Raw genomic sequence first — 68,070 nt, forward strand, 5'->3', positions numbered from 1 at the left:
AAAAAGCAGTGATGACGAGCATCCCGTACTGGGCCCCCTCCCTGCCAAATACAACGGGTGGGTGGGGCAATCCCGAGGGAGCCCTTCCTGGGAGGGTTCCGCCCGCATCTGCTGAAGCCGCGTCCCGGGCTGCCCGCCGCCCCTGCCTCTACTCCGCAGTCCGCCCTCCGCAATGCCAAAACGCAGCCGCAGAGCCCTCCAGACCTCTCCTGGGGCACCGCGCGGCGCAACCAACCCTGACAACGCGGCCGCGCGACGCCCCCTCAGCCCTCTGGGCTTCCCATTGGCCCGCTGCCGTTGTCACTCTCTCCTTGCCTCGCCTTCCCCCTCGCGGGCGGAGGCGCCGGGCGGGGTAGGTTGCGCGCTCGCTCGCCGCGGGCTCGGGCCGCGGTCGCGGCTTTGCAGCAGGCGGCGCGGCGGGCGGGCGGGAGCGGCCGGCCCATGAGGGGCGGGGGCCAGCGGCAGGGCCGGGTGCCGCAGCCGGCGCCGAGGGCGGCCGACGAGGACCTGCCCGGCCGGCTGCCCCAGCCCTGCCTCGCCCAGCAGCCCGGCCAGCCGGGAGGGATGCTCTGCGCCGCCCCGCTCTCCTCCGCCCTGCCCATGCCCTGGAGCAGAAAGTTTGGGGGCCGGGGGCTGTCTTCCTGCTCCCGCTCCAATGACTGCCCAAGGACTCCTGCTGCCCAGCCTCGACTGTGACCTGCCTCCGCTCCCCAGGTGGTAATGAACTCTTCCAAGCTGTAACCAAGGCTCCCCCTCCTCGCCCCCCCATCCTCCTTTAAAAATATTTATTTTTTAATTCAAGAAATTGTGATCCGCCGACTCCCCTCCTCGTTCATAATGTAGACCCTGGGCCTCGTTTCTGAGAGTAAGAGGGGGTGCGGTCTCCCCCAAGACGGCGCGCTGGAAGGACAGAGTCCCCTTGCCGACCCACATACACCATGAAGAGGTGCAAATCGGACGAGCTGCGGCAACAGCAGGGCGAGGAGGATGGAGCTGGGCTGGAAGATGCCGCTTGCCACCTGCCGGGCGCGGACCTCCGGCCTGGGGAGGCCGCGGGTGCTAACTCCGCTGGCGCTGGCGGGCCAACTTCAGATGCGGGCGCTGCCGCGGCGCCCAATCCGGGTCCCCGAAGCAAGCCTCCTGATTTAAAGGTGAGCGCAGACCCTCCCCTGGCAAGCCCAGCCGGCGACTTAGTTTTCCCCGCCCTACGCAGAAATGCTTTAATAGGATAAAAGTGATAGGGAAGCCAGGCAAAGGTCAGAGAGGGTGACGGATGTTGGGCCAAGACCCTGGGCTGGACGTCAGGTACCGTTTGTGCCTCTGTCTTTCAGCTCCCTTCAGGCCTCTGTGTTTGTTCCTCATTATTCAGCAGAACTTCTGGTGACTCACCCATTCGAGATGGTTTGAATAATGTGTGTGAAGTGCTATTCCCACACAAAGGGCTGGAGAGACCCCAGATGCTAACTGAAAGGTTGACATCACTTTCCGTCCTGTAACATGGCAGGGGAAGAAAATGGCTGCTTGGGAGGCCAAGCAGAGGACCATTAGTTTCTTTTGCTGAATGGTTTCCTCCTTTTGGGACCTTCCTGGATGAAGCTCAGTTTGTCCATCGGTGAAAGGGGAGTGTGGATTTCTTGCCGTTAGGTGGAGCCAGAGGTTAAGCTAGCGCTTGGAGATCCCTGCCTGCCTGCTGAACCAACCCCTAGGGTGGAGAACTGACAGGTGGCCAAGCCGTGCTTGGGCTGGTTTGGGGCCTCGGTTCAAGTTGCACACATGCTGAGCTGGCAATTGGAACCGGAATCCGAAGGAGCCGATCCCATGCAGCTGGGAGTCCTTTATTTTCTGTCTTGAGGTTGCTGAGACTGTTGTCAAGCCGTATTGAATATATCTCTATATTAATTAAAACAGCGCCAGGATAAATAATGCACCTTTGCTGGAGCTGCCACAGGGACTGCAGGCTCAGGCTTCCCGAGCCGCCTCACCATGGGGCTGACCAAGTTGTCAGCCCAAGGAAGGAACTTAGATGCCTTGGAGATTGATGCCTCGGGGAGATTTTCTCCGGAGAGGGTGCAAGGTCTGGGCTAGGGGAGCGAGAGGACTCCGTTAAATAAAGCCTGTATCCTATGGCAGCAGCCACTAAGGAGCTAACCTGAATAAGCCAATGACATTCCTCGTTTGGCCTGAGCAGCTCAGAGTCAGGAAGTCAGAGCGCAGGTGAGTGTGCTCTTACCTGTGTGTGTTACCTGTCTGTGTTCCTTGGGGAGGCCGGGGGGGGGGGGGGGTGGACAGCTGCCTCCTTGGGTGTACTTTTCAAAACTAAAGGTGACCTCTGGTTCTGTTGCTGCCCCTTTCGGGGGTTGGGGGCTAGCCTGGGTTTAAAGATGTGCTCCGTTGGGTAGTTCTGTGCAGGAAGCTTACACTGTAGTCAGGCCCAGGGAGTCCTCAGTGCCCAGCCGTCGGGTCTGAGCCCACCCTGTGTGGGTCCTATTTTAAATGAGATGGTGAAGGGGAAGGGGTGCTCTTAATGCTGACGTGGGGAGGGGGCCAGGTTTTTGCTGCAGACTTCAGCTTCATTAGATACAGATGGGCCGATACAGATGGATCTGGCCAGCAAACCCTGATTCCTTGACCAGATGGGACCATCGCCCTGAGTCCATGAGAAGCAGCCTTGGAACCCCCGCACTCTCCAGCTCAGGGTGGCAGTGGGAACTGTCGGCTCCATTCATTTCCACCTGCTGTCTTCATGAGGGAAGGTGGGCTGGTTGTGGTGTGGGGTGGGGATTGCAGTGTCTTTGTCTCTGAAAATAAAGCTGCTTTGAGAAGCTCGTTCATCTCCACCTTCTGATATCATCTCTCTTTTTTTTTTGGTGACACCCTCATTCTGGTTGGGGCAGATATAGCAACAACAAACAGGGCCGTTTTCTGTTTATGTCTGTTAACTTTATCGCATTTTACCAGGGTAGGGACTTCAGAACCAGACATGAACTTGGGGTCTATTGCAATTTGATTTGCTGTGTGATCTCAGGCAAATCACTCAACTTTTCTGAGCCTTTTTCTGGGGAAAGGGACTGGGAATATTGAAGAGTGTCCAAACTTGTTTTCTAATCCTGGAAAAGTTGTTTTCCAGTGATGGAAAAATTCCATAATTGGCTCTGAAACTGGGTAGAAGCTGACTTGTTTTAGATTTGATGGCAGCACCAGAAAGGAGCAGGTGGGGGCCAGCCCGGTGGTGCAGGGGTTAAGTTCGCATGTTCCGCTTCCATGGCCCGGGGTTCGCCGGTTTGGATCCCAGGTGCAGACCTATGCACTGCTTGTCAAGCCATGCTGTGGCAGGCGTCCCACATATAAAGTAGAGGAAGATGGGCACGGATGTTAGCTCAGGGCCAGTCTTCCTCAGCAAAAAGAGGAGGATTGGTGGTGCATGTTAGCTCAGGGCTAATCTTCCTCAAAAAAAAAAAAAAAGAAAAGAAAAGAAGGGGCAGGTGTGATTTCTAACACCCTCTAACCCCACCCTTTTGCTTGACTGTCGGGAGACCAGCAATTCTGGCTTGCTTTTGTTTTCAGTTTAAACTTTGGAGATAGGAACTTTTGGTCCCTTAGTCCTACTTCTATTTTCTTGTGACAGCTCCAGGCTTTGTGATGGATTAAGTGCATGGGAAGAAATCATCTTGAGAAAGTAGCTAAAACATAAGAGGCTTGTCCGAAGCACCTCCACAGAGGTAGGGGCGAGAGGAGAAGAGAATTTTAGTCTTTGCCAAAGAGAGCTGAATGACGCCCTAACAGTAGCAGCCAGGGGTTTCCTGGGCGCCTGTGGTCTCTCTCCGCAGTCCCTCAGTGTTGTGGCATCTTACTTGGCACTGTAAATTTCTGCTCTGGGGCCAGGGATCTGTGATTATTGGGGAGGGCCAGTGGAAAGAAGGGAAAAGTGTGAAGCCGCAGTCTTAAAGGAGCCGTCTCAAAACCATAAGTGAAAAATAACCTGAAGATGGACGTTGCCCCCCAAGAGGCTTGTGCAGGCCCTCTGGGGGCCTTCTCAGCAACTCCATACACTGGACGTGCGCTTCCGGAGGATCTCAGCAGACGCTCCTGCAGTGGGAGCCCATAATCCAGAGTCACGTTGGAATCATTCTGGAATCCAGAGTCCAGCCTCTAGGGGCTCAGATTCCTGTTTAACCACTTGAGTTCATGTCTTGATTCATTTGTCATCATTATCCAGCCCTTCGCTGCTACCAGGTTCCCTGTCAGCTGGGAGGAGATGCCAGGACTGCTGGTTGCAGAGAGTCTTGGCTGACCAGAAGTACCCTGGAATTCTCCAGCAAGAAAACCCAGCTGCAGGAAGAATGGGAGTCGGGAGGGGCTAACGGGAAAACTGCAGAAAGGGACACAGAACACACGGTCTTTTTAAAGATACAGCGTGGTGGATGCTGCTGAGGCCTGGGACCACTCACGAAGCTAAGAGTCAGCTGGTTCTGTCCTGATGAGTTTTGGAGCCTGGAGGCAGGGGAGGAGATCTGCGACCTCACAGCCTCTCCGTGCAGCTGGAGAAATTGAGCCTTTCCTGAAAGGAAGGCCTAGGCTCTTCCCCTGGACTTGCCCTGAGGTTCCCTGTCCCTCACAAAAGCCCCTGCAAATAATTTCCCTAGGGGTTTCTGGCCAGTATTGATGCTTTTTCCCAGAAGAAAAAGGGGGAACTCCAAATATGTTATTCCAGTCCTGGTTCAAAGTGCTGTTGACTTCGGGCTTGGGCTCCAGCTTGTGTTCTTCATTCACGCTACGCGTGGTCTTCCTGCCTGCTCCGAGTGGAGATCAGGAAGAGCGGTTAGAAGCCATCGCTGAGGGGAAGTCACAAGGGAGTCCACTGCGAGTCTCCGTGCCGGCTTACAGCCTGTGCTGGTGATCACAGGGGCTTCAGCCCCTGTATGAATGGCCTGTGTAGAGAGCCCGCTGGAGGAGGGATTGTGGGTCACGCAGGAAAGGCACTGTTTTAGACTAAGGAATGTGATGCGCATATGAAAGTGTCTGAAAACACATGTGTACAGTTTAAATAACAATAGCAAAACAGCAGGCCCGCCGGGTGGCGCACTGCTTAAGTTCACACGCTCTGCCTTGGTGGCCCAGAGTTCACTGGTTGAGATCTCAGGTGCAGACCTACATACCGCTAATCAAGCCGTGTTGTGGCAGCGTCCCACACAGAAGAACTAGAATGGCCTACAGCTAGGATACATAGCTATGTACTGGGGCTTTGGGGAGAAAAAAAAAGAGGAAGATTCGCAACAGATGTTAACTCAGAGCCAATCTTCCTCACCAAAAAGCATAAAAAACAAAACAAAAACTGAAGGTCATAGCTTCTAAAAAAAAAAAAGAAAGGGAAAAAAATAGCAAAACAGACACCCCATCTACCCACTTCCGAAGTGAAGGAAGAGAACATTGACATTCCCAAGAAGCCCCTGCTTGTTTTTCTGTTCTTTTGTTGGTTTGTTTTACCTTTTTTGTAAGGCCCAGTGTTTACAGTGCCAAAATTTATGTGTTTCAGTCTCTCCACTTTTTCAGTGGAGGAGAAGACAAGCTACTTCATAGGGATGTGGCTGGCATGAAGGAGAGCATGTGTTCCAGGGCTCTAGGGGAGGGTGTGATGGCAGAGTGTGGCTCTACGTGGCCTTGCTGCATTATAAGGCTCCTCGTTCTACTTCAGAAGTGATGTATTCAGGCTTGAAGATTCCTGTAGTCTCAGTGGGAGCTGGAGCCCTGGGACAGGTTTCTTCAGGGGAGGTGGAATTGAGGTAGAACTAAGAACAGGGAAACGGGAGACGAGTTCTTCGGCCACGGGTACTGCCCTTGCCTCCAGGTGAGCTCCCAAACAGGACGGAAGACTTGCGAGAAATCATCCATCAAGGGACAGTAAGTTTAAGGGTGCTTGGAGCATCATGTGATGGAGTCAGAAACATGGGCTTAATCAGAAAGGTGTCCTGGGGGAGTGGGCTTAGAGCACAACAATGAAGAAAGAATGGAACATTAATTCCCAAACAAGAGGAAAGGGGCTTTCTGAGTGGGGGAAGTGAAATGCAAGTGCCAACTCTTTTGTAGGGCCTGTGTCCTTTTGGACTGAAGTGGCAGTTGTCCTCCCAGCCCTGTAAATGGTCAGGAACAGTGGAGGCGCGTGGAGAATGCTGAGGGTGCCGGTTTCTATCCCGCCTGCACCTCCTGTGAGGCGGGCCGAGGCCCTGCGGCCTGGCACGGCCTCGCTCCAGCCTCCACCTCCAGTAACATCAGAGCAGCCCTGTGTGTGGGTGCGGGCGGGGCTGATGGCCCCTGGGAAAGCATGTGGCGGTGGAGCTCTGTGTCCTGCCACACGCCTGGTTCCAGATGAATTCCCAGCTGCTCTAGTTCCAGTGGGGACTGTCTTGCAGGCTCAGTATTTACAGAATGTGCTTCTTTTTGTGTATTTAATTGTGTCTTAACTGAAATCTCATTAATAAGAATCTCTTCCTCAACAAGGAATTGAAACATTCCATAGGACCTGAATTTGGGGCTGAAGTTTAAAGAAAGTGTGGCTCTCAGGCTGGGAAGAAAGCTCAGGTGGCCTCTCAGTGGTGGTCTTAGAGGCCAGTTCAAAACTCATGTCTATTTTCATCTCTCTTCGAAGAAATGGTGTCTCCCTTGGAAATCCTCATAGACTCGGAGGGTGCTTTCTCAGAACAAGGGGCTGTGACTGGACAGGGCCCACCTTTATCAGCCAAACACTTAAGCCTCTCTCCTTGGGAGACGTTAGAACAAAGCTGTTGAGGGATAGCAGGTACGTTTTGTGATTGTGTGAGAAAAACAGTATTTTACTTTTCAAACCAAAAAGCTAAAGGCTTCCTTAGTCCACCCAAGTTAACTGAGTGATGACCACTTGGAAAACAAAGCTGCCGGTATGGACACGAGCCCTGACCTAAGCCGTGTGTGAAGACCTGAACACACTCGGGCTCCTGGTCTGTGTTCATCTGCTGCCAGCCAGCTCAGTCTCGGCAGCTGGTCAGATGGCAGCCTGAGACAAGGGCTTCAACTGCAGTGGACGGGTCTGGGGTAGACACGAGAAAGCTGCTGCACCGAGCATTTTAAATCTTTGGAAAAGGTAGTTGTCGAAGGATTGAATCACCTTTTTAAGATGGTTTTGTAGACTTGGATAGTTTCCACTCAGAAAATGAACGCACAAATAGTGAGGTGGCAATCGCCTTGTTTGTGTTGAGGCTTCTGCCAGGTGGTCTTAGGGACACAAAGATAGAGATGATACAGCTCCTGCCCTCCGTTCGCTCCTATCCGCATCGAGGCTTCCATCCATAAGCAGAGGAGAAGTTGGATAACAGTTTGAGAGAGCACTAGAAGCCATGTCACAAGGCAGGACGTGATTAATTGCAGGATGAGTGGTGCAGATAATGAGCTCGAGTGCAGAGCCACGTGGTGAGATCTGCAGACTGGTGTGGTCAGGGGGCTTTGCGCAGGGGGAGGCGGTGGAGGATGGGCGGGATGGGCGGGATGAGAAGACGCAGAGAGAGGGCACGGTGTGCAGGTAACTTTAATAAAAACGTTCCACGCTGGCATACGTCAGTTGGTTCTGCCTGAAGACCCAGTGGGCGCGGTCACCTTTCCCGACTTGCATGGGCTCCAGGCAGAATTGTCTAAGCAGGAAAGGAATTAAAATAAAATTGGGGATGGGGAAATCATTTGCCCCTGAGTTGAGATCTGTTTTTTAATGTCAGCTGTGATGCCAGGGAAGAAAAACATGATTCCAAAAATCTTTCATCGCTATGTTTCTAACAGAAGCCCCAAACAGGCCTGAAGAGTTGCGCTGTTCACTCCTCTCCATTATGTGGTCGTCAGCGCCAGACCTGGGGTGATGCTTCCTCTCGGCTCCAACTCAGGTTCCCCACCCAGAGCTTCTTAAGGACAACTGGAGACTTCCACAGTCACTTTGTATCCCGAGAGTAGGACTCTGTGGGTTTTCACAGCGATTAGCTCTCTGATGCTGGCCCTGTTTCCATAGAGACCCTATAAATAGAGGCACGTTGGCGACCTAGGCTTGCTAAGGCTCACGGTGACCCAGTCACCCCACTGAACGCTCCCAGCCCAACCAGTGGTGGGCAGAGGGAGTGTGAGACCCAGGTGGGAGGAAGGGACGTGCAGTCGGCTGCCGGTACGATAATTAGCTGTGGGTTAGTGTGACTTTTTAAAATCCTTTCGGCTTTTCTGGGAGTTGTTAAAAACATGGGGACCTGTAGGAATTAGAAGCCGCTTTAGGCTATTTTTAACCAGATGGTGCCAAGACACTGTACCCTGGAGCGTTTTACTCGTGCAGCTGTGTTTGCAGATTTTGGAGCAGACTTCCCCTTCTGAGGACCCACACCCAGGGGGGAAAACGGAGGAAGCCCAGCTGTTCAGAGACCACAGGCTTCTCAGGAAGGAACCTTCGGAAACCATCTAGTCCACTCTTTCTTCCTGAGAGAAGGAGGGCGCCCAAAGAAAACGGGTCCTTCCTGCCCTCAAAGGCAGCTCCAGGCAGAGACGCAGACTCCCCTCGTTTGCCCCCCGGGTGTCGGCCCCTGACCCCCCCCCCCCTCCTTTCTGAGCGGCTCCTGCCTCCGGGCAGTTCTGGGACAGTTCTTGCTTATTCTTGTGGGTCAGGAGGGCTCTGCTTGGGTCCCACCTCTAACTCTGAGACATCTCCACTCTCTCTTCCTAACACATGGTTTCGTTTGGCCAGCAAAATGGTTTCTGGCAGCTGGGGAAAAGCAAAAGTCAGTGTGGAAAAGCAAGTGACATTTAGTAGCTGGAACCGGTTAGTCAGAGCAGGTGGCGCTTCCTGCTGCATTGGAGGCAGTTCCCTCAAGCTAGTCACCATGGCTTTCCTCGTTTTCCAGAACTTGTGGCTGGTTATGTGTATGTGATGAGGTTTTTTTTTCAATGCTTACCATGTGATGTCAAAACCCCTTAACCGTCTCCTCCTGGACACCACGTGCAGAAGCAACCTGGCTGCATGTCACCCTATTTTCTCGCCTGCACCTTGTAAGTAAGGAAGAACCCCTTCGTTTGGAGCAAGACGCCGCTCCCCCCATTATTCTTTGTCGTCTTTTTGGTCTTTCCCTCGTGCCTGCCGTAGACTGCAGCAGACTCAGAGCTGCTGGGGCAGAGGTTCTGCGGTCACTTGAGTCACCATCCCTGGCTTTCCTTCACCTGCAGGACAAATGGGGAGGTGGGAAATGAAGGCCCTTCTTGGTGGTTAAAGGTCTTGCCCAAGCCCCACAATGTGGCATGGGCAGATCCAACGCTATACCTCAGGGACCTAACGCCCCTTGGCCCAGGCATTTTTGTTTTGTTTTAATCCTGCCTTTGATAATGTTCTGGGACACACGTCAATACTGTATCTACTTGAGTCTTGGAATTAGTGTGTGAGCCAGTGAAGGTAAATTAGACTAGAAGTTGGGGGTTCATCTGTGTGACTTAGATGAGCCACTTAACTGTGCTGGGCCTCAGTTTCTTCATCTGCAAAATGGAGTCACTGATGCTTCATCTGTCCCACCCTCCCTCCTGAGGTTAGGCTGGCGTCAGGCTAGAAGGACAGCATAAATTGGAAAGTGCTTTGAATAATGCTGTTGTATAACATTAGAAACATTAGAAACAAACTGACCAAGGATTTTAGGCTCTAAGGCAATATGGCAGACAGTGATGGTTGCTGTCCACAGCACCCCGCCCGTTTCCCGGGGCTGAGGGAGGGGAAATGCCTGAGAGCTCCAGGACCTCCGGGGAAGGCTTGCGAAGGGTAGCTCTTTATCTGTGTGGATATGGAAGAGGGGCCACAGTGTAGGAGAAGCCAGGTTAGGAGAGGAGAAATCGGCCTGGAATAGGATGCTAGGAAGACAATTTGCAATATGGACTGTGACCATTTGGTAGAAGCAGCTGGGCAAATGCCAGAGCCAGCTGGCCCCTCCGCGATACCTGGAGGGAGGTCTGGTATCAGCTCGGGTCTGAGATTGTGTAACTTATTTGGTGTGTAAAATGGGTGATGTAAGGGTCCCACCTACTGTGAAGATTGTGAGGGAACTCCAGTGAGGTGAAAATGAAAATCCTAAACTTTTATACAAATGCAAGAAAGTACAGTAATATCCAGATGTAAGTGCGGCCGTCTACACAAACAGCGCTGAGGTGTGAGGTCACAGTAAGAGCGGGGCCAGCGAGTTCGGAAGACCTGAAGATGTGTTTTTCTTGGTTGCTGCAAGGGCTAAGTTTTCCGCTCTGTAAGTTTGTTTCTAGAAACAAAGGAACCCAGCACGTGTAATTTGGAATGTTTTTAAGTGGCTGAAGCTGCCTCATGAGTTTATGGGTGGTTCCCACGGGTGAAGACCCACTGTGGCGCACTGCGCCCCCCGCGCTGGGTTCTGAGCTTCCCTCCCCGGTCACAGAGTGTGGGTTCTCACCTGTCCTTCCAGGTCCCAGCCCTCCTCCCGCTGGCCCTGACACCTGCCTGGGGGCTCAGCCTGGCTGCATGCACCCGCCCGCTGACCGAGGCAGCTGTCTGGATGGGGTCGCACGTGGTTCTGCCAAGCACGGGCAGGCCGGCCGCCCTTCTCTGAGCCGTCTTGCTTGGGGAGCCCGTGCAGAATCTCGGCAGCAGAGCTGAGGCGGGGGGCGGGGGGCTGGGGCTGGGGCAGCCTGGGCTCCAGGGCCTCCTCAGTCTGTTCCAATTTGAGGGGAAAGACGCCCGTGTGGGTAGCTGTTCTGACATCTATGCCAAAGAAGTGTTCACGTCTCTGCCTGCACTGCAGGGTGCACCCATGGAAGTAAAGTTTATTCATTTATTACGTTTACCAGTTTGTTATAAAGGGTACAGATGAACAGCCAGATAAAGAGGTACATAGGGCGAGGTCCAGAAGGGTCCTGAGTGCAGGAGCTTCTCTCCCGATGGAACTGGCGTTCACCATCCTCCTGTCACGTGGATGTCTCCATCAATCCGGAAGCTCCAGTAATGTTTATTTTATTGCCAACTCTATCAAGAATGTGATTGGCTACAAATATCAGAGTGTCATACTAGAGTTGTGTAGACACAGATAGGTTTCTTTCTTTCCTGCAGCAAGAATCCCAGGACATGCATTCACAACTGGTTTGGTGGCTTCACAGGGCCATCAGGTTCTCAGGCCTGTCCTGTGTTTGTAGGCCTTCGTCATCATGCCAGTCATCTTGTGGTTGCAAGATGGCTGCTGCATCTCCAGGCATTACCTCCACGTTCCAGATGGGGAGAAGTATGAAGGACCAGTACCTTTATCAGGAAAGCAAGTGTTCCGAGAAACGCTCACTTTGCTTTTCATTGGCCAAAACTATACCATGTGGCTATTCTTAGCTGCAAGGGAGTCTGATGAAGCAAGAATTTTTAGCAAGGCTCATTAGGACCATGCAGTTTGGGTGGTAAGGAGGAAAGGGGAATAGATACTGGGTAGGCAATTAGCAGTGTCTGCTACAACAGTATAACCTGCATGTATGACCTGATTTTCCCAGGCAGTGAGGCATCTTTGGAAACGGGGGGGCCTTGTGGTCTGAAAGAGCCAGTGCAGCTTGAAGGGCCTGGGGGCAGGGGAGAATCAGTCCAGAGGGATGCAACCTCGCAAGCCGAGTGCTGCCAGGCCCCAGGCCCCAGCCTGGCCACAAGGATATCGTGACCAGTGACCTGAACCCCCTTGTTAATTGGGAATGTCCTGTGGGGCGCCACGGGGTGCATTTCTTTGGGAATGAAAAGAGTGGGTCTGGGCTGCCCCCTTCTGCAAGGTGACCTTTTAGGTATGACGGGCCATTCACGGGGATCATCCAGATTCAGACAGCTGCAGTGGCGGCACGGACCTCCCGAGAGCAGACCCCTCCCCCGCCCCCAGCAAGGGGCGTCTCAGAGCCCTCCACTCACCAGGCTCTTCATCTCTCCCCTTAAGAAAATCCAGCAGCTCTCGGAGGGCTCCATGTTTGGCCACGGCCTGAAGCACCTGTTCCACAGCCGCCGCCGGTCGCGGGAGAGGGAGTCCCAGACGTCTCAGGATTCCCAGCAGCAGCAGCAGCAGGGCCTGTCTGACCATGACTCCCCGGACGAGAAGGAGCGCTCCCCGGAGATGCACCGCGTCTCCTACGCCATGTCCCTGCACGACCTGCCCGCGCGGCCCACCGCCTTCAACCGCGTGCTGCAGCAGATCCGCTCCCGGCCCTCCATCAAGCGGGGCGCCAGCCTGCACAGCAGCAGCGGGGGCGGCAGCAGCGGGGGCGGCAGCCGGCGCACCAAGAGCAGCTCCCTGGAGCCCCAGCGTGGCAGCCCCCACCTGCTGCGCAAGGCCCCCCAGGACAGCAGCCTGGCCGCCATCCTGCACCAGCACCAGTGCCGCCCCCGCTCCTCCTCCACCACCGACACCGCCCTGCTGCTGGCTGATGGTGGCAACGTGTACCTCTTGGCCGAGGAGGCCGAGGGCGTTGGCGACAAGGTGAGACCGGGCAAGAGCAGGGCCTTCGGGGTGGGGGTGGGGGTGGGGGGGGGTGGGGGGTGGGGGGTGGGGGGGCTACTCAAGAGGCAAGAGCCGCCTGCTGAGGCATGTCTGGACCTGGGGAGCTGAGCTGGGGACCGTGCCTGGTGGGGGTGGACGCCCTGCCGCCTGCAGAGCTGTCTGCCTGGTTGAAGGCGTCAGAGATAGACTAAGCCAAAAGCAAGAGATGACCCCCAAATGGCTAATTTCTGTTTGTTTAGGAGTTTGTGTTTCAGAATTGTCTTTTGCTCAGGCTGATGTTGGTTTTGGTTTGTTTTCCTTAAACACACTATCAAGAGGCAGTGCCTACAGTAGTTAAGAGCACAGATTAGCACCAACCCTGGTTCTGCCACTTGGGCTGCATCAGTCACTTAAACCTCTTTGTACCTCAATTTCCCTGACTGAAAATGGCGATAATGGGCCAGCCCGGTGGTATAGCAGTTCAGTTCATGGGCTCTGCTTCGGGGAACCGGCGCCAGTTCGGATCCTGGGTGTGGACATACACACCACTTGTCAAGCCATGCAGCAGGCGTCCCACATATAAAGTAGAGGAAGATGGGCATGGATGTTAGCTCAGGGCCAGTCTTCCTCAGCAAAAAGAGGAGGATTGGTGGCGGATGTTAGTACAGGGCTAATTTTCCTCAAAAAAAAAAAAAAAGAAAAAGAAAATGGAGATAATAATAGCAGAGTTGTAGGATTAAATGGGTTCGTATGTGTAAAGTACTTGGAATGGAGCCGGCACAGTATCGTTTTTGTTGTTACCAACAAAGGTAGGGGAGGGATCGTGGAGGGTTGTTTGGGGAGGAGAACATCTAGTTTGGTACTTCATGAATTTCTGTGTTCACTCTTTTATTCATGTAACAAGTATTTTTTGAATAATTGTTATGTGCTGTAAGAACCCACAAGCCAGAGGGGCGGGGAGACAGATGGGTGAATGGACAGAACAGGGTGAAAAGGCTGTGATAGAGGCTGTGGGGGCTTCGGGCGGGGCGGGGGCAGTTGGTGAAGACTTTCTGGAGGAACCCATCGACTGAGTCTTGAAGAAGGAGTGCACTTCAGCCAGGGAAGAGCTGAGAGGAGGGCAATGGCGAGTGAGGGTGTAGCATGTACAACAGCAAGTGAGCTGGTGCCAGGGGCTGTGAGGGGTTCATCGTGGTTCAAGCCTCCAGCACTTTTGAGGACTGACAGGTAGGCAGAGGCTTGATCACAGGGTAGGGTGAAGCTATCAAGGGGTCTTAGGCAGGAAACTGGGGAGAGGAGGTCCCTCTGGGTCTCAGTGTAGACAGTAGATTGGGAAAGGGGACAGGAGTGCAGTCCTGGAAAGTGTTTTTGGAGCTATTGCAGAAGTCCAGGCTGCAGTAGTGAGAAGGGAAAAGAGGAGACAAGTTCAGAAGACATTTGGGAGTTAGACTCCACAGTACCCGGTGAGAAAGTGGACATGCGAGACAAAGGCAGGGAAGGACTGAGGAGGATCCTAGGGTTTCTGCTGTAGCAGCTTCAGGGATGGGGTGTCCTCTAGTTGAGGAAGCACAGGAGGAGCGTGTTTTGGGAGGAAAGTGATGAGTTCAGTGTTGGATGTGTTGAGTTGCAAGTGTGTTTGGGAGCTGTCCAGCTGGGGAGCACCACCTGGCAGTCCGGTTCATGGGGGAGAGATGGGCGGGGTGGGTGCTCTGGAGTCAGCACTGAGCTTGAAGTCATGGGTATGGATGCGACCCTCAAAGGGCACATGTTGAGTGAGAAGGAGGCCAAGGACAGATCCGACATGTAGGCAACAGGGCAGCCAGATATGTGGGAGTGAACCTGGAGAGAGATGACGCCAAAGCAAAAGAAGAAAGGAGTTTGAAGAAGGAAGTACTCAACAGAGTGAGATGCGGCAGCAGTGCGCGGGCAGATGTGGGTTTGGAAATGTACGCGGGCAGTATCAAGCAGTACAGTCATTGATCCCTGGCAAGAAATCAGTCTCAGTGGATTGAGGAGATGGCGAGAGTGGAAGCAGCACCTGCCTCTTGTCTGGAGGAGAAGGGACAGTGGGGTCTGGTTGAGGCAGTCTGGGTTTTGTTGGTTTTTGAAAGATGGGTAGGGAGGGTTGCAGATCACATAGGGCCTGATAGGCCAGGAAAAGGGCTTTTGACTTTTTTCTGAGTGAGCTGGGAAGTCATTAGGCTTTGTACAGATGAGCGACACCTTTTAAGAAGGTCACTCTGGCTGCTGTGTGGAGGATAGGCTGGGAGCCGGCGGGGAGGGTGGGGTCCAGCTGGGAAGCTGTTGGGCCCTCCGGGGTGGGATGACCGTAGCCTGCCGTGGGGTAGGCGTGTGAAGGTGTGGAGAAGCAGCTGGGTGCTGGATTTGCCTCAGAGATTGAGCTACAAAGGTTTCAGATGGGTGTGGGGCATGATAGAAAGGGAGTGGGCAAGGAGGGCACACAGGTTTTTGGCCTGGCATGTGGAAAGAAGAAACTGCCATTAACTGAGTTGGGGAAAACAGCAAATGGAACCGATGTCTGGCAGGGGCTGTGGGGGGCCGAAATCAGAGCTAGGTTGTAGACATGTTATGTTTGAGATGACTATTAAACATCCACGTGGAAGTGCCAAATAAGCAGTCAGATGTATGAGTCTGGAGTCTTGGGGAGAGATCCAGGCTGGAGGCATACATTTGGGAGTTGTCAGCATGTAGATAGTATTTGAAAATGATGGCACTGGACCATTTGCAAGCACAGTTTCAACTGTGGAGAAGTCTGTTCCAAGAGTGAGATCTGGATGTGTCAGCTAAAAGGGTAACGTGCCTTGTGGAATGGAGCCCTAGAGGGGCCCAGTGGAATGAAGCAAGTTGTTCGGACATTAATGAGCAAGCGGTCTGCATGCAACTGCAGCCAGGCCCACCTCTCACTGCTGAGGCAGTGAATACATTTTAAAATGGAATTAGAAAAATCCTGCCAAGCAAGGGTCTCTGGTACTACAGCTATTTTACGGGGAGGGAGAACGTGAACCTTGTAGTCTCCAGCTGCCTGAGCAGACGGAGTGGGTGGGCAGTGGGCACCGGAGGAAGCTGGCAAAGGGTTGCTGATGTTTGCTGACTGGGGATGCGGGGGCCGGGGTCGGCCGGGGTGCGGGGCAGGGTGTAAGCCAGGGAGCTTCTCCAGGAGGCTTCTCCACGTGGCTGTGTTTGCTCTTCACACTACCCTAAGATATCCGGAGGGAAGCAGGGTTCTCTTCTTGCTGCAGTGGAAGGCCAGGCCTGGAGACTCTTGAGTGAGCTGACTAGGGGGCCGGTTGCCTGGGTTCAAGGTGGTAATGGGGGAAATGGTTGTTGCTATGACTGTTTTCCATCCTTATTTAAAACTTTCAGCTTTCCAAAGCTTTGTCTTATATATTGCCTGGTTAATCTTAACAACGCCCCTGTGGAGTTGCCAGGGTAGGTGTTATTGTCTCTGTTTTACAGATGAGTAGACTGAGGCCTGGAGCAATCAGAGGCTGCTTGCTTGAGGGCACCCAGCTAGTTCTTGGCAGAGAAGAGACCGGACCCCGTGTTTCCAGCGTGTCCACAAGACCAAATTGAGCTCTGCAGGCACTAAATCCCCGGGGATCGCTTTAGGCAATATCCACAGGGCGCAGGCATGCCTCAGCCCAGGAGGGGCTCATCTCTTGGTTTCCATTTGCCCTTTAGTGATCAGCTTTCTGGACCTGGAGCTGTCCCTCCAGGGACGGACGTGGCCCTGGGGGTCTTGAGGGGTGCTTCCACATCCCGAGGAAAGGGGTCTTCCAGTTGTCAGAAGCCCTGCCCTGTCAGCTGACTTCCCCAGACCCAGAGACCAGTGGTTGGTGTGAGAAGCTGTGGTGGTTCCACCCCCGTCTCTGGGCATGAATAGACGGTATTCTTCTCTCTCTAGTAAACAGGGCCCCACATGCTCTCTGTGAGCTCCCTGGTGATTACTAGCATCTATTTTTAATTCATAAGCCTCCTCCACCACCCACACCCCTTGCCATTGTTTAGAACTCACCAGCTGGCTTTCGGACCAGAGCCGGCCCTGTGGGGGTTGAGTTACTGAAACACCCTGGAGGCAGCTAAAGTTCCCGGGCTGTCCTAGAGAGGCTCAGCCCAGCCCCACCCTAAGAAAGTAGGGGACCTGGCACCCTAAGGAGAGTAGGGGTGCATCAGAGGGACAGATAGGGGCTCCTGGTCCCAGGAAGCAGCTCAGCCGTGGTGATGGAGTTTGGCTGTCATTTGTTCCCTCCAGATCCAGTTAGCTGTCATCGGGGTTGTGCCTTAAATGATTTCCCTTTAAAACAAACACAAATTGCTGTCTCAGACTCGCCATTCTGCTTTCTACTATTTGTGTGACACTGAGCAAGGTAGCTGTTCTCTCCGTCTTATGTCTATAAAGTGGAGAGAAATTGTCGTCATTCGTTGGTGCCCTGGGGCGTTGGTAGGTGAATGGAGAATGCAGGTGATGTCGGGGTTCTCCGTCTGTGTATGGACTTAACCTCTGGGACCCCTGGGCCCTGGAGGCTGCCGCAGGAACCACGGGTGGTACGTGCAGAGCAGTGGAGTTGGGCTCCCTGGTCCCTGGGCATGTGGGTCTCCACGCTCTTTTTTGCTGAGCGGCAGTTCCTAGAATGTGTGTACTCTCGGGAAAGTGGGCTAACTCTTCCTCCTGCCTTCGTTGCCCGCCCCCAGACTTTATGGGAGTGGTTGAGCCCCTGCAGGGGTCCCATGCTGGGACCCCTTTCCGCCATTTCTTCCATGTCTAGCTTGGTCATTGCTTCCCTCTCAGCCTGTTCAAAACCTCTCTCCAGCTGTCCCTACGTTCCTCTCACCCCTTCTGGGTTTGTGCAGGGTGCACTCAGCTAGAGGGTCTGGGGAGAGGAATGGCGCAAGTGTGCTGGCTTTATAGCCGGCTCTGCCGGGCTGGCCCCTGGCCTTGCCCTGGCCGCCCCTTCTCCTGTATGTAGTGTGGCTGGTCCCCTCTGAGGACCAGGAGTAGGGTGGGGCGGGAGCCGGGAGCTCACAGAGGGCACCTGGCAGCCCCAGAGACCAGCACGGAGGTGCTCAGCGGCAGGACGACAGGCCAGCCTGCTGCTCTCTGGCTTTGAGGGCACACAGGGTGGGAGAGGGGGCCAAGGTCTCTCCAGTCGTGTTGCGGGGTGTGGTGGGAGGGTGGAGAGATGACGCCGTGACTGGATGCTTCCCTGTGGCCTCATGGAGGCGTTATCTCCAGGCCCCAGACAGAGAAGGCAGTGGTGTTCTGCCATCACCTGAACCAGATCAGACCCGGGACAGCCTCTTCCCTCGGTACTCCTCCACAGATTTATCCAACAACAAGATTCCTTCTCTGCCCTTGCGTAAATAAGCACCCCTGTTTACTTCGAGGGGTGAGAGTGAGGGCCGCTCTTGACTCCAGGCCCTTGCCAAGAAGACAGCTCTTGGCTGGCGCCAAGGGGCCCTGGTTTATGTGTGTCTGGGAGCCTGCTGGTTCAGAGGTGGGTGGGGTCAGCTCGTTGAGAGTTTTCACACGTGTCCCCTGGGCATCTGGGGGAGGCCAGTCAGTTCATCTGTGGGGCCTCCTGATGTGTCTGGGCTTGGAGGCCAGGTTACATGGGAGGCCGAAGGGGCTCTGCTCCAGGGTCCAGCTGGGTCCCCTGGTCTGTCCACACAAATACATCCACCTTCAGAGCTGTGTGATGCTCCGCCTGTCCTGTCACCTCTGGACACGCTTGGGTCTGTGCCTGTCTGAATGCACCCCCAGTTCCTGGGGGGGACAGCTGCCTTCTCTGTTCCCCTCCTGCACCCATCTCGTCCCGTCTTCCCTTCTCTCTTCCTCTGCATGGAAAGGCCCCTCAGGCAGAGGGAGAGCCGGAAGCAGGCAGCCGCACGGCCTCCCGAGACTGTGCCTATGCTGCTAGCTGCTTGCCAGGCCCAGGCAGGGCGACTCTGCAGTTGCCATGAACGCTCGCTCCCTGTCCCAGCAGTCCAAGCCCCTATTGCCCTGGGGCCTTCAGGCCCCGCCATAGCCGTGTGTCTTGTGGTACCTGGGAGTCAAGAAGTTCTTCCTCTAGTCTGATTTGAGTTCCTCATGTTCAGGTGAAGCTCCTTGCCTTTTAGGAATCCTCTCTGATCAGGAGGGGGCCAAAAAGTGAGGACTCTGCCCCTTACCCAAAGCTCTGACACCAGAGACCGTAAGCAGCAGCCCCCTCCTGACTTTAGAGTGGAGTTGTGGGCTCAGTTAGCTGCCCCATCAGGCCACTGGCCTCCAGAGTTAGCCTTTATTCGTTTTCCCCGCAGACATCCATGACTTTCTTTCTAGATAGTAAGTTCCCAGTGCTCTCCAGATTAGCTCTGGCATCTGGGAGTACAGACTTTCCCAGGTGCAAGGGGCGAAGTTAGATAGTGTCCAAGGTTCCTGGCAAGACCTGATGTTGTACATTCTTAATCTGCTGGTCTCTAAGCTCGGGCCACAACCTTGAGGGAGTCTCTGGGGCTCTATGCAGCCCCTAGGCGCTGAGATGATGCCAGCCCAGACACAGGCGGGAGATGCCAGTCAGGTCCCCAGCCTTCTCCCTCAGGGTCCTCAGCCTCGGCCTCAGCTCCCTCGGACACCTCAGCAGAAGGTGTGCCAAGGTTTGGGTGTCAGCCCCCCATGCCAGAGCCAATAACAATCAGCACCAAGAGGAGCTCTGTGTCATCCAGTTCCAGACGGCGAGGAGCCGGCGCTATATGTGGGAATGGGTCATGGGAGCTGGCACAGGTCTCCCCAGCCACCAGGCACATTCCTCCCTGGACCCAACACATCCCTGAGATGTGAAATGTGACCCTGGTCCCCTCTGGTGCCAGATGAGGCAATGGAAATACAGTATCATTAACCTGATCTGTGCTTCTGCCTCTTTTTTCTTTTCGTAGGCACAGTTTGGGCTTTCTCTGTTTATACCCCATGGGGCGGAGGGCTCTGAAATAGAAGCAATGATGAATGCACATGCCCCATTGCGTTCTTTCTAGGTTCCTGGGGAACCAAGGGCTCTCCTGCCCTGCAGTGGGGGGCTGGAGGCAGTGAGTGAAGTCTCTGGGAACAGTAGCCTTCTCTGACCTCCCTTCCCTCTCCAGTGACAGGTGCTGGGGTTTTGCAAGCAGCTTGTCTAACTGTTCTTGGTCCCCGGCCCCTGTTCCCCACATCCTCCAGGTGCTGACTCAGATGCCCCTGCTGTGTTTGTCTCTTTGACTTTCCCCAAAGCCTGGATTTAGGGAGTTCTTACTGCATCCTTTTCCACCTCTCCAGATACCCCACCACTGGATAGCCAGTATTCATATCTACTGAATAATTCAGCATTCTCAGCCAAAGCTAAATCAGATCCAGAATGATACTGTGACCAGGAGGCCTCCTTTGGGTAGCTGGAAAGGTGAACCCTGCCCTGGAAAGACAGGTGCTATGTAATAGTAACTGCATTATATAAGGTTTCTTCATTGCCTGAGAAGGCAGCTTCAGACCCAAATATGATCTGGGCCCCATGCCTGTCTACAGACTCCTTAGGGGCTCAGCAGCATCATGGACATGCCCCCAGGCCTTGTCGGTCACGTCCCTTTGACATGTCCCTTGGAGCTTTCCTGGCATTGGCACTCAGTTGAATGGCACCCTACAGCTTGCAGGATGCTTTCACATACATTTCTCGTTTAATCGCGTCAGCTCTGGTAAGGTCTGAGCCCTTGACAGCAGGATGCCTCAAGATTTCTGTGTTTCAATCCTCAGATTTTTGAAAGGAATCGTTCTAAATTATTCTTGACAAATAGGGTGGGTTGGAGGGTGCTCTGCTTGCTAAAAACTGCCCAAAAAGAAGACGCTGCTTCCTCTCTGGGTCACTTTCTCCTGGACCTGTCCCCAATGTCCTCTCCCCTAGGAAAATAGAGCGGCCATGAGAGGCACAGAGTTGTCCATCTCTTCTACCCGCCTGGCACCAATTTCGATTTTCCTAAAAGTGACTAGGTGAGTGGTTCTCTCCACCTTCTGGAACCTGGCTCGGGTCTGTGCCTGAGGAGGCCTCCCCCAAGGAGTGTGCGTGGCCTTAGACAGAGGACAGAGGACCAGGGTGAGGGGAGGAGATGCCCTCCCCCCTCCCTGGAAGCAGCTGAGAGGCGGCCTGGCGTGTGCCCGCTGATGTCCCCCACTGCTCTCTCCACCCTGGCCTTTCCCGTCTGCCTTTCTTCTCGTGTGGCAGCGCCCCCACCTGCTCCTAGGAAATGTGCCTACCTCAGTTGCTCCCGTTCACCCTGAAGAATGGGAACCTTCCTCCCGCGTTTCCCCAGGGCAAGCAGGGCTCTCTGGGACATGAGTTTCTAAGAAAATGCGCCTTCTGGCTGGGCCTAAAAGTGAGTGGTAGGGGAGGGCACCTCTGAAGACGGACCCCTTCGCGCACCCCCATTTCCTGGAGGTGAGCCTCGGAGAAGAGGGGCCTTTCACGCAGGCCTCCTCACTGGGAGGCCTTCCGAGCACGTTTGGAGGCTGAGAGTTTTTAAGGCCTCACCTTGTATTCTCAGCTGCTAAATTTAGCTGCTTTTCAGCTTAGTCTTTGCTCCTAAAGCCTGTGACTTCTCAAGTTTCCCATCCTTCAGAAGGTATGGTTTGTACTTTTTTCCCCTAAGATAAAAAAAAGTAAGTAGGATGATAAAAAAAAAAAAAAAAAAAAGAGGGGACTGAAGAACAATAACCAGGGGAAAGGAAGAGACGATAACAAATTAAATATTGAGAGTATTAAAGGAAGAAGGGACATGCATGGCAGTTAAGGGAAGAGAAAACCAAACCAGGCAGGCCCAGTGAGAGAGGGGCCGAGTGCCGCTGGACGTGCAGAGGGGAGCCTCGCGCTGGGGCCTGGGCGTCCTTACAGTGTTGCCTTCCGGGACAACAAGAGCCTGTCCGTTGCCCCTGGGTTCAGGCCACCCTGGAAAACTGGAAAGAGTGAGGCCAGAGCCCCCTGGCACTGCGCACCCACCGGAGCCTGCGAATCGATGGCGACGCCCACCCTGGTGGCTGGCGGGGCCTGCGTCTCTGCTGCGCCAGAGAGGGCCAGCCGGCCAGGACTTAGCAGGGAGCACGCGCCGTGGCACCGGCCCAACAGCGCTTTCTCTTTGCAACAGGAAAGTTGCTCTGTGGCTCGTGTCCTTTGCCTCAGTGCCCATGCGGCTCTGCCCATGTCCACTGCCACTCTTTCAACTTTGCTCCTGTGGCCACTGCTTTCCTGGCTTTTTCTGTTCCAGCAAAGTCTTCCAGGTACCTTCTAGAATGACTGTAGTGTGTGTGCACCTGCACATGTGGTGAGGGAGCCTGAGGACTAGTCGTCTTTTTCTGTAAAATCTACATGTCAGGCGTTTTCACTCATGTTCCCGTTTTATCTCCACTGCAGCCCTGGGGGATAATGATCATATGGACCCTTTTGCAGCTGGGAAAACTGAGACTCAGCTGCAGAGGGTCTCCAGGGCTCAGCTTCTTCACCCCTCCTGCGCCCCTGAGGCCACCGACCTCGCTCCCGCGGCCTCCTCCTCCAGGCTGCTCTGTGGGTGCTGCTGCCTCCTCTGGCGGTTGTGAAGCCCATGGGCAGGGCCTGTCGAGGCTGCTGCGCTAGCGAGCGGCAGGGTGAGAATTTACAGCGGCCTTCTGACGCCAGGCCCGCGGCCGCGCCACTGGCAGGCTTCGCCAGCGCCCACGGAGCCGGCCTTGGCACGTCTGCCTGCGACAAACCCGCCTGCCTTCTACCAGGGCTCTCCCACCCCTCACTCCTCACACACTCCTCCCATTGCAGTCACGGATGCTGAGTCTCAGAGCCTCTGCTGACTCGACCAGGGTCTCGTAGCAACAACAGAACTGAGACCCAAGCCCAGGGCTGAAGTCCCTTTCCCACCGTGTCAGGATGCCTCGGGCTCTGTTCCCCACCCCTACACAGGAAGCCCTGTGTCCTTGGGAGATTTGGGAGCAGACTCTGGAGGAAAAGGGCTCTCCGTTCTGCTGGCAGACACCCCCTCGTCCCTCTTAGCAGACTGTTGGTTCTCCCCTGAGCTCCACCTCCCTTCTCCGCTGCTCCGTTACTGTGCTGCTGGGCAAGTTGTGCCTGGAGGGGCTGAGCCCTCCCCTTAGGGAGATGCCAGATGCCATGTAGGGCGACTCTCCTCAGGGTCTGTGGTGGTGCTGTGTGGCCTTGCAGGACCTTCTTTCTGGTACTTCTGAGCCTTCATGATCCCAGGCAGCCTGGGGAGAGATTCCTCATGCAGAGAGAAACCCAGGGCTCAGCTTACCCAGCCCCCTCCCTCTAGTCTCCTGCTGCCACTGCCTTCTCCTTTCCCTTCTCCTCCTTTTTAGCTGGTAAGGAAAGGTTGCAAATCTTGGCTTGGTGGAGCCTAGAAATGAGGGACAGGGGAGGGGTGTCTTGAGTGTGAGAAGACCAAGCTGTCTCCATTGCTGCCTGGGACAGAACTGCAGTAGCTGGACCGTCTTTCGTTGCAGCTCAATGAGATGGTCGTTGGGTCATTTTACAGACGGGAATGTTGAGGGAGGGTCAGGCTCATGCTAGGCGCAGGGAAGGGGCTGAATGCGTTTAAGATCTGAGCCCTACCTCCCCGGGGGCAGTAAGACCTGAGGCCTGTGTGCACAGAACCATTACACAAGAAGAGCGGTACCAAAACATCAAGTCAGAACCGAGGACTGTAGGGGGAGATCATTTGCAGACATATGGAGCTGCCGAAGCCTTCCCTGACCCCACATGTCCCTGACTGCACGTCAGAGCTGCCCCAGAAACTGGGACCTGTGTAATGTGCTTTGGCTGGGCTCCAAACCCCGAGTCATTGGCCACCACAAATGTTTGTAAGGTTTTCGGAGCCAGAGCCCCAGGTGTGGGACTCCGGCTCCTGGTGTTTTCGCTACAGGCCGGTGTCAGGCCCCCGAGATAGTGCTGGCCTCTTCTTATCTCCTCGCACCTCCTTGAACTTGGGACCGCCCCATCAGCATGATTCATGTTGACCCTCAGTATTTAAGCCCTCAGTCCCTCTCCAGGCTCAAGTGGGTACAGGATCTGTGTCGTCTTTGGTGATTCTGCCGTGGGAAGCTGCCCTTAGAGAGACCTAGTAGACTCCTGAACGCTGCTGGGCACCCCACCACCCTCCTCACAGCTTGATCTCCTCAACTGTGGACTTCTGGCCCCCTCTGCTGGCCACTCACAGGATTTCCTGCTGGGACCGTCAAGATGAAGCCCAAGGAGGAGGAGACCGCTGTGAGTTGCCATCCACGTTTGGTCCTGGGTGTTTTGCCTGCTCAGGCCTGGGGGGAAATGGGGAGAGCGGGAAATGGGAAGCAGAGGCTAGCGGAGAGGTAGCTGCAGTGGTGTCCAGAGCAGAGAGCGGATTTCTAGGAGAGGATCTCGGAGCAGAGGAATTCCCCGGGTGAGGCTGGCTGCGGTCTGATTCCTCCGGGCGGGAACTGGAGTAGGGAGGCTGTCTTGGAAGTGATGGTGCCTTAGCCAGCGGGCAGGGCAGCAGGGAGAGAGGAGAGGACTCGGGCGAGCTGCCTGTGCCGTGAGCAGCAAGGACTCCCGCCAGGCTCCGGCCCTTTTGGCCTGGGCTCCTCTCCATCCTGAGGCTGGCTAGGAGGCCCACTTCCATTCTGAGGCTGAGGAAGGTTGTGGATGGACTGTGCTTCTGTTTGTGAGGGGGAGGCATCCTGGGCGTGTGTGGTGGGGCAGAGCACCCATCTGGGTGAGTGAACGATGCAGGCACACATGTCCCCGTGTGCCCCCTCACCCCCCGCCCCGGGCTGCAGTTGCTGCCTGTCACACCTGGGTGTCTTCATGCACACTGAACCCACGGTGGCAACAGCTAGACTTGGGGACAGGCAGGGCAGGGTTGGGGGGCACCTCATCAGACTGTGGTCAGCCCGCTCCATGTCTTCCCTTTCCCCTCCCAGAAGGAGCAGCCCATGAGCCCAGGGGAGGGGGAAATCTCCCAGAGCAATCCGTCCCTAATCCCTGGGCCAGGCTTCAGACCGGAGATGGCGGCTGCCGAGCCTGGGAGCTTGGGCACACCTGCTCGCAGACCCCGGCTCCCCTTGGCAAGCTCAGTGCTGCCCAGGGACTGTGACCCTGGGGGCCCGGCACAGCCCACAGAAAGCTGGAGCCTCAGAGCCCCTGGCACCCCTTCGCCAGCACGGCTTTGGGAGACACTGCCCACACAGGTGAGGTAGAAGGAGAAAAGCTCACGGGACAGGGACAGGGACAGGAGTGGGCCTGTGGGATGGGAGAAAGCCATTTCTGCAGTTTGTCAGGCCGGTTGTGCTATCCTCTGGTCTCTCCGGATGTGGCCTCCTCTCCTCTCCATTACAGAGAGCTCTGTGGATGGAGAAGGGTGGAGGAGGTAAGCACCACACCTCCAGCCTTAGGCTGACCGGTGCTGGGAGGGCCCTGGGGTCGAGTGAGGGGGACTTGTGCCAGGAGGACAGGTGAACCCTGGCATGGATGCCTCCAGAAACCAGTGGCCATGTATTCCTCCGCCTGTGGCCAGAGGAGCTGATATGGAATTAAGTGGAAGGGTGCTCCTGGTTGTGGTCGCTTCTGTCTACAGAGAAACAGTGACGGGGCAGAGGAGGTGACGGTCCAGTGAGCCCTGAGCCCGGGTGGACAGTAGAAGAGTCCGGAAGGAGCAAAGTGTTGGGCACACGGGGCTTTTGGAGAATTTGGAGGATGGAGACAGGGGAGGCCCCAAGGTGGGAAGAGGCCTCAAGGTGGGAGGGCAGCTCCAGGGGCCCACCCAGGGGTCTCTCAGTGTGAGGAGGCAGAGGAGAGTACAGGACATGTGTGTGAACAAGAAGGCATTGTTCTCAGCGGGGCAGGGGATGAGGTGACTGCGGGGAGGGTGTGGTTTTGACCAGAACCAAGGGGTGGACCTAACAGAAAGGACCGGAAGCCAGGGCCAGCTGAGAGGAGAGGGGCTGTGCTAGGAAGGGGGAGTAGCCCTTAGGGTCGGGTGGGAGGAGGCCGAGGGCAGCCTCTGCCCCGCCTTGAGATCATAGGTGCTACGTGCAAACATGAAGGGGGTGCGTCTACCCGTCTGTTTGTCCCTTGCACCTGAGGTCCCTTGCAGCAGCATGAGATTCCTTGTAGAGCCGTGGATGGTGTGCCCTGCCACGAGGAAAGGGGCACTACAGGGAGAGCAGGTCCCCTGGGCGCCTGCCCCTCGGATCCCCTGGTTGATGGCTGGGGCCTTGCTGCAGGGGTTTTTCACCTGCACCACCCCCGAACAGACCCAGGTGAATGCACATGCTGCTCCACGTGTACCCGGAAGCATTCACCTCCCTGCCCTCTGGAGAAAAGCCGCTTAGGCACCCAGGCACCAGAGGAACCACTGGGTGGGCTGTGCCTCCCCCGTTCCCCGCCCCCAGGCCTTTCCCCACCTGGAGTGCTGGGTCAGTTGTGCTGGTGCATCCAGAGCTGGGGCTGAGCAACCATATTCCCACGTGTCCCCTCCAGGAAGAGAAGGAGACAACAGCCCAGCAGGCTGTGCTTGCTGCTTTGGGAGAATGGGGGCAGCCCCTGACTCCAGGACCGAAGGTTGAGATAATTTTCCCAGCTCTGGCTAGAACATCAGATTGGTGTGGGAGACGTCAGGTTCCTTCCCTCCCAGCTTCCCCGTAAGGTCAAACTGCCTTTTTGGACTGAAGGACTTTAGCTAGCCATGAATGTTCCTCTCCGTACCTCCTTTTCCCTCTGGGAAGTAGGAGAAAAAGGGAATCTCAGGGTTCTCCATCCCGAGAGGGATGCTCAAATCAGAGTCACAGGGCCAGAAGTCAGCAGATGGAACCATCTCTGCTGAGTCACCTGGGCCTGACAGCCCCTGTCATGCTCACCTGCTGGGCTCCTGGCCACTGGCAGCCCAGGCCCTGCCCAGGGCAGCATGCTGCATGGAGCTCGACCCACCAACAAGGCAGGGCTGACACCTAACTCCATTGTTCCTCCCCCCGGGGGAATCCCAGGGTGACGGGGCTGCCCTGCTCTCCTGAAGGGAAGTGTAGGAGCCCCAAAGCTCTTTTTCTTCCTTTTTTTTGGTGTGTATGTCTAAGAGGACCTTAGTGTTGGCTTTCCAACCCGTAAGCAGATGGTTAAGATGGAACGGCCCCATCCTCTGTGTCAGCCTGCTCTGGGGACCCTAACAGGAGCACTTGGTAAATCTGGGAAGGGCTGCTCATGCCCGAGGCTGGGGAGTCAGGCTGGGAGCCCTCTGCAGCCTCTTGGGAAGCTGGAGGCACAAGTGTGGAGCACATGCTCCTTCCAGGTGGTCACTGTTGATATGGTCCGTCTTGAAGAATGACTGATGTATTTGTACTGTTGCTGAGGAAGTAGAACCACAATTCACGTTTCACATCACCAGTACCCTTCCCTCCCCACAGGCTTCCCGTGAGCCTGACCCCGCAGTCTGCTGTGTGCCCCCAGCCTCGGCGTCCAGGCTGCTGGGCTAGTGTGTGAGAGGAGGACTTGTTATCACGTGTCCGGGGCTAGATTAACACGAGGGTGTGAGCTCAGGCCCGGAGGAGGTGGGAGGCCACGGGAGCCGGGCTGGGAGCTTCTGTAATCTGGCAGAGCGCCTAATCCGGCTTCGCTTAGAGCTGCTGAAGGGGGGCAGGGAGGAGAGTCTGTGACGCTATGAGGCCGTGTGCCGGGTGCTCCCAGGTATGTGAGCACCGGAGTAGGACGAGGGATAGGGAGAGGTGGGCCCGGACCCTTCAGACAACATCCCAGCTCTGGCTTTTCCAGAACATTCATCAGCACTTCCCGGAGCTCAGCCTCTGTGTAGAACCAGGTCTGTGGCCTTGGCCTGGATGGTGGGCACCCTAAGCAGAGAGCACCACACGGCCTCCCTAATTGTGGAAGAAGCCTGGCCACTCTCCATAGTCCTCTTCTCAGAATTGCCCAGCCTGTGCATGGAGGCTAATCCTGAGGCCAGACATCTGTGGGGTGAGGAGCCGTGGTGCTGGCGGCTGGGCGTGGACAGAGGGCTGGGTGGCCTGGGCCACGTGGGGCTCTGTGACACTTTCGGGAGAGGAGCAGTGTGCATGTGTGGCCCACTCGCTGCCGTGCTCTGGCTGCCCGCTAGTAACCGGGAGTTGAGTGATGTGTATTGTCCTTTTCAGTCGTCCAGCCCCAGGACAAGGGTTGGGAGGAGTTAGGAAGAGCTTCTGCTCTGTTGAAAATGAGACTGAGATGGAGGACACAGACACCCTCCTGCAGACCCACTCGGTAACAGGATGTTGGCTGGAGCCGCAGCCCAGGCCAGCAGGTTGGAGGACCCTGGCCGTCCATACCAGGTTGTGCAACCATCACCTCTGTCTAGCTCCAGGACATTTCATCACCCCCACAGGAAATCCGTACCCATTAAGCAGTCACTCCCCATTTCTCCCTTCCCCAGTCCCTGGCAACCACTAATCTGCCTTCTGTCTCTATGGATTTAACCATTCTGGACATTTCTTATAAATGGAATCATTGAGCATGTGACCTTTGTGTCTCGTTTCTTTCACTTAGTGTAATGTCCTATATATATCGGTACTTCGTTCCTTTTATGGCCGAATAATATGCCATTGCATGGATATACCGATTTTGTATACCCATTCACTGATCAGTGGGCATTTGAGTTGTGTCCCCCCTTTGGCTATTGTGACTAGCGCTGCTGTGAACAACTGCGGACAAGGATTTGTTTGAATACCCATTTTCAGTTCTCTTGAGTTTATATACCTAGGAGTGGAACTGCTGGGTCACACGGTAATTCTGTGTGTAACTTTTTGAGGAACCCCCAAGCTGTTTTCCACAGCAGCTGCTCCATTTTACATGCCCACCAGCAAGGTTTGAGGGTTCTAATTTCTCCACATCCTCGCCAACACTTGCTATTTTCTTTTTTAAAATTAGATCCCTCCTAGTGGGTGTGGTCCCTCTTGGGGGTTAAGTATTTTTATTTGTTTTGAGCCCCTGCTGTATGCTCTGAGACTGTACTGACATTGTTGGCTTCACTCACGGCGTCTCGTTTCATCCTCCTCCAACTCTTTGAGGTAGGTAGAATTGCACCCCTTTTCTAGATGAGAAAGCTGAGTTCCGGAAAAGTTAATGACGAATCCAAGAGCACACAGCTGGTGAGTGACAGGGCCAGGGTTCTGAATCGGCATCTGACCACAGTCGGTGTCCTTCCCGTTGTCCTGGCTGGCCTGTACCCTGTCTCAGTGCTACGGTTCTCTCTTTTGGCAAATCGCTCCCTCCTCGTGCTCTGCCTGTCCCGTCCCTCGTAAAGCTTTCTCCTCTAATGTTCTAGTCTTCCTTCCCTTGTTGAGCATCAGCCCTCTTCACACCTCTGCCTGTCTGCCTGCCACCTCCTTGGCTCTCTTTCCCTCGGTCCCCTGTCCCCTCCCAAGTGCTGAGGGGCACTGCTGCCATGGGGTGTTTGTCTGGAGAGGGAAGGCGTGGAGAACTCCCCGCCCTCCTCTGCGGGGAGGAGAACAAAGTGGGTTGTCTGCGACTGGGGATGACCGGCAGGATCCCGTGTGGTCAACCTCAGTGGAGGGGCAGGAGGGAGCCGGTGTCCTGCTGCAGGACCCCGGGCTCGAGTCTGAGCCCAGGGCAGAGAAGAGGAGCAGGCGAGGGTGCCAGGACCCCTATGGGGCCACTCCAGCTCACCATCAGCCCCAGCTGGTGTTCCCGGGGCGTCTGTTCTCCTCTCATTCTTGGGGAATCTCACAGCCAGCTTCCGCTCTGCTTTTCCATTTGTAGCTAGACAGCTGCCAAATCGAGGGCGGAAAGACTCTAGGCGGCCAGGGCAGAGCCATGATGGGCCGGGAATTTGCTGTTCTACAGCCCCTCATCGTACTGAAGCACTTTTTAAAAATGCTTTTCACAGCGCTTTTCACATCCGTGTCTCATTAGCTCCTCCCGCAGGCCTCTGAGTCGCTGGGCAGATGCTGTCCTCATTGTGAAGATGCAAACCGCCCAGCGCTGAGCATCCAGCAGTGATGCAGCCAGACCCGAAAGTCCTTTTCTGGACCTGCTTCCCCCCACGAAGAGAGTGGAAGAGAAGGAAGGAGAGTTGAGCCTCTTTGGAAAGGATAGTGGCCTTAGAAGAGGGTCGAGCTCTTTAATATTAAAAGCCACGTGTTGCACACAGAACTTAATTTTGTGTGGTTCAATATCTATATGGTAGTATCAATATTGAGTAAATTTGTTGGTATAATCTCTTAAATAAACTTCATTTTCTTCCCCTTCGAAAAAGACCTGTGCTGCCTAGGCCCCGACAGCTTGTGTGAGCGCCTTCCGAACGCCCTGCGCAGAGCTCAGTGCCTGCTGGACTTGGCTTGTGGGACCTTCACTGAAGACTTGAGGGCAGATATGACTGTCCTCATTTTTCAGGGGGCCTCCCGGTCAGGAAAGTTGAGAGAGGCTGTTTGCCGTCGCTGCAGGCAACAGCCCAGGATGGCGTTGAACCGCACGACGGGGTTTTAAGTCAGACTGATGTGACAACTAGACCTTGAGACAGATCATTTAAGGGAGACTGTGGCTGGGCTTCTGGGGTACGCAAGGTCAGGAATTCAGGGGAGCAGGGTCCTGAAGGGATGAGCGCCTGACGGGAGGACTAGGGGACAGAGGGGAGACGCAAAGCAAATGTTAGAGGAAAGTCCTGATTTCAAGAGTGATGAGGAAGGGATTGGCGGCGTCCCCGGCGTCCCCAGCATCCCCGGGGAGCCGTGACCTGGAAAGACCCCAGAGGAAGCCCACAGAGGAGCCGCCCTCCGCTGGCTCCTGAGTTTGGCAGGGCTGTTGCCTTGAATAATGTTTTCTAGTAACTTTGCACCTTGGCAGAAATCAAGCCCAGTGACTTCTGCCTGTAATTGGCATGGGCCGTTTCTGGTTCCGCTGCATGTGACTGGGCCACCGCCTTTGTTTTTAACCCCTTCCCCGACATACACCTCAGACCCCCCCCCACCACCACCCATACATATAGAGAGTGAGTGGTCTGGCCCGGCCGCACTGGGGTGTGCTGTGTGTAAAAATATGTGGGGTTGAGCCATTTCCTGCTGCTTCCGTTGTTGCATGACGATAAGACACTTGGGACTCAGCTGTGGACAGAGATCCTCCCGCAGGCTGAGGGGACCGGCCCTGGCAGAGCGGGGCTCCTGGCCCGCCTGCTTTCATCTGCCCTGCATTTCCCATCTTTCCTATCTTTCTGTGACCTTTCCTTCCTTTCTCTCCCTCCCCCCATCCTTTCTCAGTCTCTCTTCTCTTTCCTTTGTGCCACCCTCATGTGCTGGGGAAGCCAGCCTGCCCGCCTGCCAGCGAGGAAGGGGCTGTCCTCTCCTTCCTGTGCATTCACCCCCTTCCAAGCTGGGCGGCTCGTACCCTCAGGCCCCCAGACTGGTCCCTGCTTCTCCTGGCCTGTGGGTCACTTGTGGAACTGAGTCCTGGGGGACCTGGCCAGCAGGGCGGGTGCTCCTCTTGGTTCTGGGAGACTGGGCAGGGCCGGGTGCTCCCACCATCATGAGGCGGAAGAGGTTGCTGATGACTCCAGAGAGCTGGAAGGTAACGGAGGGGCTGGGACAGTGTGAGAGGGGTGACCTGCTGAATTGTGCTAGGGAAGCCAGGGTGGGAGGGCAGGGCTTCCTGCGGCTGCGCGGGGCCGAAGCGTAGGCTTCAGTCAGCTCTGAGGGAGAGGCCTCGCAAGGCAGGAGCCTTATGGGGAGGCAGCGTCCAGAGGGACCCTGTCTCATCCCTGAGAAGTCAACCATGTAGCTCTGCTGAGAGCAGATCTGCCTAGGCTGTGTTTTAGGGGTGTGGTGGGATGGGGTGGATAGCAGATGTGAGAGTCCTCTACCAGTGCAGCTCTAAGGGACACTTGTCATGCTTTTGGACACTTTTCCTGAAGTTCCCTAGCCATCCTGCATCCGTTTTCCAGGCAGAGAGACCAAGTCAGAGTGTCCAGGGACACAGGAGAGAATCCTGCCGTGTCCTCTCCCATGTCCATGCTTTACCCAGCTTCCTCTGCTTGCATTCTTCCCCAGGTCGACAAGGGAGACCTTGTGGCCCTGAGCCTCCCTGGTGGCCCCAGCCATGGTGACACCGATGGCCCCATCAGCCTGGATGTGCCGGACGGGGCCCCGGACCCCCAGCGGACCAAGGCCGCCATCGACCACCTGCACCAGAAGATCCTGAAGATCACGGAGCAGATCAAGATCGAGCAGGAGGCGCGGGATGACAACGTGGCGGAGTACCTGAAGCTGGCCAACAACGCCGACAGGCAGCAGGTGTCGCGCATCAAGCAGGTGTTCGAGAAGAAGAACCAGAAGTCCGCCCAGACCATCGCCCAGCTGCACAAGAAGCTGGAGCACTACCGCCGGCGCCTGAAGGAGATCGAGCAGAACGGGCCCTCGCGGCAGCCCAAGGACGTGCTGCGGGACATGCAGCAGGGGCTGAAGGATGTGGGCGCCAACATGCGCGCGGGCATCAGTGGCTTTGGGGGCGGCGTGGTGGAGGGCGTCAAGGGCAGCCTCTCAGGCCTCTCGCAGGCCACCCACACCGCCGTGGTGTCCAAACCCCGGGAGTTCGCCAGCCTCATCCGCAACAAGTTTGGCAGCGCCGACAACATTGCCCACCTGAAGGACCCCCTGGAGGATGGGCCCCCCGAGGAGGCGGCCCGGGCGCTGAGCGGCAGCGCCACACTCGTGTCCAGCCCCAAGTATGGCAGCGATGACGAGTGCTCCAGCGCCAGCGCCAGCTCGGCCGGGGCGGGCAGCAACTCTGGGGCGGGGCCCGCCGGGGCGCTGGGGAGCCCCAAGTCGAACACGCTGTATGGGGCCTCTGGCAACCTGGACGCTCTGCTGGAAGAGCTACGGGAGATCAAGGAGGGCCAGTCCCACCTGGAGGACTCGCTGGAGGGCGTGAAGGCTCAGCTGCAGAGGGACTACGCCTACATGACCCAGTGCCTGCAGGAGGAGCGCTACAGGTGGGTGCCGCCTCCCGCGCTGCCACCAGCTTGCAGACTCGCTGTGGAGGCAGGTGGAGGAGCATGGGGAAGGGTCCCGGCTGCGGGAAGGGGCCGGTGAGGCCCTGAGAAGCCTCCCTCCAGACTGCTCAGAGCATCTGGGAGAGAGGACTGTGGGACCAATGGAAGGAAGGCCCTGCCTGTCTCAGGAGCTTTGAGCATCCCTGCTTGATGGTTATGTGGTCAGAATCCAGAAGGGGAAACTGGGGTGGGGACCAGCGGCATGGCCTCTCATCTGCAGACTCTGGTTAAAGCACTGACTCTGGAGCCAGGTGACCTGGGTTCAAATCCCAGCACCACTATTCACTATTTACCTTGAACCAAGTACTTAATGCTCCTTGACCTGTTTCCTTATCTGTGAAGCAGAAATAACAGGAATCCCTACTCATAGCATTTGTGAAGATTAAATGAGTCTAAACCTGTAAAGTCCAAGTATGTAACTAGCTGCATGGTCAGTTTGAACATCCATTCAAAGCTCTAGAGTCAGCCTGGGGTGGAGCTGGAGTCTCTGGTCCTCCCCCTCTGCCCGCTCTGCTCTGGGGTGGAGCTGGAGTCTCTGGTCCTCCTCTCTGTGCGCTCTGGTCTTCTGCTCTGGGGTGGAGCTGGAGGCCCTGGTCCTCCTGCTCTGCCCACTCTGCTCTTCTGCTCTGGGATGGAGCTGGAGTCTCTGGTCCTCCCCCTCTGCCCGCTCTGATCTTCTGCTCTGGGATGGAGCTGGATCTCTGGTCCTCCCCCTCTGCCTGCTGTGGTATGGAGCTGGAGTCTCTGGTCCTCCCCCTCTGCCTGCTGTGCTCTTCTGCTCTGGGGTAGAGCTGGATCTCTGGTCCTTCCCCTCTGCCCGCTCTGCTCTTCTGCTCTGGGATGGAACTGGAGTCTCTGGTCCTCCCCCTCTGCCTGCTGTGCTCTTCTGCTGTGGTATGGAGCTGGAGTCTCTGGTCCTCCCCCTCTGCCTGCTGTGCTCTTCTGCTCTGGGGTAGAGCTGGATCTCTGGTCCTCCCCCTCTGCCCGCTGTGCTCTTCCGCTCTGGGCTCTTGCGTGGCCTTTGGCACCTGCTCCCTGGGATTCTTGGGGATTTTTTCCTTAGTTAGCACTTTTTCTTTTTCTTCTTTATATATATGAAGAAAGTTTGGAAAATTGAGGTGGATCTCTGCCTGAAAACTAACTCTGGCAACATAATAGTTATCTTGATATTTTGTGCCTTCAGAACAGGGATTGTGTCTCCATAACCCTGTGTCCCTGGTACCCAGGGAAGCATCTTAGCCCAGGGCTCAAGGCCCAGGTTGAAGTCAGTCAACCCCTGACCCCTCGGTCATGAGCTGTGTGATCTTAGGCAAGTTCCTGAATGTCTCTAGACTCAGTCTCATCTGTAAAATGGGGATGACACGCCTCCTTATCTCATGGGGCTGTGGTGAGGGTCCCATGAGATAATGAGCGTCAAGTGCTGGGCACAGTGCCTGCCCATGAGAAGTGCTGTGGAAATAGTAGCTTTCAGTATTGCCGTGAAAACTGGAACAGGGCTGAACACGTGGGGTGGTTGAGTCACTGCTGAGAGTGCATGAAGTTGGCCCTGGGAGGGAGAGGCGGCTCGGGGAGCCAGGCCCGGTCCCACCTTCTCCTCCTGCCAGGTACGAGCGGCTGGAGGAGCAGCTCAATGACCTGACTGAGCTGCACCAGAACGAGATGAGCAACCTAAAGCAGGAGCTGGCCAGCATGGAGGAGAAGGTGGCGTACCAGTCCTACGAGAGAGCCCGGGACATCCAGGTACGACCAGGGCTGAGCCGGGGCCCCACCTGCCGGCAGAGCTGGCAGCAGCCGGAGGGTGAGGGTTCACCAAGTGGGGTGAGGGACACAGGCTGTTCTGTGGGCGGGGCAGATGGGCACAAGCGTGAGGGCGATAAGACTGGGGCAGACTGTGCGCGCTGTGCAAACACGCCCTCTGGCCAGAGCCGTGCGTGCCCCCAGCCCTTGGGTGGCGGCCTTGCCGGTGACTAATCGGAACTTCCAGGCTCTAGACTGCCTCAAGAGGAAGCTGGGACTGAGCCCGCTCCTCCCCTTCCCACATGAATCAAGACTCCCGTTTCCTACCATCCTCCCCAAAGAGTCCTAACTAAAGGACTCTGACTCCAGCGGCACCTGACCAGCCTGTACCCTGCCCAGCCTTTGGAGGGGGCAAGCTGTGCATTGTCGCTCTCTCTGAGGGGCAGCTGGAGTCAGCCTGGGGGTCTTACCCACCCCTCTGCCCCTGCAGGAGGCCGTGGAGTCCTGCCTGACCCGGGTCACCAAGCTGGAGCTGCAGCAGCAGCAGCAGCAGGTGGTACAGCTGGAGGGCGTAGAGAACGCCAACGCGCGGGCGCTGCTGGGCAAGTTCATCAACGTGATCCTGGCGCTCATGGCCGTGCTGCTGGTGTTCGTGTCCACCATCGCCAACTTCATCACGCCCCTCATGAAGACGCGCCTTCGCATCACCAGCACCGCCCTCCTGGTCCTTGTCCTCCTCCTCCTCTGGAAGCACTGGGACTCCCTCACCTACCTCCTGGAGCACGTGCTGCTGCCCAGCTGAGTGGCCAGCCTGTCCCTGCCCTGTGCTCTCCGCAGCCCCGGCTGGCCACGTGTCTCCCGGAGGGCTCCGGGACGCGACTCCCTTGGACTTCTTCGTGTGTCCGGTTTGGCCTCCTGCTCACAGTGTCCATTCCAGCAGCTCCTGCCCCCTGTCTGTTCTTGCTTCTGTCTGATGCCTTCTCCCTGTTGGCCTGAAGGGAGCCTCGTGTGTGGTCCTGGCCGGAGGCGATGGGGCTGTCTGTGGCAAAATGGAACAGAGGAGGACACCAAGATGGACTGCTTTGATTATTTACGGTCTCACAGGGACTTCTCCCAGCTGACTCGATGCCGGGGGCAGAAGGCCAATGAGAACAGAAGCAGGGGAGGGGCTGCGCCTTAGCTTTCCTTGGAAAGAGCCCTTGCCAGAGGTGGCCACGGGAAGGAGGCAGGAGAGTGAGGGGGGCTCTGCTGGCCATGGAGCGCAGGGAAGAGAAGGGAGGGGCTCCCCAGCCTTCAGGTACTGCTGGACCAGATTGCAGCTCGGCCCACCCCTCCTTCCTCCAGAGCTGGCTTGAGGCGTTCTGGCCTGGGCCCTTCTGAGATCTGAAGGGTGCAGGCTCTGGAGACCAGCGGCTGGGGCTTTGGACTCGTGTTTTCCCTCTTGTTCTTTCTGCGTGTCACTGGATCTGCTCTTTTCAGGGAAACGGGCCCCAGGGGCCCCAGCCTCAGCCTAAGCCCTTAGGCCTCTGGGAGCAGTGGGTTCTATTTATTTATTTATTTGTTCCTTTGTACCTTATCCCAACTGAGCTCCAGGGAGGGTCCCGCCCCCTCCTCTCTCTGAAGCCAGGGCTTATTCTTGGCTGTCGGGCGCTTCCACGCCATTTAGCCTCTGGCTGGGAGAAGTGGGGCAAAGCCACCCAGCCCTGCTCTCCCAGAGCGGCCCTTCGACCAAGATGGGCGGGCAAAGCCTCTCTTTTATACGTCTGTTTATTTTGTGTGTGTGTGTTTGTGTGGAGGAGGCTGTTTGTTGCTTTATTTTTTTATGGCTCTGGAGTGTTGTGTATGGCTTCTGTTCACATCCCCGCCTCCCATGGGCACTTCCAAGAAGAGAGGGGTCTTCTCAGAAAAGGAGAGAAGACTCCCCCAGAGCAGGGGGAGGGCAGTGCCTGCCAGCTGTCGTGGACCTTCCCGAGAAATAAATATCCTCTCAATTTTATATTCTGTCGAGTGCCGGTTGATTAGGCTGTCTCCATGGAAACCACCAAGCGTTTCCCCACGCCCAGTCATTCTGGTAATACAGACTGGCCTCACCTGTTGGCCTCCTTCCAGGATCCAGCATTGAACGAGGCATCATCCACCCTCCCCAGTCCCACTTTGTGCAGCCAAAGCTCTGTCCTAGGTGATGGGAGGTGAGACGACGCCCCCCCCCCCCAGCCCCCGGCCAGCCCTCCTGAGCTTTCCAGGAGGAGGGGGATTGGGAGTGGATTACACAGCTTAGAGAAGACAAGCAGTGGGAGAACTGAACGACAGCAGTCTTGCCCAGGTCTGGCCACAAGAGGGCAGCAGAGTCCTTACTCCACCCTTTCTGCAGGTTCGGTCCCAAAGAGGGGCATTTGTTGGAGTTCGCCTGGCCTTGTCAGTGCTGTCCAGCCAAAGCACAGATCCTCTGCTCTCCAGGAGCTGGCGCATGGCCTTGAGCATAGAGGCCAGGCCCTCAGGGTCTGCTCTGTGGCTGTAGCTCCCACCCCTGGCAGTAAAGGGCACAGAAGGCTCTGGATTCCCACACGAACCATGCGGGAAGCTTGTGGGGTGGACACCTGAGTTTCCTAATGGGAGAAGGAGGAGATGCTGGCTTCCAGCATCATGGAAGCAGGAGGGGTGTGGGAAAAGCACCTCCCCCAGAGTCCTGGCCTGTAATTAGTGCCCTGGTGGCCAACTCCCATCTCTTCTCTTGCACTCTATGTCCACATCTGTAGTTTGGGATGGGATGTGGTAATGGTTAATTGCAAAGGACTCTGACACTGTGGTTCTGGAGGTCTGAGGAGTCAAAAGTTGGAGCTATATCCGTGGCCTAGGGCGTGAGGGGGCTCCGGGAGTCAGAGCCCGTGCCCTAACTGGATCAGAGAGGTTGCTGCGTGGCCCACCACGAGGAGGGCGGCATTGGCAGTGCATCTTTGCCCTGTATAACCATGGAGGAGTCTGACCAGGTGACCTTACGAGGCCTTTCAGCAGCGTCACTCCGGGCCCCGCACCCTCCTTCCCTCCCAACCACATGCACACACTCCCCTTGGGGGCCGCGGGCTGTCGGGCTGGGAGCCCACATTCCTGGGCCCCAGGTGGGGGGTGGCTGCTCCAGGCTGTAGACATTTCCCACATTCCTCCCCAGGGTCAGGTGCCTTCCCTGCATTGGTTTTTAAATGTCACTGCCAGCCCCAGTCCACACTGAAAGGGCGGGGGGAGGGGGAGGGAGGCATTCTCAGCTGATCCCGAGGCTGTAAAGCGAGCGGTCTGAGAAGAGGGGGAGCATCAGCCCCAGCGGCAGAGTCATCTGCAAAAAGGACCGAACAACAACCCAGCTGTGGCTGCATTTGCCTCATCGTGACGGGGGGGGGGGGCCATCCACAAAGCCCCGCCCCCACCGGAGTCCGGTTTTCTTCTTACTCTTCCCCACTTCCCCTTTTGTGTCTGATCCTCTCTCCCTTCTGTAAAATGGGCATGAATTGTCCCCACTCCAGACCTGCCTCCCTCTCCCACCAGGGGTTCCCAGTGTGGCCCCCTCGTGGGGCCCATCCTCCTTCAGACCGCAGGACTAACAGGCAGGCTCCTTCCCAGAGCATCTGTCTCACAGGTCCCCGCCCCACACCTGGGGGTTCAGAGGGCTCAGCCAGGCCGGCCCAGGCGGGGCAGCCGAGAGTTCACCTCTGCCTGGGCTCATGCGATACCATGCCAGCAGTGCTTGGTGGGTATGGGGCTGGCCTGGAGCAGGCATGTTGATTGTGCCCGTGCAGAGCTGGCACTCCCTGCCAGCCTCATGGAAACGGGAGTTGCTGCAGATGCAGCCTTGGCAAACACACAGCCTGCAGACAGCATGGCAAAGGGAAGTACTTAAACGCCACCACTCCAGGTTACTCCTGGAGATTCTGGGGTAGAGAGGGAGGGACGGGGGAGGACAGCCCTGGGGCCACAGGGCAGGAGAGGATGGGAGCTGTGTTGGGCACCTGGAGGCACTCTCAGGGCAGCCTTCATTTCCCGTCTGTGGCAGGGTCCTTAATGAAGTCTAGGTCCCAGTATTAAGAGCACCGACTTCGGAGCCAGCAGGCCTGAGCTCACATCCCAGCGCTGCCACTCACCTTAGACAAGGTTCCAGCTGCTCTCAGACCAGTGTCCTCATCAATAACTCTGCAAATGACATCGGGCTCACAGGTTTGGTGTGCAGGAGCGATGACATTCCGCATGTCAAGAGTTTAGTATAGTGCCTAGAGCATAATAAGGGACTAACCCAAGGCAGTTATTACTGCTCCTCATTCCCGAACTCGGGGACGTTCAAGTGCAGAGGCACTGCTCAGAGAAGGCCAAGGCAGGCCCAGCAGAAATGTACAAGGCTGAAGGCGACGATGGAGTCCTGATCCTCACAGTTCCCCTCCCCCGGGAGCTGAGAGCCTGCTTATTCCAGAGGCCTTTGCCCTAGGTCTCACAGACAAAGTGGCCCAGTCCCAAGGCGTCAGGCTCCAGCTTGAGAGAGGAATGGATGAAGTGAGCCTGGCCCTGGCCAGCTGCCTCCTCCCTGGTCCTGCGAGTATATCAGAGTGTAGGGCCCTCCCTCTTCCAGACCATGGGCCACGGTTTGATTTGAGATTCGGCCACGCTGGCTGTGAGGTCGTGGGCCTCAGTTTCCTCATCTGAAATGTGGTAATGATGCCTGTGCTCCCCAAACGGCAGGGCATTCCTGAGGCTTAGAGGAGATGTCAAATGTGGGTGACTTGTCCCTAGGAGACACTTGTCAGGATGCTGCAGGGCCATCCAGGCCACCTGGGAGGGCTCTGACCTGCTCGGGGCAGGGCTGGGGAGGGCTTGAGAAGCGGCCAGCAGTGACTCCTTGTCCCGAAGCGTGGTAGCCGACCTCCAGATGGAGACCACAGAGGAAGCTCGGCCGCCACCAGGGGTGCTGGGATGGCGGTGGGGCGGGAGGAGAGGGAGAGACTTGCCTCAGCACATCCACACCTGCCAGCAGGACCTGAGTCACCGACCAGCCAGAAGGGCAGTCCTGGTTGGTGATGGCAGCATTGCCTCCCACGCTCGGTCCTCCCGGGAGAACCCGCCCTCCTCAGCAGCCGGTCCCTGCCTGTGGTTCCCCCACCATCCCACGGTCTACTGTCCAGATGAGGTACTCTTGGCCCACGGTGCTGGACAGGCCGCCTCGGGCAGCACCCACCAAGTTGGCTGTGCTTCAGAAAGCCCCCAGAGGAGACCCCAGCAGCTCTGGTGCTGGGCTCGCTGTCCCCAGCCTCCCGGCCTGAAGCTTCTCGTGTTGCCCGACTTGGGTTGTTCCCGTGGCAACTGCAGCTCACAGGGGACCAGCCGAAAGCAGACGCTGTAGGAAGAGCTGGGTGTCTCTCTGGCTGGTCTGGGGGCTCTGTTCCCTGGTCTCCCACAGGATGCCGAGTTCTCTCAGCACTATCTTCTGTCCCCAGCTCTGGGTAGGAAACCGCCCACTTGTGCAGGAGCTGGGTCCCCTTGTGCTGGGTGACCTCATGGTTGAGGTCAGCCCCAAGCACCCAGAGTTGGAGTGGATTGAGGAGAAGATTTCCCACGAAACTGGGCCTTAAATGAACCCATGCAGGAGAGCAGTCACCCACACAGACCTGTTCTGTCTCTGACTGGTTCCTCCTCCCCATCTTCTCAGCCAGGCGGGGCCAGGCCGGGCTGAGGATGGGAGGACCTGAGAGGTAGCCACGTGCTGCCGAGCAGGAAGGGGCTGAGGCGGGCTCTCCATTTCCTCTGCTGCCCTTGAGCTCTCGTCATAGTTTAGCAGCCTGGGGTCCAGGTGTGTAGCTGCCAAAACACCAGCCTCAGGTTCAATTAAATTCAAGAAAGACAGTTTGGAGCACCTGCTCTGTGCCAAGCACTGGGGACACAAAGAAAAGCAAGACATGGTCCACGCCCTCATGGAGCTCACAGACCAGTGGGGACACACAGGAACACGCACGCGCCTCTGAGACAGAGGCAGACAGAGGTCAACTCTGCGGCGGGGGCCGGGCTGGGAGGCCCAGGGAGGGAGAGCTGCATTCAGCTGGGGAGTTTGGGGAGGTTTCTGGGAGCACTGGAAGATGGGCGAGAGGCAGGAAGGAAGAGGGTGCTATGGCAGGGTGGTTTGGGTCAGGCCCTGGGTTCCAGGAGGAATAGAAGGCATCGCTCCGTGGCGTGGCGTGAGGGGGTATGCGGCTGCTTCAGGCATCAGTCCCGCCCAGCCCACTCCCAGAGCACAGAGTACCTGGGGAAGGGGCTGCTAAGTCCTTTCCACTGAGAACGAGGGAAATGAGGGCATCTTCCAGAGATGGAAGGAAACCCCCACCCCGAGACTTCTGGGACTCGAGGACTTGAAGGGTTGTTTGTGCTTGGAGCAAAAGGGAAGGTGAGGAGAGTTTTGGAGAGAAAGGAAAAGCAGTCCCCTCAGGAAGAGCTGGGATGATTTGGAATTCTGGGGACTTGGGGGCTAATGCTCAAATGTGCTGTGTAACACTGAGCAGGTCATGTAACCTCTCTGGTCTGCAGTGTCCTCATCTCCACATAAATGGAGAACTTCGGATGGAGAGGCTGATGTGGCTAGTGAGTCTCTGCGAAGATCCAAGAAGGCGTCTCTGCACGGATCTAACCCGAAGGCAGGCTCCCAGTGTGGTGGAGAGGAGGCCTGGCTGGGCTGAGGTCTGTGGGTAGGAACACATGCTGGCAGAGGAGCCAGGGGAGCAAGGGGAGGTCTGGGGTCCATATTCCCACCACCGGAGGGGTCTCTGCTGCTGGACGCCCAGGCCGGAGGCCCAAGTGTCGGCCAGCAATTGCCTCACCTAGAGGCGACGAGAGGGCTGAGCTGGCTCCACAGGGCTCCCGGTCTCCCTCCGCCTCCCCGGGGGGCTGAAGATGGCAGAGATCCCAGGGTGCTCCTCTCTGCTTGGTGGCCATGGGATGAAAAGGAGGCGGCTTCCGCTGACTCCTGCGTGATTTGAGGGCGTGGGAAGGCCCCACCCAGGCACAAACTCAGGACGATATCACTCCCTTTTTCTCCCAGGACTTTAGAGCTAACAATGCCTTTTGTGTGCACTGACTCACTTTATCTTCGTCGCGACCCTAGACAGTGGCCAGAGAGGCGTCGTCGCACTCCATCTTACAGACAAGCAAACTGAGTCTTGGAAGATGAGGGAAACTTACCCAGGGGCACACCTGGTGAACAGCACACCCAGGACAAACCCGGGTTTGCGGACAACACCACTTCCCATAACTGAAGGCTGACACCACAGCCAGGCTAAGTGTTGCTTCTCCATGAGCAAATGCAGGTGCCCTGGGAGAGGTAAAACCCTGAGCCATTCACACCTTAGTATGAATTAATTTATCCCACTGAACACTTTCTCTCCTCTTCCAGAGAAACACAAGTTAGTATTTGCAGGGGTTGAGGAAAAAACACTTTCAAAGAGGCAGAAAAGGAAGACAAAACTTCTACAAATTCCATTGATTTTCTATTTTTTTCCTCCCCGAGGCTGGGTCCTTTAAGCCACGAAACTTAGCGCCATCGCCAGAGGGGAAAAGCTAGGGGGTCTTTGTGTAAGAGATGGGGGATGCTGAGGTGAGCTAGATAAACTCTTTCTCTTTGAACATCTTGAAATCTCCCGAAAAGACAGAGATAAAAATAGGCCAGTGACAAACAGCTGGTCATTGCTTAACTGGCGCTCCCATCTAAGGAAGAGCGGCTAAGTGTCTGGGTTAGCTAAGTTCTCTTCACTGGCGACACACCCGTCCTCACACAGTTATCACTCTCCCAGAGCCTCGTAAGCCTTCCAGCCAGACTGCCCCTTTGTCACCTTGCTCAAGTCTCTCTTCCCAGCGCTGCGCAGGACACCGGCCAGCGCAGCCAGGTGAGGGCCTGCAGGGCCCTTGTGGAATCTCTGGCCAATTCTCCCATGATACAGATGAGGAAACTGAGGCCCAGACAGGGGCGATGCCTTGCCCAGGGTCACCACAGTGAGGTGGCACCGAGCCTGGGCTCCCACTGCAGGAGACGTCCCACCAGGACACGACCCCCAAGGGTTTGGCTGGGGAACCCCATGTTCTGTGCATGGCCAAGGAGGAAGGTGGGGTGGTGGTGATGGGGGGCGGAGGGGCCACCCCAAGGAGAGGAAGCTCTGAAGCTAGGGAGGAGGGAGGAGATGGAGAGAAGGCTCCCACCAGGAAGGCTGAGAGGCCCACAGGAAGAGCTCAGCAGCATCATTCACAGTCTGCCTTCTCGGACCTCGAAAGCCAGGGCCAGTTAAAATTAAATTTAAATTAGTCAAAATGAAATAAAATAAAAAATTCATCTCCTTGGCTGCAGGAGCCACATCTCAAGTGCTCGGCAGCCACACGTGGCTAGTGTCTGCTGTACTGGACAGCGGGGCGGGAGCTTGAGTCCATCCTGGCGGAAGGTTCCGTTTGGACAGGCTGCTCCAGATGCCTCATGCGCGTGAGCGCATCTAAAAAACAGCTTTCTGAGTGTCACTGACACTTGTAGAAATGTAACAAGGAAACTCCACTCACAGGTGGTCTCCCCCACTATTAGCATTTGACATATGTCCTTCCAGTCTCTATTCTTCCTTTAGAAGGAAATTCACATGCTGCACGGTCCTTGGAAAAAATGCAAACAATATAGGGGCCTAGAGAGTCAGCATGGTCCCTCAGGAGCCCTCCCCAGAGGAAGTGCTGTCAGAGGCTTGGCAGGAGTTTGTCCCAAGTCTGAGTGTCCCTCAGCCCCAGCGGCTCGTGGATACCGTGGACACCGAGGGGCTGCTGTGAGGGCAGAATCTCCCTTGCACCTCCCTCCCATCCCCACAAGACCACCAGTCCCCCCTCTTCCACTCACCCAGCACCCAGGCGCAGCTGGGAGTCCTCAGGGGGGTCCCTGCGCTCCAAGAAGCACCTCAGCCCTCGCCTTGCACCCTCCTAGGACCTCTGCCGAGAAGCCTGCCCTCCTCTCTCTTCACCCAGCCCTGCTCCGCTGCACAGCACCACGTGGGGCCCGGGTGGGGGTCTCAGCGGGGTCTCCCAGCGCCCGCGGAGAGACGGACAGACCGACTGTATGCCTGCCCTGCCTCTCTAGGTCCCTAGGTCTCAGCGTTCTCATCTAAAGGAGGGAGACAATGACACCTACCTGAAGTCTTGCCGGGAGTTAAATGAGGCGATAGATGTAAAACATTTCGCATTTCAAGATCCTGATTATTGTCACTTTGCAGAGGAGGAAACCCAGGCTCAGTGAGACCTGCCCATCCCCCAGGGTCCCGCCTGCAGGAGGTGGCAGGAACTGGGCTTCCATCCCACGTTGTCTGGCTCCAGCGCCCGCACGGCTGCCTCCCAGGGCAAGCCCTCTGTGAGCTGACCCCTGAGCTCCAGAACGCCCTGGCCCGGGGCGCAGGGGAGCGAAGAAGGAGGGAGGCGGCTGCAGACCGTCAGGTGCCCTAACCCTCACTGTGCCCAGTCAGAGGCCTGCTGGGTCTGGCAGCAGTCCCTGCCGCGGGGACGTCCCTGCCGTGGGGACATCCCTCCCACTGCAGCTCGGGCACCCTGAGGCATGTGCCTGCTCTCCGCGGACCTCAGTTTCCCCGTGTGTACAGCAACCCTGACACTCTGTCGTTCTGCCCTTCTGTGACCTCCAACCCCAGGAGACATCAGGGACCCAGACTCAGGCTTGACCAGGGGCAGGAGCCAGCCTGCCCCTCAGACCAGACCAGTCACTGACCCTGGGTACCCTTGCTCTCCAGGCTCCCTGGGGCCCTGAGGAGGGGTGGGGTGTGACAGGTCTGCTCGGTGAGAGCAGGTTTGGAAGGAGGCTCAGCAAGGGTGAGGCAGCAGGGCGCGCCTCTCAGGCACAGCTGTGATCACCGGAGAGAGGGCACGCCCGCCAGCTTCCTCTGCCGGCTGCACCGGGTAGGAGCCCCCCCCATGCATCCGATGCCCGCTTGCCAGCCCTTGCTTGCTGGGTGGTGGGCAAGGAGGGCCAGAGAGCCAAACCCCAGCTGCCCCAGAGCCTTGAGGACAGGAGTGGGGAACCTGTCGTCACAGGCCGAGCAGGCCAGAGGCCTTGCCTCCCCCAGTCGCCCTCCCTGAGAGGGAGCAGGAGCAGACAATGGCCACGGGTGACTCACCAGTGAGCCATCTTCTCATCCCCACCCCTCTGGCCCAGCCCAGGACAGTCCAACTTGTCCTCCAAGGGGGCTGGAGACCAACCTTCCTCGGCAGCCAGCTTCCTCTCTCTTCACCCAGCCTGCTCCCCACTCCGTGCAACACCACATCAGGCAGGGTCCATGGAGGGAGGGATTTGACGGCAGCAGACCCGGGCGGTCAGGGCAGACTCCTCTGTGGAAGCATCGGAGGCGCAGGGGCCTAGATGTGGCCTGCTCTCCCCTGTCCTGCCTCTTCTCTCCTCCACTAACCTCCCTGAGTCCCGGGGAGTGGTCATTGTCATTTTTTCATCTCCTTCTGGGATAAGAACTTGGACTCTGCCTGCAATTTATTCCCTCCTGAAAGACCAAATATGTGGAGCAGTGGGGAGTCCCATTCCATCCATGTGGGACAGAGCTGACTGTTAGAAAGTATTTCCTTTTGCTTAGTTACTATCTGCCTCCCTATAGAATCCACTAGACAGCACTTCAAGAATTTAATGTCCACTGTCCATGTCCATCTACTCTACAATTCTTTGCTCTGGGCCAAATACCCTGAGTTCTTTCAGTCACTCCCTCCTAATACTGGTTTCAAGATCTTCTGACAGCTTGGCCTGTATCCTCTGGAAACATTTCCGTTTGTCTGTGTTCTTCTTGTACCATGGTGTCTAGAACGGGGCTCGGCGTTCCAGCCAAGGTCAGGCCAGCATAGAGTGTGCATCGCCCGGGGGCTCTGGCATGTTGTAGATCCCATGAGTTCTGCTGTCTTGCCACCTGCACTGAATTCCGGGTCAGCGAACACCTCCCTGGCGCTTTTGGACCCAAGTGGCTATTTAGCGATGTCCATGTTGAGTGGGCATGCACAGGTCACCCTGGCCTGTGTGACTGCTGCCTCCAAGGATTTGGAGGCCCCTATGCCTGCCGGGGGGGTCCCTAGCAGATGACGCCCCCACAGAGGGAGCCCGGGCTCAGGCAGCAGCTCTGAAGGGTTCTCACTGTGGACTCCCTTGAGGGTCTGATGAAAACCCTGCATCCTCTTCCCAGAAAAAGGCACCTACTCCAAATCCTGAAACAGAGCCAGCCTCCCTGCAGCCCGCTCCTGAGGCCCAGGTTAGGAATCTCTGTCTGGAAGCCCATGCTTGAAAAATGAACGCTGAGACAATCTTCCTGCTCAAACTGCGGGGCCCAGGGCCCATCACAGTAACAGCCTCTCCGCCAGGGCCGGGCCCCACGGCTCACGGAGCACGCTGCTCTGAACAGACCCTAAAGTGCAGGTTATAACTGAACAAACAGGAGTGCAAGGTCCAGAGGGTTCCAGTGCCCTGCACAAGGTCACACAGCCAATCTGGGTGGAGTCACACTGGACTTTCCTACCCACATGGTGCCTCAGAGAAGCCCAACACAGTCCGCCTGCCAGTGGGGAAGACAGGATGGGAGAAAGGGCTGCCCTGGGCAGACTGGTTCCTGCTGCTGCTCTGCAGAGGCGCACCCAGCTGGCCTTGGTGCTGAGCTGTGGTTCCAGCAGCCTCTTTCCTGGCAAAAGCACGGGAAGGCCAGGCTGCCAGCTGTGGCTTGTGGGAGAGCAGGGACAAGGGCAGAAACCAGGCCTGGAGCCTGAACCCTAGCACCCAGGGGACAGAGAAAGAGCCACTGGCCCCTGCCTCTCAAGGGTGCAGACACCTCACTTGTCAGGAGAATCAAACCCGGCCGGAGGGAGTGGGAGTCAGGGAACAGTGCGCGTCTGAGCACACCGGGCTTACTACAGGCACCAGACTTGACGACTGGAGGTCAGTGTTTACATTGCCAAGGAATTCTTGCTCCCTAAAATCCTTCTGCTTGACCCAGAAAACTCCTCTGCCTGCAGGGCCCAGCTCACTCCCCGCATGAAGCTTTTCCCCAGTTTTCCCTGGAGGAGGGCCTTGTGTCCTCCACACGGCCAGCCGGCCCGGTGTTCAGACCCCACCCAGGCACTGTCTGACATTACCTGCCCCCTCTAAAGACCGCGGCCTGGCGGGCTGGAGCTGGACTCAGCATCTGGCCCTGGCCCCCGGCAGCAGGGGCTCAGTCTTTTTGTTCAATAAGCTCCAGACGCCAGACATGACGAGCTGTCCTCCACTTGCTCTGCGACTTCAAGCTGGGTCTGAAACCTCCCTGGTCAAAGAAGGCCAGCCCCGCACCACCCCCGCCCCATCGGAAGCCAACGATGGCCTCCAGAAACCCTATGAAGATTCATCTAACGGCTTTTTTCCAGGCTGTGATGTGTGAGGGAGAAAGTTCAGGAGAGAAAACTGTCAATTTTATGTCTTTCCCCAAACTGGATTATTTCCCTTTGCTCCAAACAGTTGGCAGAGATGTCTGGGCAGAGAAGGTCGGTCGGAGCGTGGACACTGCTCTGCGGGCAGCTATGGTTCTCCATTCCAGGCTGGCTTGCAGCCAGGTGCGGGCTGGGAGCTGCTGAGGGAGGGCTGGGTGTGCGGCCGGTGGGTGGCTGCTCCGGCCTTCGGTCACTAGCTCTCCTCACAGTGAACTAGTAAATTCATGCTGGTTTTATGCATCTGTCTACCTCACGGGACTGCCAGGCTCCAGAGGGCAGGAATCACACTTATTCAATTCAGAATCCTCAGGGCTGGGGACAATGCCAAGCACACATAGATGCTTAATACATGTTAAAGAAAAAAGCACTGCCCCCTCCCTGCAGTCTTGTTTCTGGGGCAGCCCTGCCTCTCTCAACAGGAAGAGCTCGCTAGTACCCCCTCTGCTGATGGGGTCCATCGTGGTCCTCCTCCCTCCAGGCTCTTATGGGGAAGGCCCTCTCCCCAGGGCTGCTCTGAGGCCAGTGCTCTGTTTATCTCCAGCCCCAAATATGCTTCTTAGGTTTTCCTGCCACCTGGCCCGAAGCCCCGACCACCCCAGCTGTTCCACTGCACGGCCCCACCCAGATGCACCGCCAGCCTCTGAAAGCCTTCGGTCTAGGGTGCTACCCGCAACCACAACTATTTTTAGCAGAGCTCAGGCGAGAAGGGAGGGGGAGTCAATGACCTCCTGCCTCATGTTGTTGACATCCTCCCCTGCCCCACCCACCCTTCACCCACCAGTGTCATTTCCCCCTTTTAATAACGCCACCACCCACGCTGCTGTGTTCCACGTTCCACCCCAGGCTGTAACCTCAAGCCCTAAGTTCTCAAGGCCCTCAGACACATTCACTTTTCTGGAAGAACAGGGACTTCTCCATCCTCTCCAGGGTCAGACATCCCAATGTCCGACCCAAGTTCTTAGTCTAACTTAAATCTTTCCTGCTGTTAAGGTTGCCAGATTTAGCAAATTACAGTACAGAACACTCATTTAAATTTGAGTTTCAGACAAGCAACAAACAATTTTTTAGTTCATCATGCCCCAGGCAATACTATACTAAAAAAGTATTCATTATTTCTCTGAAACTCAAATTTCCCTGGGCATCCTGATTTTATCTGGCAACCCTACCTGCTGTATGTCTTTTCACTAGAGCAAGAGCTTTCAAATGTTTTGGCCTCAGGATCCCTTTACACTCTTAAAAATTATTGAGGACATTCAAAGAGATTTTATATGGGTGAGTTGACGTTTACCGTTATTAGAAATTAAAACAGAAATTTAAAAAATATTAACTTATTTTAAAATAACAGTTTAAAAAATAACAGTAATAACTCATTAAGTGTTTAGATAAACAAAGCATTTTTACAAAAAATGACTATATTTTTCAAAATAAAAAATTAGTGAGAAGAGTGGCATTGTTTTATATATTTTTTAAGATTTTTAAAAAAAATTTTTCCTTTTTCTCCCCAAAACCCCCCAGTACATAGTTGTATATTTTTAGTTGTGGGTCCTTCTAGCTGTGGCATGTGGGACGCAGCCTCAGCGTGGCCTGATGAGCGGTGCCATGTCCGTGCCCAGGATCCGAACCAGCGAAACCCTGAGCTGCCGAAGGGAAGCACGAGAACTTAACCACTCGGCCACGGGGCGGGCCTCCATTGTTCTATCTTTTTTGCAAGTATTTTTAATGTTTGGTTTAATGAAAGAGAGCTAGATTATTTTCTTTAAGAATTTTTAAAAATTTTAAATTGTGGTAAAAAATATAGAACATAAAATTTCCCGTCTTAATAAGATTTTTGAGCATACGGTGCAGTGGTGTCAAGTACGTTCCCGTCGTTGTGCAGAGCTGGAACCTTGTATCTCCAGCATTCAGTCTACTGTAACATCACGCACTGCAAAGACCCTGGAAAATTCCCCTGTGTACTCACGACAGAATGAGAGTGGAAAAGCAAACGATGTTTTCATACCGTTAGTAAAGCAGTTTGACCTTGCGCATCTTCTGAAAGGACTTGGGGGAACCTCCCAGGGGTTCCTGGACCACACTTTGAGAACTGGGACTCTAGAGCCACAGCCAAGACTTCAGCGGCGACCAGCACCAGCTCCCTCGCCCCTTAAATTAATCTGGGGTGGGGGATGGTGTGACACTGCACACGTAATTTAGTGCAATTCCAAGCTTCTTCTCATTTCTGAGGTGAGTAGTGGGGATGGGAGGAGGCTGCGCCTGGATCTTGCCTAGTGAGTGCCTCAGTAGGGATGGAAAATGGGTCTAGAGAGACTCTGACCCAAGGGGCCTGGCCATCGGACACTTGTTGCCGAATGAACCAAGCTGAGTCTGCTGAGCGAGAGGGAGCTGCAGCTGTGGCTCCCATCGAGGCTTTCAGAGCCCTCTAGACACGGTGAGCCTCTTCGGGTTGGGGGAGAGGAACGAAGGAGCCTGGTGGGGGTTCTGGCTCCTAGGGAGCTCGGTCAATGAGCCAGCTGCTTGCTGCCTCACCCCACCCCCACCCATGGCTGGCAAGGGAGGGAGCTAACCAACGCTATCCCCGGCCCCTACTGGGCATATGTCTGCTCATTCTGACCCTTGCTGTCATTTCCTCCATGGCTAGGTGAGAGCGAGTCTAACGTTGTCGTGAGGACAGCTGCACTCTCACATTTCAGCTGAGCAGCCTCAAGTGAGATCCTAGGCGCCTAGAGCCCCAGTAAGGGGACTTATTCCTCTACTGCCCAATCCAGTGATCCAAGAGCAGGACCCAATACAGCCAGTGGTCTGTCCCTCGTCCACACGAGTGTCCCATTACAGCCAAGTCCAAAGGGACTTGAGTGTCTTACACGTTTTCTATACCAGACACATACCCTTAGCACACTCCCCCTTGTGCTGTTCACAATCACCCTGTAGGTGTTGGTTTATAGCTTCAACTTTATTATACATAAATTCCTTGAGGGAGGGGACCGCGTCTTAATTGCGTCTGTATTTTCCATGGCACCTAGAACAATGGTAAGGTCTCAATCCATGGTGATGGGTTTATTAGCGGGTGGGTTTTCACTGATTTAACAATCAGATTCCCCTTTATAAGGGGCTGGGAGAACAGGTGGAGGCCCTTTACTAAGCCGGCCCTGAGGACTGACTCTCACGCCTTAGGTTTCTGCGGTGAAGCAGCGCTTACAAAGCATGTTCCTGTGTCGTCTCATTCAATCCTTGCAGCAACATGACTGGTATTATAAGTGGACGTGTGAAAGTGACTCTCTAAGCAATTGCAACGTGCTCTGCCCAAAGAAAGAATGTGCTAAGCTAGGGAGGTTGTATCTGTGGCACCAAATATGTGTGGGGGTACTCTCCAGAGCTGCGCTGGGGCAGGGTGTCCTGAACCTGACGGCCTGGTGGATCCCGGCGGAGGACAGGCTGGCGCTTTGTGAGGACCATTCAGCTAGCTCTCCTTGCCCAGTTTCTGAGCTCTCTGAGTAATGTTCCCACCCCATGTGAAACTGCCAACAGGCAGTGCAGGAGCCCATCAGCAAACCGAAGCATCTGGTTGGTTTGACAGCGGTTATATTTTTCATTGAAAATCATTGAAACGGCATTCCGATTGTATCCGTTCGTCTTCTGGAGCTTTGTGAGTCTGCCCCTGAGCCTCCTAGGCCTGTTGCAAGCAAGGTTTCTGAGCAGCAAAGCGAGGCCCAGACCCTGAACTGTGAAAAGGGCCGAAAAGAAACTGGGCCACCACATGGGCTCTGTCCACAGGAGGCCGGCTCTCCCCAGGCCCCACCTGGCTTCTCCAACGGCTCTCCCCTTCACAGAGATCTGGGCACCGGGCTGGGAGGCAGAGCAAGCCAGGGGCCCCTTAGTAGAGACGGAGCCATGCCAGTGGCTGGCCTGCTTCGAGTGCAAAGCGCTGTCAACCAGGGACCCACCTGCTTGATGGACAGGACAGGGATCAGGAAGCCTGAGGGGCAGCACCGGCAGGGTGCAGCTGGGAGAGCTTTGAGGGGTACCGAGCCTTCCCCCGGCTTCCAGGGGCTTGTGTCAGTCCTGCTGCCCCGCAGGCCGGAGCCCGGGCCAGAGTGGCCGGAGCTGGCATTCTCATCATGAGGAGACAGCAGTGAAGAGTAGGGAGAAGGGGTGCTGGCTGGGCCCTCAGCTCCAAAGGCAGAGCTGAACTTCCACCCGGAAATGAGGTTTTGGCTTCTTGGGCTGGGAAAATCCTGGCCGGCAGTGTCTGTTTATCAGGGAAGCTGAGTCAGACGCCGAACTATCTTCTGAAAAGCTCTGCTGTTTCTGGAATTTCATAGGTCAATGCCAGGCCCCAAACGCCTTCCTTTTCCCTGGGGAATTCCTTTGGGGGAGGGGGACGGGGGGGGGGCGGGGGAGAGACAGGAGACTAGAACCAGCAGTCCGAGTTTTTGCCCTTTTATGGACTTCGAAGCCCCCTCCCCCACCCTAAGATGACTCATTCCCCTAGCTTGACCCAGAGCCCCTGGAGAGGAGAAGGGTCAAACTGAGAAGGTGAGATCAGCTGTGGAGGGGGTTGGAGGCTGGGAGAAAAGGGAAAAGACGACTGAAAAGTGTGGGGAATTCTTTTACAAAGCAACCTCTGAGGGGAGGATTTTTAGAGGCGAAAGGAGGCAGAATGAGAGAGAGAAAGGTTCTATCCCAGAGGGAAGCCGCATACCCAGGGGCATAAAATTCCTCTAAAGAGGTAGGCCAAGGGCCCTACCTGGAGTAAGTTCTCAGACTTCAGTGTGAGCAGAGCCACTTGCTGGGCTTGTTAAAATGCAGATTCCCGGGCCTTCAGTGGGCTGTGCCCAGGCTCCCCAGAGACCTGAAGCCGGAAGGCCTGAAGCACAGGAAGAGGCCTGGGAATCTGGGAGCTGGCTCCTTCTCCCAGCTTCGGTTGGACAAGGCAACTCCCATCCCCTCTGCCAATGTCAGATGCAGAGCCCTGGCCCAAGGATGACATTTCTAACATCCTAATAAAACCTGTGAAAGCCTTTGAAGGTGTGCAGCCATGGAGCTGGAGGGTCTCGAGGAGTCTTCCAGTCCCGGCCTCTCATTGCACAGGTAGGGAAACCAAAGCTCAGGAAGGTTCGACCGCATGAAGGGCCATTTCCCCCAACCTTCTCCTGCCACCCCAGGAGAAGGCCCTTGATCTTCCTCTGGAGCGGGAAGCCATCCCAAACAGGCAAGACTGCCTCCCCAGCTCGGCACCACCCACCTGCCCCGCTTTCAAGCTTTTACAAGCAACTCATCAGCCTTGGGAAGAAGCGCTTTCCGTTCAATAAAATCCCAGAATCTTTACAACTAACGATCTTCAAGTCATCTCGTCTGATTTTCCATCCAAAGCAGAAATTCCTTCTCACAACAGCTCCTAAATCTCTATCTCTAACTCATGTCTCTTTCCCAGATTCCAGACTCTTATCTCCGCTGGAGGTCTGAGTGCTCCCGACTTCCCCCACGCCCTCCACCTGCAGGCCTTCCTGTCTCAGCTAATGGACACACCACCCTTCAAGTCCTTCAGGCCAAAAGTCATGGAGTTGACCCCCACTCCCAACCCTGGCTATTCTCAACAAGCAGCTGGAGGAATTTTTTTAAATTGGTAAGTCAGACCATTCCACTCCCTTTGCTCATAGCCTCCACAGGCCCCCCATTTCAGTCCGAATGAAAGCCATGGCTGGATAAGGGCTCACAGGGCCCTGTGTGATCTCCCCCACCCCCTCATTTATCTCCCTCAGCCCCCTCTCTGCCACTCTCTCCTGCACTCACTCTGCTCCAGCCTCCCTGGCTGTTCTAGAGCTGCCTGACCTGCTCCTGCCTGAAGGTCTTGGTGCAGGCTGGTCCCTCCCTGGAGCACTGCTCCCCCAGACACTGACTCCGTTAGCTCCCTCCTCTCCTTCAGGTCTTTGCACAAGGGTCCCATCGTCAGTGAGTCCCCTGTTCACCCCTATTTACAGTTTTATTCTTTGTCCCGTCCATCTCTGTACCCCTTCATTCTCCTAATATTTATGACCTGCTAATATACTATATAAGATACTTACCCATTATACCACTGCTTTGTCTTTCTTCCTCTGTTACAATGGAAGCCCCATGAGGGTAGAGATTTTTGTCAGTTTTGTTCGCAAATGTGAACGGAGCCTAGAACAGTGTACACTGCAGGCACTCAGTGGATAGACCCTTACTGAAGGAAGGAGTGAACGCATCCTGCAGGTGACTGCTTTTTCAAGCTGGACCCTGCGTCTCGGTGGCCCCCACCAAGGTGGAGTCCTGCTGTCTGAGCCATGAGGCTACCCATCTACTCCCTTGTTCAGAAGGCCACCCCTGTCATCTGTTAGGGGATTTCCCCAAGTTCTCTTCCTCTGCCTAGAAGTCCCCAGGCTCTTCAGCTCACCCTTCGTCCTGGGTGCATCCTGCTCATCAGGACATGCTCTGGCTGTCAGTCGCTCTGCAGATCCTGACTCACAGAGCTGACTGAGGAGCTCCAGAGGGTGTGGGCTCTGTGCCTTGCAGGGCACTGCTGCTCCCACACTTCTGAACCCCCATTTCCCTTTACTTGAGCCCACCAGGAGGGCCCAAGGCAGCCTGGCTGGATTGGGGCCAAGGGAGAAGTGAAAGGGTTGTCCTGATGGTGGGGACAGGCCAGAATGCCCTGGGGGTGTCCCTCCTTGCACAGGGAGGACCTCTGCACTACCCAGGGAGGGGGTCCACTCGGGGACAGTCTGGATGGACTTGCCTGGGAAAGGGCTGAGGACAGAGAGAGGATCTGACCAAGAGGTTTCTTGTCTTGGTCTCAGAAGGCCCTTTCCTGTCTCCCAAAGTTGTCCCCTGCAGTCGCAGTTGTTGTCTGGGTTATTCACATTCCAGAAGTGCTGTTGTGGCACTAAATATTCCTAGGCTCCAGCCTTCTCCCCGTGGGCCCCACGTCACCTCTCTGAGCCTGCTTTCTGGGATGTTTTTGGTATGAAGCATCCTGGCAGGTGAGGGGAAGGGCCCTGCAGCAGCGATCCGCAGCTCAGGCTAGGTCTCTTTGGGGCCAGATAATAGATATTCTCTTCCCAGCCAGACTCTCCTTTCCCATTAGGCTCCCCCACATCCACCCTGTCTCCCCGCCCGCCCCTCCCAGCTCCTGGCCTAGAAGAAGACGTTAAGCAAACAGAGCACAAAGAGGACAAAGATCTCAGGACCAAACGCCTCCACTTTTCCCCTCCTTCACTGAAGTCCCCCCGCCCCCCACTGAGATTGTGCTGAGGGACAGGGCTGCAGGGTCTGTGGCCGCGCCCTCCCCCATCCCACACCCTGCTTTCCCTCCTCTGTGGCCTCCCTTCTCCCCTCCTGGCCACTTCAACTTCTCCGTGATCCCACTCAGTCCTTCCTTTCCAGCTCCCTTTGGGGCTTGTGGAGATGAGGGGAGAGCATTTTAGCAGAAGGAATTGCTGTATTCCTTGCGCCTGCAGAAGAGCACGGCGTGTAATAGATGCCCGATAAATATTGCCAGTTCCATTCACCGATGTTCTCTCCCGCGCTCTCCAGCCAAATGCAGCTTAAATGACCCCCCTCCCAGGCTAAGGTCTGGCATCCCACCTGGCTGTGGGGTCTGGTTTTCCCATTTGCTAGCTAGGCAAGTTATTTAATGTTTTTGAGTCTCAATTCTTCTTCTGTAACATGAGAATGATAAAGATTGTAACAAACTAACAAGGTTATCTCTCAGGAGCATTAAATGAGATAACACGGACAGCATAGGCACTTCCTAAATGGTAGCCCCTATCATCTCCTCCGTTGCAATTTTTTTCTGTCACCCAAACTCCCCTTCAACATTATCTGAACTGACATTTTCTCCATTGAACTTTACTTATTTTTATGCAGGCTAGCTTGCTGTCCAGTCTGCAGCCTCCTTGAGGCTAAAATCTTGTGTTGCACCAAAGACTCAGCAATTACCTCTCTCTTCCATAGAGCTTAGCCCGCAGTAAGGCTGAATCCTGAGCTGAATGAATAAATGAGCACAGACACCCCCACGGCTGAACCCCGTGCTTCGTGAGGGGAAAGACCCCCCCCACCCCGTCTATTTTTCTGATGTCTACCTGGAGTCTAGCCCAGCGCTCCAGCACTCAGTAGGACCTCAAAGGTTTTAGCCTTTAGTTGAGCAGTTGTAGCCTAAGCCATTTCTTGTTTGCTCTTGCATCTTGACCCCACAGTTGCCTCGCCTCCCCACTTCTCCCCCAGACTCAGCAACTTTGCCAGATGCAGGGCGGGGAGGGAAGGTCCAGAGCTGCAGGCACCCATGGCTGCAGGAGGACAGGTGTGCTGCCGAGCGGGGAGCTGGAGCTGCGCAGGCCCGCCAACACCAGAAGAGGGAGGGAGCCAGCCGGCGGCCTGCCTGCACTTTGTCCTTATCCTCCCTTTCATCCTAGCCCTCAGAGCCAGAGTTTCTCAATGGAACAGGCGTGCAGGGAATGCTCTGCAGGGGGCTGAGAGGGTTGGCCTACGAGGGGGGCATTCCAAGCATTCTTTACTGCCTCTCTGAGTCAGGCGGTGGGGGCAGAGAGGGGAGCAGCTGCACAGCACTGGAGGAAAGCGGATTTCTTTGGAGGGAGAGAATAAAGGCAGTGGGGGCGTCTTCAAACAGCAGGGGACAGAGCTGGAGCGGGGAGGAGGGGATGGAGGATGGGGGAGGGGTGGGAGAAGAGGGAGGGAAGGATGGGGGCGGGGCTGTATAATCTGCCAAACCCAGCTCTTCCTTCAGTGCTAAAGGCAGGAAGAGCAAATTGGGACCCTCAGCCCAGGGCTCACCCACCTGCGTGGTCGACAGGGCAGAAGTGCTGATAGAGGTATAACGGGGAGATTTCAGAGCTAAGAGCTGGGGTTTTTTTGTTGTGTTTTGTTTTTATTAAGCAGGCTCTCTGTTTCCCATCCGTGACAGCCCAGGGGGCGTGTGTCAAGAGAAGGTTCCAAGACTTGCGTCCCACCTCCCCGAACAGAACAGCAGAGGCTACTTTCCCATCACTGTTCTGGTTTTTAACGGAGTGGTTCTTCCCGGCCACAGAGGAAGGGAAGAGGCACTATCAGGTAGGCAGAATTGGGCGTGGAGCGAGGGAGCCCGAGACCCCATCCAAACAGTGCAGTGGGACATGGATTTAAAAAAGGGCCCCCCCTTTCCCACCATCAGCAGGAAATCACTGCAAAAATATCACTACACAAAAGTTAGATGTCATAGTGGATTTCCCCAGAACATAGTATTCACATTACTGAAAACAGCAAGACTCACTTTTTTAAAAACACAGAGCTGAAAACATAAAAATAAATAAGGACATTCCAGGGGCCTGAAAGTCCAGAGAAACGGACGTGTCCATTCTCAGTGGCAAGAGCAACTTGGAGGCCAGAGAAGTTCAGAGTCTTTGAGGTCCAAGGTGGGCTCCAGGAGAACCTGGGCCCTTTGAGATGAAGTCCAAGAGCAGCCTGAGCCCTTCAAGTCTTTCAGATTCACAGCAGCAACCTCAGGAGGCGTGGGCCGGGTTTGCGGGATGGGAAAGGGGAGAGAACCTTTGAGGAAACAGAGGTTGTGTTCTCTTACTGCTAGGATAAATAAGGGAGGGTGCACTCTAGGAGACCACTCCCAGGGCCCCCAGGCACCTTAGGGGGTGCCACATGCCAGGTTTAGAGCTCGGTGGGGTTGGGAATGTGGATATGCACTTTCCATCCCCACCTTGCCACGGAGGCATCCCGCACAAAACTTACTCATTGCAATAAAGCAGATGGGCACTGACAGAGCGCTCTTTCCAGATCCCCAGGGCTTACTTGCATATGAGAAACAGGAACCTGGCCTTGGCCGCTGGCCTTCCCTTCTACTTCTCTACTCTGCCCCTCTACTATCTCCTTGGTTTGACGGAGCTGAAGACGTTAAACCCTCTATGCATTTCACTTGCCCATTTCCCACATCCAGCCCTCCCCAGGGCTCAACTGCAAACCACCTCAGCCTTCTGGGCTGGGATGCTGGTCCTGGGAGGCAGGGGAGAAGGCAGTCTCCCCTCAGGGTGCAGCCAACTGCATCTTAGAGCCTGCCTGGGTAAGGCAATGCCCCGCCCGCCCTCAGCTGAGCTTTGAGTGGACGCCTAGTGCCTGTCGGTAGGTCTCCGTGACCTCCTGGCAGTCTGTCACAGAAAAGCAGCTATCCCCCAGGGGGTCCTGCCACCAGCACCTCAGGCCCCTGCTTCCAGGGCCCTCTGAGGGGGGCTCCTCAAGCCCCATGAGGTTGTCCACAGATACACAGCCCCGCAGTGGGGGCTCGGGGAGCCGTTCGGGCAAGTCCAGCTGGTCAAAGGACTCAGAGGACAGGATGCTGTCCTCACTCACAGCCCCTGAGGGGTGACTAACCCGGGCCGGGGGGCGAGGTGAGGCCAGTTCATCCAAGGAGCCGAAGGTGGCGGGGGTGGTGAGCTCCGAGGCTGTGCGGGAGAACCTGCCGTTGTGTTTGAGGATGCCCTTGCGATGCAGGAGCAGCCCTGAGGCTTGCAGGGGCTTCTGCTCCACAGAGTCCCCACTTACAAACACGTCCCCCGCATCCAAGAGCTCCCCCGACTCGCTGGGTTCAGGAGACGAGTAGTAGCCGGATTCCCGCTGCCGAGACTTCTTGAGGATGCCCTTCCTGGGGAGCAGGGCGGCAGCCTGTCCTGGGCTTGTGGGGGCAGGGCTGAGCGCAGGGTCCTCCCGGGTCCCCTCCAAGGAGGTCGATGCCTTCTTCTTGAGAATGCCCTTTGGCAGCTTGAGGTTGCCCTTGCCAGGGTGAGGGGAGGTGTCGTCAGCCGGGTCCCCCTGGAGAGACTGGGCCATGTCATTCTCTTTGCGAGACTTCTTGAGTGAATGCTGGCGCTCCAGGCCGGGGGCAATGCTCCCACCTCCAGGAGCATGCTGCTTGAAGAAGCTGCATACCTTGGCTCCGTTCTCCAGGAGGGGGCGGGAGGACCGCCGGAGCCAGTCAGCCACGGAGGCCCGGCCAGAGTCGCTGCCAGGGTGCCCTCCCTCATGCAGAGCCTCCTGCTCACTGACACGGGTGGTGTAGCCCCAGTTGACCCACCAGTGACTAGCCACATCCTCTAGGGTGGCCCGGCGGGTGGGGTTCACCATTAACAGCCACCGGATCAGGCCACAGGCATCTGGAGGACAAAAGACAGAAGCTTCGGATGGGCAGCCATGAGAATGGACCCCACAGCCCCTCTCACTGACCGACCCCCATTTGTGCTAAGACGTTGCTCACTCCTGCGTCAGAGACGTCCACTCCACCTAGGGCTCCTCTCGCACCCAGCCCAAGTGGCTCCCTACAGCCTCCAGCTTTCCTGGATGGGTTCTGCCAATTTCCTCTCCATCCCATGACCCCTCAGGCCCATGGCCCCCTCCCTAGCTTGCTTTGTATGTTAGTATGGATCCCCTTCTCTCCCCTGAAATGCAGCCCTCTTAGGGTAGAGACTGTGCTCAAAGGTAAACCAAGGTCCTCACACCCTTCTTCCTGCCTTCTACATCATACGTGAAAGGAGAGAAAGATTTCTAAGGATGAGGACAAAAGCAGTAGGAACTGAGACTATTGTAGCAAAGAGGATCTAAGTTAGACCTCAGGAAGCACTTTCCAAATATAATAAAGCATGCTTGAGATATCCCTTCCTTCCTTGGAGGTCCCAGGCACTGGAAGCAGAGAGATGACAGCAGGAGATGGGGTGGAAGGTACCCTTATCTACAGGGGGCTGCCCTCTTCACTTTGTTGCCACTGTCTAACTTCTGCCTCAGGAATCAGCGAGGGACACCAGGTTCTGGACGAGCACACCCACACCTCTCACTCACCAGAGGGTTTAGGCGGCTCCCGGTAGGCCCCGTTACTAATTTGTTTCACCAGCGTCTTATGGTCCTGCCCGTCAAAGGGCATGGCGCCATGCACCAGGATGTACAGGAGAACACCCAGGGACCAGCTGTCCACCTGAGAGAGAGAGAGAGAGAGATCAGCGGGGATGCCCATGTGCCGCAGGCTGGATGGCTTCCAGCCTCACCTCCAACACCAGCGAAGAAAGGGGTGCACACCGGAGAACTCAGAGGCCAACGCATCTGAGGCCCACCTCCCTCCAGTGCCCAGTGCAGAGGGGGTGGCGCTGCAGAAGGGACTGAGGTTCCCGGGCAGAGTGCTGTCCATCACTTGGCCTTGGAAGGGGCTGCTGCAAGCACAGAACAGTGGCGAGGTCACCCCTTCTGGGCCAGGAGGGGGTGGCTGTGACAGACAGTGCCTCTCCAGGGAGGCTGGCTGGGTGCCAGGAGAGGTAATGGGAACTAGGAGGGTGAGAGGGCACAGAACTAGACTGGGGGTCAAGAGACGTAAGTTCTTCTAGTTTTGCCGCTCCTGGCTAGAGACCCGGCAAGCCACTGCTTTGGGGTAGCCCACTTCTCTCACAGGTTCTAAAGTTGCAGCAAATGGCTGAGGTGGGCTGGTGGAGGGCAGGCACTCACCTCTGGGCCTGTGTAGGGCTTTCCGTTGACGATCTCGGGTGAGGCATAGAGGGGGCTCCCACAGAATGTCTGCAGGAACTTGCCTTGGTGGTAGAGGTTGGAGAGGCCAAAGTCAGCAATCTGCAGGACGGGGTCAAACAGGGGCAGGGGTCACACCAAGGCCTGGGTTGTTCTGCAGCTCTCGGATTGCCCCTTCTAGACTCCGGGGAAACCCAGGCCCCAGCAGGAGGTCAGGGTGCCCATAACCTCTACCCCACACTGGGCACTGCCAACACAGCTCAGGCCCCGGAAGAAAGAGCCCTGAGGAGGTGGTGTCAACAAGGAACGCCTACGCAGGGGTATGTGGGGGCTCCAGGGTCCTCACTCTTCTCGGGCCCCTTTGCTCACGCCGTACTCCACTCCAGGGCTGCTCTCTCCTGCCTACACATCCTCCTGATCCAGCAAGCCCACCTCTCCTGCTAAGCCTTCCACTGCCCTGAGGTCTTCTTCTGCCACAAAGCACTGCAGTTTCCAATAGCTTGCTGTAGCCCTGCTAGTCAGTTCTGTCTCCTCACACTGCCGTGTCAATACATTCCCCATGCTGACCTCCTTCTGCCCCCAGCCCTCTGCAGCTCCTCGCACAGGTGTGACCTATGGCTGGGACTCAGTGGACCGTTACTGATTGAAGGAAGGGTCTACCAGATGGAGGGGACAGTCAACTTCTTGGGCCAACGCCACGACCCTCAGAAGCCAGCCCACCCATCACTGAATGACCATGCAAGATCTGGGCTGCCCTTCCTAGCAAAGGGCTCATCTCTGCCCACACATGGGCAGGAACATGGTGGCATGAACCCAGGGTCAGCCCAGTATAGCTGAGAAGCAACAGTGAGGGCCGAACAAAGATCAGGGCTATGGCTATAGCCGAGGAGAAGAAATCTCCTTACATGACTCTCTGAGCAGCTGACACTGAGGGTTTGAGAGGCCCCAGCCCCAGCTCTCACCCCGAGAGAGACCTTTCCCTGACTATCCTCAGATAGAGGCAGAGGCTAATGCCCTGCACTGCTCCGACCTCTTAGCCCCAGCAGAGGGTCATGGGTGCCCAGAATGGGGAGGGGCTGTTTATGTAACTCAGGCTACTTCGTTTATGGTTTTATTGGCCTCTTATCAAGCAGTTACCAGTTGAAGCCTATAATGAGGCAGATGATTGGTACAGATGGGAAAGTTCGTGCCTGCCCAGGCTGTGTGGGTTTATTAGCTCTGGCTTCCCTCCCCCTGGTCAGCATCAAAGCGAGCCCCACCTGCTCCGGGAATGGGCTGGGTAAAGGGAATGAACTCAGTGCCAGGGCGCCTCAGGGCACAGGTCAGGGGCCACTGGAGGAAGGACTATGTCCTGGGTTCAGGAAGATTCCGCGGAGGGTCCAAGTGCAGAGTCAGAGCCCCCCAGGGACCTGCAGGGAGCAGCCCTTGCCGTCTCCCCCTTCCAGCTCTGATCTGAGTCCATCCCATCAGCGTGAACTTCTCAGACCTAAATTTAACCGCTTAGACATGGGAATGCAGCAGCTGCAGAAAGCTGGGGCTGGAGTGCTCAGTCTGTGGGGAAAGGTGCCAAACAGCTACCTAATTACAGAAGATTAAAGTGCACGTGTGTGTTTGTGTGTGCACGTGTGTGTGTGCGTGCATGCAGGTGGGGAGATGAACTCAGGCCGTGGCCCTCTCCCTGCCAGCCCCAAGGTTGGGAGCCAAAGGCGACCCTAGATCCTCTCACCCTGTGACATCAAGAGCACTGATCAGGGAGTCAGAAGACCTTGGTTCTCGCCCAGCCTCAGCCAGAAGCTAGCCAAAGACCTTGTGCAAGTCATCCCTTATTTAGAGGCCTCAGTTTTCTATCCATAACATGAGGCACTGGACTAGATGACAGCTGAGGGCCCTACCAGTACTAACAAACAAATCTGAGCTTTGCTCAACTCCTTCTGGAAGCTCCTAGAGGCTCAGAGATAATTGATTAGGGACAGTGCAAAAAGACTGGGGATAGGTGCGGGAGCCGCTGGAAACGAGAAGTGGGGCTCACCTTGATATTTCCATTGGCATCTAAGAGGATGTTCTCCAGCTTGAGGTCCCGGTGGACAACCCCATTCTGAAAGAGGGAGGGAGGAGGTCAGGGGAAGCTCACAGGGGAGGGAAAGACAGGAGGACCTAGTCTGGGAAGTGAGGTAAACACATAGCGAGTCAAGCAGGGTGAGCACAGGTAGGCTGGGAATACTTTCTTTATTGGGACTTAGAGCAACAAATCATAGGCCCTTCCATCCCGGGCAAGAGAGTCAAGACCAGAGACACTGACTCTCCCTAGGCTGAGGCCAGAACCTAGTCTTGCCTCTGCTTCTGTCTCCCTGTGTGATCCTGGACAAGTCATGGAATCTCTCTCGGGCAAACCAGCCCCCACGCCCCAGGGACCACCCCACCAGAAGGGTGCTCACCTGGTGGCAGTAGTGCACGGCGGAAACGATCTGCCGGAAGAAATGCCGGGCGTCGCGCTCGCCGAGCCGCTGCCGCTCGCTGACGTAGTCATACAGGTCGCCTCTGCTGGCGTACTCCATGACGATGACGATCTTGCTGCTGCTCTCAAACACTGGGGCAGAGCAAGAGGGCAACGTCAGGCTCCTCAGAGTGCACTGCTTCCCACAGGGGCCACGCGCTCCTCCCCGGACCCGGACCCGGACCAGACAGGGCCGCCCTGCAGGGATGTCTGCTGACAGGGCAGGAGAAGGTGCTCTGAAGCAGACAACATCTTCCAGGAGCAACAAGATAAGGCCAAGAGAACTGGCTCCGTCCCTTTCCTTGGAAGTTCAGGCTTTTGAGGATCTTAAAACTACCCTGCAAACTCCCAGGAAGGCCGAGACACCCCTGGATGAGAATGAAAAGTCAGGCTCTCTGGTTCAGAATCCAGTGCTTCCTCGGCTTGTGACCTTGGGCAAACCTGTTCTAGATACATCAGTAAGAATGCAGGTCTGGAGTCTGAATCCTGACCCCATCACTTACTAGCGGGGTGACCGTGGCAAGTTATTCATCCACTGTGCCTCAGTTTCCTCATTGGAAAAGCGGGATAATAATGGCAACCTCACAGGGCTGGGGTGAGAAATAGATAAAAGACAGTGACAGCTTTGGGTCTGGCCGAGCAAGCTGACAGAGGGTCTGACACACAAATGAGCACTCTACAAATGGTACCTCCTGTTGTATTTATTAGGTGCATCCTCAAGCATAAACTTGATAATAATGCCTGCCTTGAGGATCAGAAGAGGGATAAAATTCTATGAAAGTGATTTGCGAACTATAAAGCACAGGGGAGAGCTGAGATATTCACCTGGCTCAACATCTTGGACTTCTCGTCCAGAGCATCCAGGCCAGGGCCTTGTACACAGAAGCGATCAGTAAATACTTGGTAATTAATTGGCTGGCTGGGTTCCTGGCAGTCAGCCGGCCCCAGCTGACTCATCTCCACGTGTGGGAGGGGCCCTCTTGCCACCTCAGGCCTCGTCCTGGCTCCAGCCCCCTGGAAGGTTGGTTCGCCAAACTGGTGTGTGTCAGGACACGTATGTCCGTGACATTGCATCTTTGTGTCAAACGGGTCCTAGGAGTTTGGCTTGCTCAGCCAGCCGCAGGCCTATTGTTGTCTAGCCTGGGAGAAGGAGCCGAGGGAGGTGGCTTCTCCCAGGAGGAGTCCCGGCTCCCAGGCAATTGGCTACATGGCCAGGAGGACTGTGCTTTTTCCCAGGGGAACGTGAGCAAGTGGCCCTGATGTAATGTGGCCCAGACTCCCGGGGCGCGGAGCTGAGACGACCTGTGTGGTTTTCCATATCTCTGCAGGGGTACAGGCAACCTTTGTTCCATGAAATTGGGGATCAGAAGCCAGCTGGGGCACCTTCTGGAGAGCAGCTGGGTTAGAAGTCAGTTCCTTCTAGTCCACATCTCCTGAAGTCTGGGGCAGGATGGAGATGGATGTCGGGGAGTCTTGCCAGTCACACAGTAATTGTGATAGCCTATGTCTGCTGAATCTGAAGGTGCAGGAGACATATCCTGACCCTCAAAGCTCAGTTTCCAGACCCAGCTGGAGACATGGGTGTGGGGGAGAATTCACTTGCACACTCTCTCTCTCACTCTCTCTCACACACACACACACTCTGCCCAATCACCAGGCTCAGGCTGGCTTAACCAATACTCTTTCATCTGCCCACTCTTCCCTGGAGGAAGTACAAACGTACAATTAGCCTTCTCAGCCCCTTGCCTGGGCTCCTCATGGGACAGGCTCAGGCCACGGGACCATGTCAGTGGCTCTGTCCTTAGTCCTCCTATGAACAGAACCCAAAAGAGGAGACTTCTCTTTACTTCCCACCAGGAACATTCAGAGGGCAAAGCCCATGGGCTCCCCCGACTCCCACTCCCACTGTGATCCCTGGCTTCCTGTGTGCTGATATTATGCAAAGGCCGGCAGCAGACAGATGGATGTGGGAGGGTGCTCCCCCTCCACCCCTCATCACCCTCTCCTGCTCACTTTGTTGTCTGGGTCACAGGGAACAGGGCAGCTGGAGTGGAAAGCCAGCACTGATGTCAGAGCAAGAGGAGGCTGAGGGAGACGAGGAGAGGTAGGAGCCCGGGCCACAGCAGGAATGATTCAGGGTACAGGTGAGAGCCTAGGAGGCCAGGTTCTTGGGAAGGATGGAGAACAGCACCCACGCACCTGAGACAGGTGAGGGTCTCTGGATGTTGCAGCCTCCCCCGGATTGCTAAGGATCTCTCTGGTTTGGGGAGGTAGTGTTCAAGGATGGAAAATCTAACAATAACAACAAAAATGCCTACAATCCTCCAAAGTTGAGTTCCTCCATGAGCCGAGCCCTCAGTGACATTTAACTCGGTCTTTGCAACGACCCTCTAACGTGGGTGGGATTATCTCATTCCATAAATGAGGAACTGAGGCCCAGAGACTAAATTAAATGAGTTGTCCAAAGTCATACATCTGGGTTTCACATCCAGCTTTTGCCCAACTCTAAACCTGTGTCTTTTATACTTTTGGGTCATCGTTCTCACTGCTCTTACACACACACGCACACACTCACTCCCAGCATCCAATGCCCCGCCTCTGTACCTTCATGGATGGCGATGATGTGGGGGTGGTTGAGTGACGACATGATCTCGATCTCCCGCCGAATGTGCATCAGATCTTGCTCATCTTTGATTCTGTCTTTCCGGATCGACTTGACGGCCACCTGAGGACAGAGAACACGGGAGAGTGAGGAGAAAGGTCTGGCAGATAAAATAGCCCTGAAGACACTCTGGAGTCCTGGATCTGGTCTGCCTGCGCTACCACAGGGGCCACCGGTGCGCCCAGAGAAGCCACTCCCTCCGGCACCAGGGGTGGCGGCAGAGCAGCTGGGGAGCACCCTCTCCAGAGAAGGCATCCCCCGGGTTAGGTGCAGTCTGTGCTGCAGGAAGGTAGATGGGCCAATGACCATATTCAGTCTACAGAGCAACAAGGAAGGGAACGACCTGCGTTCGTAAGGCCAATGCCATTTGATTTATAAGCAAATTTACACCCTACACCGTGAAGACAAGGAGTGGGGCTGTTGTGCTCACCATTGGATGGAGAGCACAGTGCCTGGCACACAGGAGACACTGAGTCACACTTGTTACAGTAGTAAACGGAATGGCCCTCATGAAAATCTTGGGAGGTAGGTGCAGAACATATCATCAGCCCCATTTCCAGCTAAGGAAACTGGTACCCAGAGAGGTTAAACGACCTACTCAAAGTCACACTGTCAGTAACTGCACAAACTGGGGTTCCACCACTGACTGTGTGGTTTCCAGTCTGGTACTTTCCCCACCACAGTCCTCTAACTTGCTGTAAACAACCAGTCTCTAGCCAAAAGGTGGACACAACCCAAATGCCCATCAACAGATGAGTGGATAAACAAAATGTGGTCATCCATACAGTGGAATATTACTCAGCCATGAAAAGGAATGAAGTTGTGATACATGTCACAACACAGATGAACCTCGAAGACATTATGCTAAGTGAAAGAAGCCAGACACAAGGACAAACATTGTACGATTCTACTTATATGAAGTCCTTAGAACAGGCAAAGGCATAGGACAGAAGGTGGGATGGAGGTCACCAGGGGTAGGAGCAGTGGGGGTGGGGACTTGGGGAATTATCGTTTAACGGGTACAGAACTTCTTTTTGGGGTGATGAACAGGTTTTGGAAATTAACAGTGGTGGTGGTTGTACAACATTGTGAAGGTACTTAATATGTCACCGAATTGTACACTTAAAATGGTAAATTTCATGTTATATTTATTTTACCACACGCACAAAAATCGCCAACAAAAATTATGAGAAAAATACCAGTCTCTTTAGCCTAGGTAAGGAATGTCCCTCCCCCAACAACAAAAAACAAGCAAACAGCTAGCCAGTTCCACAGTGCTCAGCTCTGCTCCCGTCCTAAGGGTGGAACCGCCCACAAGGACCAGCCCCTCCGCGGGCTGTGGAGGGTCCAGGAAGGGCGGAGGGGCAAGAGGAAACGGAGACAGCTCCGCCGAGGCGCAGCCCAGCAAAGCTCTTGGAGACGCGCAGCCCGGCCCGCTGCTCCGCCCCCCGGGCAGGAGGTGACAGCGAGCAGGCGCTGCGCAGTCCCGTGCGCGAGTCCCCGCCCCTCGCGGAGCCTCCCTCGTCCCTTCTGTGAAGTAAACAGGCTGAACTAAGGGGTCCGAGGGCCTTCCCGCTCGGATTTCGGGAGCCGGGCCGCAGAGAAGCCGCGGCCGAGGCTGCGACGACAACGGGGGTACAGGTGCGGGGGGCGGGGCACGGGGCTGGTCAGACCCTGCTAAGTCCTGCCCAAGGACACGAAGGTGAACGCAAGACTTCGTCTTCACGGGAGAGGCAAGTTGTGGAAAATCAGAAGGCACAGACTGAGGTGAAGCGCTCCTCATTCACCTGCCCAGGAGGGTTTGCCTCCCCTCAAGGTCCAAAAGCAGGCGGGAGGAAGGAGACCGCCGGCCGCGGCAGGGCCCTAGCCCTCCCCTCCACAGCGCTCTGGAGGCACAGCGCGGCTTCCGGCTCGGCTGCGGACAGCGCTGGCCTGCGCTCCCCGCGACAGGAATGCGGAACAGCTAATCCGGAATCCGCAAGAGGAGCTGCTCACAATGCCCTGCCCGGTCACCCCGGCAACAGGCCAGGGATGGCTGCCCGCCGCCCCGCTCCCTCCCCGGAGCTGCCGAGCAGCGCAGGGAGGACAATGGCAGCGGGAGGGCTGGTCACCATGGAGCCTCCTCCCAAAGATGCTGGAGAGGCCCGCGCTGCAGCTGCAGGGGCAGAGCCGCCCCTCAGGCACCCCCAACCCCCACCCTGCCCCTTCTGCTCCAAACCTCACAAAGAGCAAGAAGGAAAATCCATGGCTTAGATGGGACAGAAGGTGGGGATGGGGAGGAAGGGGCTGGAATCAACTATGAGGATTCGACCTGGAGCATCACTCCGGCACACCTCTCTCTTCACACCCCTTTTCTCTCCCACAGGGGAGAGCTTATGGATTCCTTCTTTGCTCACTAACATTTGTTATTTTTAAAATGAGACAAGAGATAAAGTACTATGAACTCTTCAGATAAAGGGCCATAAAAGTTATATTAATAGATAGTAAAAAAAAAAAAATCATATGTAGGGGCCAGCCCGGTGGCATAATGGTTGGGTTTGGGCTCTCCACTTTGATGGTCCCGGGTTGGCAGGTTCGGATCCCAGACAGGGACCTACATGCTGCTCATCAAGCCATGCTGTGGCAGCGTCTCATATACAAAGTAGAGCAAGACTGGCAGCAGATGTTAGCTCAGGGCCAGTCTTCCTCACACACACACAGACACACAAACTCATATGTAAATCACATATCTAGATAATGACACAGAACTATTTGAGAGCTTAAGATGCACACGTATGCAAAAACTCGGCACATCTCGGATGTACAATTCCGTACACACAAATGTATATAATAGTGAGATAAGTCATCATTGGCTTAGGGAGCAAACCCTAAAGAAGACAAGGCCTAAAAGAAATGAAGCTCCAAAAACATAAAGGGGTCTGAGTGGTGCTGGGGGGTCCCTGCATGAGTAGAAGGTACACAAGTCAAACCCCTAGATCCATTTCTTTCAATTCCGGAAGCCTCTGATTCTAAATCAGAATTGTTAATCCTCAACGGACAGTTCCACCCCCTGCAAGCTCGTGCTCTGGCCTCAGGGGGCTAGGTCAGGGGCCCCCAGTTATCTACATTATGTCCTCGGAGAGGACAGCGTGGCTGGCGTTTCCCAGGAAGGAAACAAGTTACATCACCAGGCCTTCACCAATCCGCAAGCACGTGACAGACAAGAAGAGTGATGTGTCACTGACGTTGTGGGGCTGGGCCCCTGCTCCCCAACTATCCCAGCCCCACGGGACAGGCCCCTGGCTATCTGCGGGCCCGCCTGGCAAAGCAAATTAGAAATGGCAACAGCTTGGGCTGAGACAGAGCTCCGCACACAGAAAGTATTCAACAATTGTTTACTGGTGAACACAGATCACAAATAAATACTTACTGGTTAAGTCACTGACTGATGGACCAGGGCCCAGATAAGATTTTCTGCCCTTCCAGGCGTGGGTGGGGAGTCAACCTCGGTACAGGGACTAATTCTGAGGGACCTTCGCTCTCATCTGCAAGAGTTGAGCAATCGTTCTCTAGAATAAAAACATACCAACTAGAGCCAAGGAGCAGGGCAACAA

The 68,070-nt window shown here is 55.8% G+C and overlaps 3 protein-coding genes across 12 annotated transcripts in view; 1 reads left to right on the forward strand and 2 right to left on the reverse strand.

Moving 5' to 3' along the window:
- The first annotated feature begins 352 nt into the window (after positions 1-352).
- Positions 353-36,306, forward strand: TMCC2 (transmembrane and coiled-coil domain family 2). 6 transcript variants are annotated; one of them, XM_008535692.2, is made up of 6 exons: positions 353-717; positions 803-1,151; positions 11,952-12,488; positions 31,573-32,513; positions 34,178-34,313; positions 34,801-36,306. In XM_008535692.2, exons 2-6 carry the CDS (start codon positions 939-941, stop codon positions 35,110-35,112), a joined length of 2,139 nt encoding a protein of 712 aa, XP_008533914.1. In that variant the 5' UTR covers positions 353-717; positions 803-938; the 3' UTR covers positions 35,113-36,306. The 6 variants fall into 6 exon arrangements, with proteins under 6 accessions (XP_008533914.1, XP_008533915.1, XP_008533916.1 ...); XM_008535693.2 differs by having other exon boundaries at positions 353-714; XM_008535694.2 differs by having other exon boundaries at positions 353-714; positions 844-1,151.
- A 1,477-nt stretch (positions 36,307-37,783) lies between these two features.
- On the reverse strand, positions 37,784-43,930 carry LOC139079004 (uncharacterized). Of its 2 annotated transcripts, XM_070591761.1 has the most exons (3): positions 43,483-43,930; positions 41,153-41,298; positions 37,784-41,014 (listed from the first exon to the last, which is right to left on the reverse strand). In XM_070591761.1, the coding sequence occupies exon 3, from the start codon at positions 39,983-39,985 to the stop codon at positions 39,077-39,079; it is 909 nt and encodes a 302-aa protein (XP_070447862.1). In that variant the 5' UTR covers positions 39,986-41,014; positions 41,153-41,298; positions 43,483-43,930; the 3' UTR covers positions 37,784-39,076. The 2 variants fall into 2 exon arrangements, with proteins under 2 accessions (XP_070447862.1, XP_070447863.1); XM_070591762.1 differs by having other exon boundaries at positions 37,784-41,298; positions 43,483-43,781.
- Positions 43,931-56,021: 12,091 nt separating this feature from the next.
- NUAK2 (NUAK family kinase 2) overlaps positions 56,022-68,070 on the reverse strand; it is a 17,702-nt gene continuing 5,653 nt past the window's right edge. Inside the window, exons 2-8 of one of the 4 annotated variants that reach the window (XM_070591766.1) lie at positions 64,420-64,540; positions 61,757-61,908; positions 61,351-61,416; positions 59,304-59,423; positions 58,650-58,782; positions 57,192-57,970; positions 56,022-56,360 (exon numbers count right to left, since the gene is read on the reverse strand). In XM_070591766.1, the coding sequence (XP_070447867.1) occupies positions 56,301-56,360; positions 57,192-57,970; positions 58,650-58,782; positions 59,304-59,423; positions 61,351-61,416; positions 61,757-61,908; positions 64,420-64,540 (1,431 nt within the window). In that variant the 3' untranslated portion in view covers positions 56,022-56,300. Of the gene's footprint in view, positions 56,361-56,758; positions 57,971-58,649; positions 58,783-59,303; positions 59,424-61,350; positions 61,417-61,756; positions 61,909-64,419; positions 64,541-66,264; positions 66,434-67,886; positions 67,984-68,070 lie in introns of those variants that run through there. The other 3 variants (XM_070591768.1, XM_008535703.2, XM_008535702.2) reach the window with 3 other exon arrangements.

Source organism: Equus przewalskii, chromosome 23 (genome assembly GCF_037783145.1).
Source record: "Equus przewalskii isolate Varuska chromosome 23, EquPr2, whole genome shotgun sequence".
Classification (NCBI taxonomy): Eukaryota; Metazoa; Chordata; class Mammalia; order Perissodactyla; family Equidae; genus Equus; species Equus przewalskii.

Excerpts from the sequence above, each read along its gene's own strand:
- TMCC2 (XM_008535691.2), top strand. The coding sequence starts at position 939 with ATGAAGAGGTGCAAATCGGACGAGCTGCGGCAACAGCAGGGCGAGGAG. Across the intron at positions 32,514-34,177 it reads CTGCAGGAGGAGCGCTACAG|GTACGAGCGGCTGGAGGAGC; the intron begins GTGGGTGCCGCC and ends TCCTCCTGCCAG. Across the intron at positions 34,314-34,800 it reads AGAGAGCCCGGGACATCCAG|GAGGCCGTGGAGTCCTGCCT; the intron begins GTACGACCAGGG and ends CTGCCCCTGCAG.
- LOC139079004 (XM_070591761.1), bottom strand. The coding sequence starts at position 39,985 with ATGGGGAGGAGGAACCAGTCAGAGACAGAACAGGTCTGTGTGGGTGAC.